At 37.8% G+C, this 72,089-nt stretch overlaps 5 protein-coding genes and 1 long non-coding RNA gene across 7 annotated transcripts in view; all 6 read left to right on the top strand.

Annotated features, from left to right (window-relative positions):
* The first annotated feature begins 8,030 nt into the window (after positions 1–8,030).
* On the top strand, positions 8,031–13,817 carry LOC132644809 (uncharacterized). 2 transcript variants are annotated; one of them, XR_009583926.1, is made up of 4 exons: positions 8,031–8,223; positions 8,649–8,710; positions 11,483–11,552; positions 13,549–13,817. It is a non-coding gene; the product is annotated as an uncharacterized LOC132644809 (long non-coding RNA). The 2 variants fall into 2 exon arrangements; XR_009583925.1 differs by lacking the exon at positions 11,483–11,552.
* Positions 13,818–19,447: 5,630 nt separating this feature from the next.
* On the top strand, positions 19,448–23,344 carry LOC132644805 (serine carboxypeptidase-like 40). The gene is made up of 8 exons (XM_060361418.1): positions 19,448–19,920; positions 21,235–21,342; positions 21,448–21,722; positions 21,827–22,081; positions 22,189–22,307; positions 22,536–22,631; positions 22,755–22,860; positions 23,068–23,344. The coding sequence occupies exons 1-8, from the start codon at positions 19,548–19,550 to the stop codon at positions 23,215–23,217; spliced, it is 1,482 nt and encodes a 493-aa protein (XP_060217401.1). The 5' UTR covers positions 19,448–19,547; the 3' UTR covers positions 23,218–23,344.
* Positions 23,345–41,279: 17,935 nt separating this feature from the next.
* On the top strand, positions 41,280–54,780 carry LOC132644804 (F-box/WD-40 repeat-containing protein At3g52030). Its single transcript, XM_060361417.1, has 9 exons — positions 41,280–41,515; positions 42,017–42,217; positions 43,264–43,318; positions 44,742–44,840; positions 45,573–45,676; positions 46,172–46,261; positions 49,820–49,959; positions 52,644–52,728; positions 54,178–54,780. The coding sequence occupies exons 1-9, from the start codon at positions 41,376–41,378 to the stop codon at positions 54,551–54,553; spliced, it is 1,290 nt and encodes a 429-aa protein (XP_060217400.1). The 5' UTR covers positions 41,280–41,375; the 3' UTR covers positions 54,554–54,780.
* Positions 54,781–55,996: 1,216 nt separating this feature from the next.
* Positions 55,997–59,840, top strand: LOC132644803 (N-terminal acetyltransferase A complex catalytic subunit NAA10). The gene is made up of 2 exons (XM_060361416.1): positions 55,997–56,387; positions 59,307–59,840. Exons 1-2 carry the CDS (start codon positions 56,088–56,090, stop codon positions 59,577–59,579), a joined length of 573 nt encoding a protein of 190 aa, XP_060217399.1. The 5' UTR covers positions 55,997–56,087; the 3' UTR covers positions 59,580–59,840.
* Positions 59,841–68,485: 8,645 nt separating this feature from the next.
* LOC132644193 (uncharacterized) lies at positions 68,486–68,815 on the top strand. The gene has a single exon (XM_060360770.1). The coding sequence runs from the start codon at positions 68,486–68,488 to the stop codon at positions 68,813–68,815; it is 330 nt and encodes a 109-aa protein (XP_060216753.1).
* A 169-nt stretch (positions 68,816–68,984) lies between these two features.
* LOC132644192 (uncharacterized) overlaps positions 68,985–72,089 on the top strand; it is a 5,148-nt gene continuing 2,043 nt past the window's right edge. The window contains exons 1-3 of the mRNA XM_060360769.1: positions 68,985–69,379; positions 69,481–69,964; positions 70,162–70,491. Of these exons, the coding sequence (XP_060216752.1) occupies positions 68,985–69,379; positions 69,481–69,964; positions 70,162–70,491 (1,209 nt within the window). The remainder of the gene's footprint in view (positions 69,380–69,480; positions 69,965–70,161; positions 70,492–72,089) is intronic.

Below are 72,089 nucleotides of genomic sequence, written 5' to 3'. Positions count from 1 at the left end.
GTTACATTTCCGCTCATGTATGCCTCACGTTGATTCACAAGCCATGTGGTTCGCTCGGTCACATGCAGTCAGGCACCGAGTGTCGTGTTACGCCCAGGCCATGGTTCGGGGCGTGACATTTGTGCTATGCTATAAATAGTGAATCTAATTGATATTGGACGAATAAAATGTACCAAAGATCATGAATTAACTCTAGATTGGGTAATAGTGATGCCTTGTAAGTAGAAGGTGAAATTATCATATATTAATATTGATAGGCAATAAAGGGAAAGTGGTAATATTGTGTTGTGATTGATTTCTTTTATTGTTGTGGGCTTGATGCCGCGTAGTGATAGTATATATTGGAGACTATTGAGATATCTCTTTCGTGGTATTGTGGTGCCTCACTTGTTTGCATTGATTATAGGACTTGCGTAGTCTTTCATGATTTTGTTGGCGTACCCATGCTTGGTACTTGTGATATTGGTCTGATTATTCATGTTGACTCATATATCACACGCATTCACATCTCTCATGATACATTGCTGATACTTGAGGAAACGCTGTGATGAACTGAGCTCAGTTTGCATGAGAGTGATGTGAGTAGTCCGATATTTGATGGTTGTCCCGGAATCGTAGATTGTGTGCAAGTGATGTGTGTTATACCCCATTTTTAACCGGGTTAAATTAGAAGTACAACATATTGGTGATTCCTATTTTTGTTTGTTTTAAGGAGTCGCCACCTAATTATTTGTGGTGAATTAGGACACCTAAAGTTTATTAAAGTTATTTTAAAGTTAACTCTGTTTTAAAATTCTGCGAAACTTAAGATTCTAGGTAAGGGTTCAATTAGTCTAAAGGGAAGGTATTAGGCATCCTTTAAGACCCATTAACAATGGTTAGCCGACCGGACTTATGTTATTTAATTAAGGCTAAAATGTAGAGGTAAATATTTAAGAGAATACCTTGTAAGCATTGCTAAAGTTTAAAGTAAAACTTGTAGAAAATAATAGTTGCATAAAAGAGTTTAGTTAAAGATAAACTAAAAGAAACAGGACATGTAATGTTTATATGTATTTGGAGAAAAGTGAATTGTGCCGACTCACAAATTAAAAAGAGTATTTGTAACATTATTGTTAAATAAATTTTAAAGGTTCCGTAGAAAGATTATTAGTTTAATATATATCGTGCGAAGGTTGTTTCAAATATGTATTTCAAGTGTTGGAAAGGAATTAAAGTGGAAAAGTTATCCGTTGAAACTAGTTTGCCTTTTATTTCTTGGAATAAGCTAACGTTAGTGTAAGATTTGTGACGTTTTAAACTTCTAAGATAGTAAACATAGATTATGATTCCTTTAGCCAAAATATGTAATCATGCTATTTTGAAAGTCAATTATTCTAAAAAATATTATAGATACTATAAATAATCATAAAAAGGAAAAAGGAAACCCATAGAGCTAATTGTTAGTTCTCCTTGAATTAACTACCCATTATTAAAACTAAACCTCACTGATTCCGCTAAGGCATTAACAAGCAAAAATGTTAGTCATACAACATGAATTAGATGCACAAAAAAAATAAAAATGGAGGAGCAAATAGGTTAAATGGGCTCAGCCCATTTCCAGGTAGGGCTGCATATCGGTCGGTTCGGTTCGGGTTTCAAAATTATCGGTTTAACTTATTGGTTATCGGTTTGTAAATATATTAAACCGTTAAAGAACCGTTAAAATATCGGTTAATGGGTTATCGGTTAATCGGTTTTTGTATGTTATCGGTTCGGTTATCGGTTTAACCGTTAAGATTTCACACAACAAAAAAATGGCTTGACCACAATATGAATGGTGACTGGTTAAAATTGAGGTAATTGGTAGGTTTATCCCGCTTAATCATGATTTATAATTGACAATGGGTTTCAACCCACAAAAAGATCAAGAAATGGATGTAGTTCCATATATGACTTTTCTTCATTTGAAAACTGATAATGTTAAAAGAAGGTTATTTTGCCACCATCTTTCAAATGGTTATATTAAAATCACTCCTAACCCATAAACAGAACATAAACAAGCAACAGTTGAGTTTAAATCTTAACATACATCATATGCAAACACAACCTGAGACTTCTATATATACAGAACATAAACAAGGCAGCAAAGCATCTTAAGTGTATAACCAACAAAACACAATACTATGTTTCAGCCTTAATACTATCAAGAAGGCAGGTTGTTAATCATCTTTACATTTCTCCATCATTCTACGGTCTGCATCTTTACAGGGGTTAGTAAACTACCTATGAACGCCAACCCTAATGACAGGACCATAATTAAGCTATAGATTAGAACTTAGAAAATAACCCATAGAACAGCTTCTAGTGGGCACTGGGCAGCAGCAACAAAGGCAAAACAGTGCACAACAACTTAGTTAAAGGGTAGAAGTGTAATTAATTAAATTGTTATCGGGTTATCGGGTAACCCGTTAACAAAAATGGTCAACCCGCGACCCGACCCAATAAGCCAATAACTCAAAAACACCACCCGGAACCCGAACCGGTAATCCATTAACCCGAACCATTAACCCAATAACCCAATAATCGGTTCGGGTTATTGGTTTAACCGTTAACATGCACAACCCTATTTCCAGGGGCTGCTGCTGCGTTACTGTTGCTATTGGGCTTAGCCCAGATTTTTTATCTTCTTAATTGGCTGCGGACAGGGAAGGACAAGGGAGAATTTTATGTTGGTCTTTTAGCCCAACTCCGAGTGCGGGGATGAACAAATCTCTCGGACTCACATACGATGGTCATGCATAAAAACGAAAGCAAAGGATTAGTATACGATCAATGGATAACGTTAAACATGTAAGATGTAAACTCAAACAAATCAACAGAGCGTATATATTCTATGTATATTTGAAGTATACCTTATGTATGCATAGGTATACAGCCTCACTACCTTAACAAAATTGAAGCAATTGTAGGTGTATTGAAAATATTCTAACCAGCTGATTATGCTAAACACGAAAAAAAAAACTCAAATATAGATATTTCGAAACAGTAGCAGCTAGGTTTAACGCTACATTCTCATCAAATGAAAGCATTTGTTTCCTTTTAAACCAGTGGTTCACTTAGTATAGTATTGATATCAAATTGTAGCAGCCAAATGCAACAAGTTTCATCAAGGCATCAATAGGCAATTAAATCTTAAAGTGCAGCATTTTGCTAATGCTATCATGTAGGATCAAAATGTGACAGGATTCAGCCCAAGCAATTGTACCTATTCTCACCAAAATGCCTCATTTAAATGCAGCAACTATTTGCCTCAAAGTGCAGTGACAGCTTACCAGAAACCTAGAGCTAAGTTACACTTGATAACTGTACCAAACCAAATGCATGATAACACATACTCATTAACCAACACTTATTCCCCACTGATTTGGATATTCTATTTCTCCAATCTGTCTCCTAGTTTTCAGTTCCTTTTAGACCTTTATAACATACCAAGGAAGAGAGAGAGAACTTAACTAATTTTATACAAACACAAGAAGACAACATCATGCATGAAAACCATGGCAAATAAATTTCATTCGAGGCAGGGGGATGCTAAATCCCAGTAAGGAAGCAACAACTTCAGCAAATTGAAACTTCCTTGTTTTACTTATGAAATCCAACAACAGGGGACAGATTAATAACTCATATACGTACTAGGTATATCTAGTATATTCCATATATGCGCATTCATATGGAACATAGAAGCAATCTGTTAACCACTCTTAATTAATCAGTGACTACTTATAATTAGTGTATTGACGACTTCCAAGCAAACAACAAGAAAATAGATTAAACAAGTGTAGCAGCCCAATAATGTATCCAAGTAACAAAAGAAATGAATAAAGTAGGCCCAAAATAAATGGAGCAATTTCAGTTTTGGTCACAGGCAGGGAAACTTAAAACAATGTGAAGCGAGAAAAGATAAGATGTGATCTAAGGAAATCAGGTTTTAGAGCTGAGGACAGTGTAATGCAAGCAGTGCAAGATTAGTATTTTTGGTTCATGATAAACATTGTATTCACAATTATGAAGTAGGCATAGATGGACATGATTCATGAGCACATTTTAAGCTAAGGTGACATGAGACATAGGAATGCAAGGCAAGCATGAGGCAATGACAAACATGGTAAATGGAGATGTCTGGTATCCCTTTCAGCAAACAGAAACAGTATCAGGGGGAGTACTAACTTACTTAAACACAATTTCACTTATTGAGTTTATACCTGAATTAGGGTAGATGAATAGTCAAGACGACACATACCATCATATTTATATGATAGGATAAGAATCATTCTGGTTTAGACTAGGAAAGTTAAGATATCAAACTTGTTTCACACATGCGCAGGCTGCTAGATCAAGCTGACAGGCTCAGAGATTGGACAAGCAAAATTGTAAACTTCATGGATTCGACAGCTACTATAATGCAGGGGGGTTTAAACAGAATCTAAGTGTGACAACAAAACAATGATTAAGAAGCTTTTAGAACATGAACATACAAATAAGTGACCCCAGGCAATTCAGATAAGAGGAATTATAAGGCATGATCCAAGTTGCAAAGTTAAGCCCAAGTTTTACCAAAAAATCATAAAGGAAGATGACTTATTTTAACATGTAGCATAGGCAGAAGACATTAAAACTAAATTAACAGTAGATGATACAAGATTGTAAGCTCACAGGAACACTAAAAGAATCTGACCACATTCCTAAGTATAGACTAATGATCCTCCTAACACAAGAGGCTAAACAAATTATAGTGGGCATCGTATGATCAAATCAACTAATCTAAAGGGGGCCATATACTGCTCAATGCCTAGGGACCAAAACACAAACGAGAACAAACACTAGAATGACCTGCAGGGGTCAAATTTTGCAAGATCAGATCATCATTCATGCATTTTGAAGCTGTTTGAGTCAGCCGGAACCTTTACCATCATGATAAATGCAATACTCTAAACAACATAGACAGAGAAACACAATGATGGATTAACACAAGACTTCACTATTTAGGAATCATATCAAAACAACATTAACTGCCCAGAAACACCAAATAACCCTCAGACTTAAAACACACTGATCACTCTAAACACCAAATGAAGTAGACTAATCCATAAAATTAACAAGAAAACTATCAAACAGACTAATCCACAAATCAAACAATACAACTAATGAAAAGCCATAAGACGGTAGGGAATACCTTTTCTAGGTGCAGTGAAGTGGGGCGTCGAGGCTTCGATCTCACTCGAACACGACGAGCTCGAACTCGAAAAGAGTCTTTCGAATCGAAAACTTCGGTATCAGCCGAAACAGTACATTCTTATTGAAAGAAAAAGAAACTCTATTTTTTCCCAAAAGTTTAAATGTAAGTAAGGGTCCAGGCGACTAAAAATAATTCCAGAACAAAATGGACTTTTAACAAATCCCGGATTTAGAGTAGTAGTGGAGATATCGAAAATGTTCAAGGAAACAGATAAAGTAATCGTGTAAAATTTTAGGGGTAAGCCAACGAACCAAAAAAATTCCCCCAATCAGTGTTCTCCTCCCAAACACTGAATAATCCCCCAAAGATACTAAACCGATCCCCCTTTCAATTGAGTAATTCTTCTTGATTTATAGAGTGAGGATGAAGAGGAGCGTATGAGAGAGAGGAGCGGGGGGACAGAGATGAGTGGGTGACAGAGGCGTAGGGGACAGTGGTGAGTGGAGAGGAGCGTGAGGAGAGAGGAGGAGGGAGAAGGGAGAGAAGCGTGGGATGAAGGAGGAGAGAAGGGAGAGGAGAAAGAGAGGGAGGCGGGTGAGGGTGAAAGAGAGGAGAAAGAGAAAGGGAGGTAGGGTTAGGGTAAAAAATAAGGATATTGGGCCGGGTCGGGTAAATGGACTGGACCGGGTAGGGATAATGGGTAATGTGTTGGGCTGGTCTGAAATGGGGAGTTAATTGGGCTCAAATTAATCCGAAAATATGGGTTGTTCTTTCTTTATTTAAATTATGTTTGGGCTTCTAATTTAACAACTATTACAATATATATTATGTGAAGACAAATAATAATTCGTATAAAGTAAAATTAATTTAACGAGTACAAATCCTGAAATGAAACGATGACGAACCATTTAAAATTTGTGACAAAGTAATACTCGTAATGTTGAAAATAAAAGTAGTGATATTAATAGTAGTAGCAATAAGAAATAAAATAATGAAAATGAAGTATTTATCTCGTCAATAAATTTAGAAGCCTGAATGAATAAAATTAAATAAAGGAGGGACAAAATTGGGTGTCAACAATGTGAGTAGTCCGATGTTCGATGATTGTCCCAGAATCGTGGATTGTGTGATGAGAGAGTCTGATGTCCGATGATTGTTCCGGAATCGTGGATGAATGAGTACATGGACTTCACAGGTCCCCCATGGGTTGTGCTACTGGGATGTCGATGCTTCCGTCCTGAGTACATGTGTACAAAGCATTGCATTGCATTGCATTCTTACATCCTGGAATTGCATTGCATTATGGCTTATTTGTGTTGATCGATGATTTATTGTGTTGTTGTTTTCGAATTGGACATATTGAGATTTGACACGATTGGGATTAGTTGCAAAACCATAGGCCACGATCTTGAACTATCCTTGTTGACTGTTCTGTATTCCAGTTGTGTATGTTGGGTTAATTAAGATTAGGTGATTAAAGATTATCAAAATGGCTAGTAGACTTCTATACTAAGATTGAACACCGTAATAATAATTGGCTTACGGAACCGGTGTGGAATTGCCTATTCGTTATTGGGAAGAGTTAAGAGACTTGAGAATTCCTAATGCTATGACGAACAGTAGAAAATGTGTGTTGTTAATTTGGTTACTTATCATGCTTATTTGTGAACTCTTTTACTGATATGTGCTTCTAACTTTTGTCGGCCTATGATGCTTACTCGGTACATGTTGATTGTACTGATACTACTCTTGCTACACCCTTTTTGAGGTGTAGAGTGTTTCAAGTGATTGATTGTTAGCAAGATTCGGAAGATGCACGGTGCCTATCTTAAAGGCCTCCACCCATTCTATTCTGGGATGGAAGTTGAGTTTTAGAGTTTATTGTATTCTGGATTTACCTTAGTAGCTCTTGTACTAGTCTAAACTAGGTCATGGGAATCGAATGAGTCTTTGTATTTATTTAATTATTATAATCACTTCCGCAAACTTGGTTCCTATAATTATTTTATTTCTGTTGTTAATTAATTGCAAATTGCATGAATATGAAATCGTTCTTTGCTTGGATAGTGTGTTAGTTTAATTAAGGGTTCACCTACCGAGGTGGGAAAGGTAGGTGCCCGCGCAACTCTAAATTGGGTCGTGACAGATATTTAGGATATATTATTATAAGTCATTTGATTTTTTTGCATAATTTACATAATTGCTAAAGATATTTATATGATTTTTAAATAGTGAAAATAATTATTAAGTTCATTATTTAAGCTAATTTATAAATTTTTGAGATATATATGACATTATCTCACTCCGTTAAAAGAAGAAGTTTAATTGATTAAGTAAAATAATTAATTTCACCTTTAATTATGTACAATTTTGATTTTAATTGTAATTATCCTTTAAAATGGTTACAATTGATTAGCTACGGTTAATTATGTAATTAATTGTGTTTACAATTGAAATAACCAAATTAACAACTATATAAGTAATTACAGCTGTATTTGAAATAGTCAATTTCCTATTAAATGTTAATTAGATTATAATCGCAATTAATGGTCATTATATGTATATGAACGTACTTTAAAGGGATTTAATTGGTTAATTGATTTTAATTTGTTCACGATTAAAATGATTAATTAATTATCACTTTATAAAATTGGATCATTAATTTAAATTTTACGTTTTTGCCCCTATATACATATATATGCACATATATACACAATTGTATACATGTGTATATATGTTAAATGTTGGGCCCTCCCCTTCTCTTTTTAAAGATGGCCGAGTCCAGCCTAAAATGGGTCGACCCGGCCCAGATCTGCATTTAAATGCATCTAAACGATCCCTTTAATTCATTGGCCCCAAATTGAGACAAGGATTCTCTCTCTCTCTCTCTCTCTCTCTCTCTCTCTCTCTCTCTCTCTCTCTTCGAATCCTCACGTCACATAGCCAGAATTGGTAAAGTCGAGGACCCACGGCGGTCCTCGCATGGTAGAGCAGAGACAAGAAAGGTAAGAGCATTAATTGTTCTGCCAATTCTCGCCCAATTTCACCCTTGTTCAACCCCAAACGCACTGAAAGTCTTTTCCTTTTCCCCTTTTGATTTCTGCAATGAATTAATGGGTTTTGTCCCTTAGCCGACTTGAAAACTCGATTTCTATTGGTCCGTAGCAAATGTCATGGATTCAAGACGAATCCTTGACAAAATCGCTTCTCCCACATCGGATGGCAACCAATTTTTAAGGGTTTTAATCTCTTACATAAAGGATACCTTATTTCACTTCGAAAAACAAGCTTGAATGAGCATAAGTCTTGAAATCCCTAAAACTTTAGGCGTTTGAGCAAACATTCGATAATCTAGGGTTAAGCTTTTTGCAAACCTTTAAGTTTTGAGTAAAAAATTTTAAATGTTTTTTCTTTGGGTTCTGTGGCTAAGATCGTGTAGAAGGAGGCAAGGTTCTGAATTTCATTCTCGACGAAAGGCTGCTCGGAGAAAGGGTAAAATCCATGTCTTTTTGTCATTTCATTAATTATGTGTTAGTTTGCTTAGTTTTGTCCATATGTATATGTTTACTTATGTCTGCTTTAGATTTGGAGTTGTGTTTTATTAAGTGCTTAAATGCTTAGGTTTGTTTAGTCTGGTTCCTGTTTTAGGCTCTTATGCTTAGGTTATGTTATTTGTGTTGTTAGGTTAAAGAATGGTTATGATAAAAGGATGCTTAGGGTATTATGTCATTTTTTAGACTTTAAACTGTTTTAAGCCTTCCTTTAATGAATAGGTGTTAGCTTGTAGATGTTGTTGGTATATCGTTTGAATTAGTAATGTTTAAACCATATTTGTCCAAGATTAAGAAGGGATTCTGATTTTAGATATGAATCCATGCCTTGTATTTATAGGTTTGATTCTGGTATAGGAGAGTTGTTAGACCTTAAGGGACTTATTTGTTTGGCTATTTGTTCCCAAGTATTTATGAATACTATTCAATGAGCTTAGAGTCCTATAGGTTTGAACTTTGGTACTGTAAAAGGTCCTTCGGTTAGTCCTTTCTTGGTTATGTTGAGTTTCAGAAATTTACGTAAAAAATTAATTGTATGCTTAGACCACTTTTAGGTGCAAAGAATAATGGAGTTTTTTTTTTTCTAATATGTTTTGAGGTATGGTTGCTTACAAAAAGGATTTAAGTCAAAACTAGAAGTGTCACCTATCTCTTTAGCTTTGTCAAAGTTGTCCAGTGCATATGCATGTGTTATTAACATGAATCTGCGATAGTGTTGTATTTATGATTCAGCTTGTTTCAAATGTTTTGCTCAAACTACCCTTTTTTATACCAAAAATGTTAGCATGTACCCTTTTACCTCTATTTAAAGAATTAACTTAGCAATTAGAACTCAAACTCGGTAGAAGTAGCATTTGTGTACTTCCTTCCCTTTCCAAAAACATTTTATCTGCATGTATGAGCTTTTAAACTATGTCTGGGATGTCTTGGAAGTGCATACCTTGCATATTCTGTGGGATTACTCTTTTTTTTTTTAAAAAAAAAAAAACTAAATATAAGCACCCTAATCTAAGTAGGTGTTCATATGTGCTTAACTAGTCTTAAGTAATCTGTTTTGGGTTCATTTAGATAATGTTGTTAAATCTCAGCGAGTGATTATTATGTTGGTTTGGTTTAGATTAAGTCAATTAGTGTTTAAGGCTAGTGTTAAAATCTGGATATATAGGTGATGATTTGCCAAGCATATGTGGTGTAGGGTTTCATGCTTGCTCAGTCAGTATTAGTAATGCCATCTATGTTTAGTTTTTCATGTTCAAATGTTAGTGTAAAATCCTCTATACCTTCATCTTCCTTTTATCTTGTTGTTTTTATATGGGTTGGTCCTTTATTTGACATGTAAAATTATCATGGATGTGTGTTTGAATCTGATGTGCATTACTTGCCTTGAAATTGGGTTAATTGTTGTAACGATGGCCTTTTCTGTATTTTCGCCCTTTCCCGAGCAGTGATTAGCTCATTTTTTACCCGAGGGAACCGTTGTCACGCTTCCCGGGGTGTCTAGACCTGGATTCGGGTAAATTTTGTGAAATATAGGCTTAAAGTGAAAAAGAGTTGACCTAAAGTTGACTCGATCAACGAGAGCTCCGTTGGGAATTCGGAGGCCACGAGCGCGTTCGTAGCGTGTTTTTAAGTGTGTCTACGTGTATGGTATGTGAGCAGATGGCCTCGGAAACTAGTCGGAAAATCAGATCAAATGGTGAAACTTGGAAAAAAATTCTGGTGTCTGATCAGGGGCGGAACTACAGGGGTGCAAGGGTGCCAATTGAAGCCCCTTCGTCGGAAAATTGCACTATATATGGGGTCAATTTTTTGATTCATGTATAAATATTAATGTTGCATCCCCTTAACATAATGGAGAACTCAGCTCAGCGGCTGAGGCGCCTACTATTGAGCCCATGGTTGCGGGTTCGATTCTTTGTAACAACACTTTTTAACCCTTTTTCATCCAGTCCCTTTTTCTTGAACTCCCTTATCAAATGTTCTGGCTCCGCCCCTGTGTCTGATATGCTGGTGTCCGCTGCAGCGGCACCGCTGGGGCAGTGATGGTACCGCTGGAGCGGTGAAGAGCAATTGTGACTAGACCGCTGGGGCAGTGTCTCGATCGCTGGAGCGGTCGACGAGCAGTTTTATAAGTTTAAAACCCCAAAACCCTAGTCATTATTTCTATTCCGACTTGAGAGCTTTGTGAAGGTGAATTTGAGGGTTTTCAAGTGGTTTCTTCCTTAAGGTAACATTCCTACCTTATTATGGTTTCATTATTCATTAACCTCTCTTAATCATCTAGCATAATCTAGAATCTAATGGGTCTTTAAATGGGTTTCTTGAGTTGAGTTCTAAAATCAAATTGGCTTCCTAGATTATGAATAAACGATATTAATGTTGTTATTTATGCGAAATAATGATATATCTAGGCTTGTTAACCAATAGTCTTCCATGTAAGAGTTGAAATTCATGAATCAAAGTTAGAGTTCTTAGACCCAATTTAGGGGTTTTCATATAAATGATGATTTTGAGAATTAATTGAGTATTCCTATGATTAAAGTGATGGATTTTTCCCTTTTGGTATTGAATTTGGTATTTTGATCATAAAATTCCCGTTTTTCCCTTGAGACCCCTTTTTCCTAAATTAAGGGTTGGAATTTGACCCGAACAGAAAGTAACCAATATGGGTATCATTATTCATGGTTTCTTACACACAATTCATATGCGATAGAGTTTGGTTATTGGAGACGCTTCGAAAGACAAGGCAACGTGTGGGTTCGTGGCACCTGTTCGGCTGCCAGGTAGGTTATGGCATCCCTTCCGGTAGACTCCGGTTAGTTTCATATATTCATGTATTAGAAGGAACGGAGAATGCATGTATAGGAATTGGAGATTTGGGATGGAATCTTACGATGGTATTGTTGTGTGATTTGTGTGTTCGGGCTTGTGGCCTGTGGATTCTTTAGGTTGTTTGATGTGGTTTTTCGTTAATATCGGTGGATATATGTGAGTTGGAAGTAGCGGGTGAAACCTATTGTTGTGTCTAATGATGAGAAATTCCCGTAATATGTGATTTTTGTGTTATGCCATTACTAGTGAACCTAGTTGATAGATGGGAGGCTAAAATACACCAGCGATTGTGATTGAGTTCTAAAAGGAGTTGTGACGAATGATTGTGAGTATAAGGCGAGATTACTTGTTCTAAGCTAATAGGCTGATTTAAGGAAGTGGTAATAATGTAAATTGACCTTTGTGTGTGGGACTAGCCACCCCGTTATGTGTGTTTGATTGTTCAATTGTGTTGGCTTGATGCCATGTGTAGTTGGTAGATATCGAATTCTACTTATTTTCCTGATTCGGATAGGATTGCCATACCCGTTGTTGGCATTTGTACTTGGATATATTGTTGGTGTACCCATTGTCGGTACTTGAGTTATTGATATATGTTGGCATACCCATTGTTGGTATTGTGATGTGATACATTATTGGCATTCCCGTTGTGGTATTTGTGCTATTGAACTTGGTGGTTGATGTTGACAAATGCATTGCATACATTCTCTCATATTCATGATGCATGGTCGACACCCGGTGATGATTCAGTATCGTTGATTGAGTGAAACTGATATTTTGATAAACTCTTTTACTTGAGTGATTGTGAGAAGGCCGATGTCCGAGGTTCAATTTCGTAATCGTTGACATATGCATTGCATACATTCTCTCATATTCACGATGCATAGCCGATACCCGGTGATGATTCGGTATCGTTGATGGAGCGAAACTGATATTTTGATAAACTCTTTTACTTGAGTGATTGTGAGAAGGCCGATGTCCGAGATTCAATTCCGGAATCATTAACATCTGCATTGCATACATTTTTTCATATTCACGATGCATAGCCGATACCTGGTAATGATCCGGTATCGTTGATGGAGCGAAACTGATATTTTGATAAACTCTTTTGAGTGATTGTGAGGAGGTTGATGTACGATGGTTATATTCGAGCATCGTTGTTGCATGGCCGATTCTGATGTTATCCCGGAATCGTTGTTAGTACACGGACTCCGCGGGTCCCTTAGAGTGGTGCCGGTAAGACTCCCCCTGTGAGCAATTAGTTAGAGTCCCGTCTGTCTGTTTGGCAAAGATCCGGGATGGGTGGCACTCAGACTTCGCGAGTCATACTGGGTTGTGCTACCGAGACGTCGATATTTCCGTCCGGAGTACATGTGTACACCTCATTTGCATGCCATGGCATTGCATCCATACATCTTGCATTGCATTGATACGTCTTGCATTGCATTGCATTATGGCTTGTTTGAGATGATTTGGTGTTTGCTTATGATGATTGGATTCAGATTGATTTATTCCGACTTGGCACATTTGGGATTAGATGCTTTACTTAGGCAATGACGTGCACTTGGATATGAATTTATTGATTGAACTTGTTGAGGTATCCTATAGACCGTCCGTAAGATTAGTATATGTTTGGTCTCTATGTGATGTAGGATAACGAGTGTCTTAATGATGAGTTGACTACTAGACTGAAACGATCGATAATGTTATGTGAGTTCCGATATCGTTGCGAGCTTGACTGGTGAATTATTAGAATGAAATTAATGCTTAAGGGTATTGATGTGCAATGTGTGGTAGATAGTCGTATAACTTGACTGGGTTGTTATCATGTTTATCTGCGAATTCTTTTACTGATATGTGTTACTAATCATTGTCGGCCTATGATACTTACTTAGTACGCGTGGTTTGTACTGATATTGCACCTGCTGCACCCTTTTTGGGGTGTAGATTTGTTTCAGGTGATTGATCGAAGCATATGTGGAAATACGCGGTGCCTATCTGGAAGACCTCCTCCCATTTCATTTCGGGACAGAGATTGAGTTTTAGAATGTAGTGGTAATCTGAAATCATTAGTCACTCTTGTACTAGTCTAGACCAGGTCATGGGAAGTTGGATCGAGTCTGTATTTGTTACATCGTTGTAATTATATTAAATCCTGAGTTTATTGCATGTATTATGAAGCTTCCGCTGAATTTCTAAGTATCTACTGATTTAAATGAATCACCTTTACTTAATTGATGTATAATCAATGAGAGGGTTTCCCTACCGAGGTGGAAAAGGTAGGTACCCGCGCGACCCCAAAATGGGTCGTGACAATTGTTTTGTTCAAGAGTGGTATATTCCTTTGTATATCATGTACGATTGAGTATATGGTACTGTATATCCTGTTTTAGTTCTAGTCGAGTTGTAAATTAGAAAGTGTATATGGTATATCACTCTTAAGTATTTTCTTTAGATAAGTTTTAAACTATATATATTGAGTATATCCATGTATATCGCGTAGTCCTAATCTTGTCTTTTTAAGTAAGGTAATTGTTGGGCCTGCTATGTGTTTTTTTTGTCAAAAAATATTAAAATGGGTCTGGGCCTTAAAATGAATTCATATCCGTTTTGGCCTATTTCTAGGCCTGAAAGTTGTTTGATTTATTTTGTCTTTCTTTTGGGTGTTGTCGTTTGGTCTCGGCATTATTGGGCCACCTCTGCATCTTTTGGGCTTACTGATTCACCTTATGCATACTGGGCTATTATATTTCCCTTTTTGTGAGCTTAACGAATGTTGATTCATATCTATGTGAACTTGGGCTTTACATTTTCTTTTCTCTTTCGGTCATATAGAGCCTAATTGCTTCATTTTCCTTTTTGGGCTATTACTTGTTTAAATGGGTCTTATGATTGGTATATATATGTTTAAACAAAATGTTTAAGTGTTATGTGTTTAAAACATTATTAGTTATATGAGTATTTACTTATAGATTCTCTCTAACCCACCATCTTTCTTTTCTCCTCCCCTTCGCGTACCTGCGAGGGGAACACTTTGCATAATTCCGGTTGGGCCTGAGGCCCAACATGTCATTCGATTGAGGCAAACCCGCAATAATGGATTGGAAGGGAAGCAAATACTGGAAATGATGAAGGCCCAACAATGAGTGAAAATTGCATATTTAGGCCTATGGGCTTAGTACACCCTTCAGCCTACTGCTTTATTCTATTTTATGTATTTTTATGTATTTGTAAAACATATGTGATTAATGAAACCCTTATAGTAGAACGTAGTTGAAAACCTAGGCGAAACAATTTTAATGTCCTTTAGAATGGTTAGGACGCCCCAATATGATTTTCACACCCAAAAATATGAAGAGGAATAAAAGATTACTTGATTATTTTTTACAAATCTTAATCAAGTAGGTTTAAAAATTGGTTGAATTTTACCTTTCTATTTCAAATGATTTTATGGATTTTAAACTCTTTTAAAGGGATAAAGGTTTGACTTGGTCTTTCTTTCAAAAAATAAGTTGGTTTTCAATTTGGGCTCTTTTCAAAGGACTTTCAAAACTAAAATGTTTTAAGTGATATAATTCAATAAAATGTTGCCTTTATAAACTCAAGCAAGGAAGAGTTCTTCTAAAACCAAGGTTTATATAAGGGTTTTGGCTCATTAGATATATGGTTGACCTTCAACAGTGGACAAACTATAAACTCTCTTTTTTTATTTTTTCAAAGTGAAAGCTTGCATGGCATTTAAAGGTAAAACCATTTTTGAGAAAACACCATAAGGGAGATATACTATTAGGACCAAGAATAGTAGAACTCTACCGAAAAGAAATCTTAAGTGGGTTTGGTCTAGAAATGAGATATTCAACCTTAAATTTTTATATGATTTTTCCGAACGAAAATCCAACTCTTTTCCTTCCAAAAATAAAACCTTTTGCCAAGTGTTTTATGTTGTGCCATGACAAGTCTTTACAAGAAAATAAACTATTTAAGCAAATGATTATTTAAAGCCATTATTTTGAGACTAGCCACTATTTTGAGACTCGAAGGTCAACTGTATTCTACGGGTCTTTAATACTAAGGTGGATAAAACCTTCCCTAGGAGATCATAAAAACTCTTACCTCGAACTCTGATTAAATAAAGAATTCATCTATTGTTTGAAGAACTCTTTAAAACCCGATTTTCCTGATTTCCATAAAAAAAATTAGGTAGCGACTCTAAAAAATAATAAATCCAAAAGAGTCCACAACCTCTTAGTAGCTTTTATGACTGCATAAAAGTGAACTGTAACAGTTGCCCAACTGCAGAAGCAAGTGTGAATAGGGATTCCTTCACAAAATATGTAGGTAGTAAATTGGGAAATGAGATCTGTGCCATTGCCTTTGATGTCTCTTCATCAACTTTGAATTTTGAATCATAAATGATTGGTCTCATTTGGTACGAATATCCTTCCTTATCAGTAATATAGTATGTTGGTTTTGATGTCAAGTTCACAAAGTCCTCTGTTAGAGTACATCTAATTAAAACTTGTCAATTTCTAAAAAATCCAATTCAACATTCACCTTTTACTCCACATTGTGCAGGGATTATTTTGCGAAGCTGCTCTATGTCTAGCCATCCACAGGAGAGTTTTCCAACAACTGCATGCTCCAATTCCTCTAGAATTTCCATACGTGATACTTCATTCTCTGTCCACTTGACATATGGAGATTCATGTAAATACGATATCTTCTTCATTTCAATAGGCTGAACAGGAGGTTTTGGACTTTGATCATTTGTATTTAAATAAGAAGGTTTCAAGAGACGAGCATATTGGATTTTATTCTCGGTAGGGACTCCTCCCTCCTTGTTTGCATTCGAAATCGTGGTGATTTGCTGGTCAGTCCCTCCAGTGGACTGACCAACGACCATAGTGACCATGAACGATTAGCTTAGAGATTGTTAGGGTTTGCATGAAAATAGGAGGAGAGAGAAGAGAGTTTGTTAGGGTCCCTTTTGCATGAAATTTTAACATGTTAGTGTTGTGGCTAAATTCAGACACATATGTTCGAAATTAAGAGTAATATTTTTGGAGTTTGACCTGCCAATCTCTATCCCTATTACTCCCACCGATTTAGAATAAGTGTTCACTCAACATTTAACACACTCCTTACGAAATTAGTAATTCCTAGAGGAAAATAGACAAGTTTACAAACTATTCTTAATTAAAACTTGCACATTACTGTTAACTTGACATATTGAGATTTGGTCACTTAGCATTTAATAAGGACAAATTTGGAAAATAAAGTTAATTTCTTCTTGATTATGTAAGGGAAAACTTGTTGTGAACCAAAATAAAAAGGCTAAGGCCTCATTTGTTTGCACTTAATGGAGGTCTGAATCTGAATGGTTCAGACCTTATACCATTAAGTGCATTTGTTTACATTAAGATCTAAAGACTTATTTAGTCTGAATAGGTCTTAATCATTAAGATCTTGAACAAAGTCTAAATATCATTAAGAAGTACTTTTTTTATGAATAATTTTTACCACCGGCTTCACCCCAACACCTCCACTCACTAGCAACACCACCCCAACCCCCAACCCCACCTACCCACCCACCATCACCACCCAAACCCCTACCCCCTACCACCCCCACCCCAACAACCCACCCACAATCACCACCCACCTATCTTACCCCCAACCACCCTCCTCACTAACACACCACCACGACTCACCCCACCACCACCACCCCACCACCCCTCCGCCCCCCCCCCCCCTACTCAACACCATCCTAACCCCCCACCACCCACCCACCTTACCCCCAACCACCCCCCTCACCACCACACCATCACCTTACCCCAGACCCACCACATCACCCCCACCTAACCCACCACCACACACTTACCCCACTCACCACCACTACAAAGCATCTCTACCATCACTAGCGAACATAAATGTTTCATTTTTTTGTCAAAAAATATTTTTATTTTATTTAATTTTTATTTAGGTACTTTTTTTATTTGAATTGTATATTTATTATGTTTAAATAAATATGTTCTGCACATTCAGATGTTGAAAACAAACAGTCTTAATCATTCAGTGTTCAGATCTAGAGACAACATCTTAATCATTCAGATGTACATTCAGATTCAGACGTCTTCATCTTAATGAAAACAAACAAGGCCTAAGTGTACACCTATTATGAACCAAAGGGAGTAATATTTTCAAAAAATTTAACAATATTCACTTGATTTTAACCCAATTATTATATTCGAAATTCAAGATATATTTCTTCAAACTTGCAACAATGGTAATTTTAATGTTGAAAACATTTAACTGACTATAAATATAATATTTTTTTTTAAAAAAATGGTGGCTTCATTGTGATGTGTAAATAGGCTACAAGGTGAAATTGCTTTTTAAAGAAACCGAACTAAACCGACAACAACCAAATCGATGGATGTGAATACATATTTGGTTTGGTTTGATTTTAATAATTTAAAAACAAACTACATTGATTTGGATTTGGTTTTAATAAAATACCGACCCAAACCAAACGACGTACATCCCTACATGTTGTCACTAAAAAGGGTATAATAAATCTTCTTATAAATTGACAAGAAAATGTTTAACCACTTGTACTTTCTGTAAAAGTTACATAGTAGTACTAGTTAGCAAATCCACATCATATCATTGAGATATTAATTACTACTTCCGGCGTTTCAATTTATGTGAACCCATTTTCTAATTAATTCGTGCCAAAAAGAGTCATTTCTTATTATATTTGGAAACAATTTACCTTTATGCACTAATTTATAGTCACACAAAATATTTGATTCATTCAACACCACAAGTTTAAAACTCTTATCTTCTTTCTTTATTTCCGTGTCTAGACAAATAGGTTCATATAAATTGAAACGAAGAAAGTACAATTTTTTGCGCGGAATAACTTTCGTACGAACTGATCTTTAATTGTTTCCCTAAAATCGCTAGTCTTTAATTTTTACCCCCGCTTCTCGTTTAATAAAAATTTGTAGGCCGAAGTACCCTTATCCTGGTCTACGAAATCAGAGAAAATTTGTAGGCCGAAGTACCCTTATCCTGGTCTACGAAATCAGAGATTCTGGATTCGATCCCCAGCATAGTCGGAAAAAAAAATCACAAGGCAAAATTTATACTGGCATAAATTCTTCAGAAATGAAGTTATCAGACATAAGTTGTATAATAACTAATTCGCTCGGCATAATTTTATAGAAACTTTGCCTTGCCTAGCATAAGTTCTGCCATTATCTGAAGTTATACCGAATAAATTAATTCCTACAGAACTTATGCCGGACAAGGCAAAGTTCCTAAAAACTTATGTGTTGCAAAATTAGGTCATAGATAAGGGTAGACCCTTTTTTTTTCAATATCAGGGATATTTTCGACTACTGTTTTTGTTACTTAAAGTGCCGGCAAAAAATAAAGAACAACGATTTGAGGGGTAAAAACTAAAGGACACCCCAAGATAGGGGATTCGTGCGAGTGACCCCAATTACTACTTTACTAGAACAATTTCTGAATCATAATCACTCGATTGACATACCAAAATTAAACAGTAGAACCTATTTCTTTAGAACTATATTTTTGGTATAAATTCAAGCATATTAGAGTAAACCATATTTTAATCCCCATGATTGCCAATTTGTTATTTTTGTCTTCAGATATCAAAATTGTAAAATTATCAAATTGAAGAAATCACAACTATATTTGGTATGAAATCAAGCACAATTAATTAAGTCATATTGTAATCCCACTGATATGCCAATTTGTTAAGAAATTAAATTATTTGGCTTCAGTTACCAAATTGATATCAAAATCAAATCCAAAAATCACACAATTGCATGATAAATACCCCTCTAACTATACTTTTCTAAAGATAAATAAATTATAAAAATTTATAAAAAAAAATTAAAATAACAAGTACCAGAACAATGGAAAATGTCACTTTCTTCTTCCTTCTTTTTACCCTCTCTTTGTCACATTTCGTGGCTTCAAGCCTTGCAAAAAGGCAAGGTGATGTTCTTGGCAAATTCTACAAGGCTAAGCAAAAGAAAGATTCAGGCATTGACAAGAATTATTTTAAGGCAGCCCTTGAGGATGTAGAATTGGACAAAGTTATTCTTCCACAAGAGGGACTTAAAGAAAAAGATTGGATCGAAAAATTGCCTGGACAACCAACAGTGAAGTTCCAACAGTATGGTGGCTATGTTACCGTCAATGAATCTGCTGGTCGTGCCTTATATTATTACTTTACTGAAGCTGAGAATTCCAAGTCATTGCCTTTGCTTCTTTGGCTTAATGGAGGTATATGTAACAATTTTTATTTTATTTTTTTCTGTTTAAAGTGTTTTGCTATATGCTTTTGAGATAAACCTTTTTCATTGACATGTATAGTTTTATTGAATTGCGCGCTTGTGCTTCCGCTAGGATCATATCATCTATTTGTAAATATCACATGAATAAATATCATCGTGTTAAGTTGTTTGAGAAAATATATTCTGAATGAGAAAGTCATTTTCTAGTGTTTGAGTGAAATAAAATATTTTTCACCAAACGAGGGATAGGGGCGGCTCAAGAATATTTGTGGCCTAAAGTGAAACTTCAACAAAAGGCCTAATGTTTTTCATTAAAGAAAAAACTTCATACATAATTTTATTTGAGATTAATTTTTCTAGCCTTTCGAGATGCAAAATTATTACCGTAATAATTTGCTTATAATTGATCTTCTAATAGTTCTTTTTCAATTATAATCTAGCTAATTCAGTTAAGCTCTTTTGTGACATTGTTGACCTTATGTAAGGTTATATTAATTTGAAATTTGAAAAATTTCTTTCCGTTGATTTAAATTTTTTATTGTTCAATGGCACCTCTTGGAGATTGTATTATAGTTTTAATCTTTTCCTCTTTTCCTAAAGCTTTGAATATTCGAATTTCATGCTTTCTAGTTGACATATTTAAATTTTAAGATATAACTAATAAGACGGTGTATACTATGAAGAAAGATATAAAAACAAAACAAATTTTAAATATAAAATAATAATAATAAAAAAACAGATTAATGAAACCTGTTTCGACAAATAGAAAATTTGATATGATTTCAACTGTTTGAATTCTCTTGATGCAACACTAGAACTTGAGAAAAAAGATTTAAAAAAAAAAACTTTTTGCGATGAAAAGCAAGACTTGAAATATCGAGAACTGAGAAAGGCTGGAACATAAAAGTAAAAATGAAGTAAAGGATACGGTAAAAATAATGTGGGCCTTGTAATTATGTTGATTGTGTATAAATAAGGAAAGAGAGTTAATCATCATAAATAAGACGTGGGAGAGATTCCCAAAATACCATTTCATTTCCTAATTTATCTCAACGGACCTGTCATCCCTTCTTTGTACGTTTTTAATTATTTTTTTTAATATTAAACATGTACTTATTAACCAATAGAAATTTTGGGGCCCCATAAAGATGAGGCCTAAAGCAGTTGCTTTACCCTGAACTGGTCTTGTTGAGGGAAAATGACAATGTTATTTCTGTAATTTCATATCGCTCCAACCAACACTTAGATCTTCTTCATTAAAACACTGTAATTTTTTTTTCTTTTTCTGGAAACCTTTCTGCAGGTCCTGGTTGTTCTTCTATTGCATATGGGGCCATGGAGGAACTTGGACCATTTAGAGTTAACAGTGATGGAAAAACATTACACATGAATCATTATGCCTGGAACCTTGGTAACTAAATTTTCGTTTTCCTTTTCTGTGTAACTATTCAATTGATGTTAGAAAACAATTGATAAATTCTCAACTGCGAAAAATAATTTTCTCCTATTGAATTAGCTGCAAATGTGTTGTTCTTGGAGTCTCCTGCTGGAGTAGGATTTTCTTATACAAATACAAGCAGTGACCTCAAAACAAGTGGAGATAGAAGAACTGCTAATGATAATGTAGTATTCTTACTCAATTGGCTAGAGAGATTTCCAGAGTACAAGAACAGAGATTTTTACATTTCTGGTGAGAGCTATGCTGGGCATTATGTACCTCAGTTGGCACATGCAATTCTTCACCATAACAATCTTGCCAACAAGACTCTTATCAATCTAAAAGGAATCATTGTAAGTTCTCTAATTTAATTAGTGAGTTACAGCTGTCAGTGTACATAAGTTAAATCCTACGAATTACAAGTTTCATGCCACTGACCGGTGATTAAAAATTGCAGATTGGGAATGCAGTGATCAATGATTGGACAGATTACATAGGAACTTACGAACACTTGGCTTCTCATGCCCTAATTTCAGATGAAACTTACCTTGACATCCATAAATATTGTTACTCCGATAATACCTACAATAAGCCAAAGTGTTATAGCGCGCTTGAAGTTGTAGACAACAATACCTACAATCTTGATATCTACAACATTTATTATCCCCTTTGCCATGATGGCAATCTCACCGAACACCCTAAAATACCTGCAGTAAGTTGAATAACTCTGCATTTGCACTTATTTTTACAGATATGCAGATTCTATCCCATAAAAAATAGCAAAAACGTGGTATTGAATTAATGTGTTATTTTATGCAGCCATTGGAGTTTGACCCCTGCTCGGACAAATACGTACATGCTTACATGAATAGACGGGATGTTCAAAATGCACTTCATGCCAATGTTACTAATATCGAATATGATTGGGAAGCATGCAGGTAATTAGCACTCAACACATTCCCAAATTAAAAATTGAGATTTCAGATTTTATGGCGTCAATTAGTTACTACAAATTCATTTCCCGATTTTCATTTAGTCTTTAATTTCTCAGGAAACGAGCAAATTTTAACAGATATTGCCAATTGTGTGGATTCCATACTCTATTACTTTGTTTTCTTTTTTGTTACTTCTCAGTATTTCTTTTTTTTTTTGTTTTTTTGTTTTAGCGATCCACTCAGTAACAATTGGACAGACAGCGCGGCCACTGTAATTCCTCTGCTCAAGGAGTCTTTGGCAGAGGGTGTTCGAGTATGGGTTTTTAGGTAATTTTATTCCCCATTGTTCATTATATATTTTTTTTCTTTCTGGGATTTTATATATATTGTATATAGAGGGCTTGATCACAGATATTTAACATATATTTGTACTTGGAAATTAAAATGCAGTGGTGATACAGATGGAAAAGTGCCTGTAACTTCTACAAAGAGATCTATACATGTAATGAACCTTACAGTTGACAAACATTGGCGCTCTTGGCTGTATGGAGGAGAGGTAACCCCCCCGCCCCCCCAAAAAAAAAATTGCTCATCAAACAACTTTTACTCACCACTGTTTCTTACTAATTCTACTGATTTTTTTTTATGTGAAAATAGAGATAAAACTTGATTTTAAATTTATCGATGTTTTAACTTCTGTATCTGTATAAAAAGAACAATTAATGAAAATTAAATTAATTTATATTGTTCGGATATATTGCAGGTTGGAGGATATGTTGAAACATATAAAGGAGGTCTAACATTTGCAACAGTAAGAGGGGCAGGACATGAAGTTCCAAGTTACCAACCTGCTAGAGCCCTTTCCCTTATTTCTCACTTCCTTTCTGGCACACTACCCCCTGGAGATTTTTAGAGGAGCTAATCTAGCAAATCCTTTTGTGTAATTAAGTTATTATTAATAAAATCATCCATGATCCATTGATCTAGCTTATGACATCTCCCTCTCTCTTTATTTTTTATTTTTTGCTTTTCTTTTGGAACCTATTGATTTGTAAATTAAATGTCCACCAGAAAGTATTAGGCCAAACTGCAGCTGAAAAAGCAACATATAAAGTTTAAATTAGTTACAATGTGAAGCAGTAGTGTTTAATTAGTATAAGGTCTTGCATTAGTAAAAATATGAGTAAATAATTAATTACAAAGATATCCTTACTTCAAAAGGTAGAAAAATCATAATAACAATACCCCCTCAATCGATGCGTGAGTACAAGTGAAGATTGTCACGCTTACCACAGCCAACCCGACGTCAAATGGCAAATGGCAACTGGCATAGTCAAAATTGAACTCAATTATCAAACTGAAAGTACTCACGAGGTAAAAAAGAATACTAGAATCAAGAGTGTTGCAGTGTGAAGTAATCAAAGCAAATCTTGGCCAACTATAAAACTACAAAGATATAAACCATTAGGATAAGAAGATGCATCAGTACATAGGAGAACTGAGAAGAATTAAAGTAAGAAGTAAAACAAGTTTGCAATCCAGAAGGAGAGTTCTTTCAAGCTTGTTTTAATTGATAGAAAACTAGTCATTTTCAATTACTTTGCATATGCCAGTTACATTTTCAAGAAATTTCATCGAGTATCCTTATTAAAGGTTGGTGTTTAACTTTGGGACCCAACATTTTTACTTAGGAGGTTCAAAATATAAAAAATAAACACACGAAGAAGCTAAAGGAGGTTCAACAACTATTATATATACATAAAAAATAGTTTTAACCATGTATAAACAATGTAACTTTCCACCGAAAGGGGGTTCATCGAACCCCCCGGGCTCTACCAGGCTCCCATTTGAAAAAAGTTTAGTTGACATCCGCTAGTACTTATTCTCCTCTCATCCTCCTCCAGCTTCTTCTTCTCATTCTCCTTCTTTCATTTTTCTTCTTTATCTTCTTCATGCGTGTTGTATAAAATCGAAGACATATTGCTTATACTTGATTGATTTGGATTCATTTGGTTAAAAACTTGAAAAATAGTATTGTTGGGCTTGATTGCTGAAGAAGATAAAATGGGTCTAAAATTGTTAAAGATTTTAGCTAAATCTCAATTGTTAGGATTGATATTAGAATGTTGATTATTTTGAAAGCAAAAGCAAGTTGGTGAATTATTTTTTTTAGAAACTTCTGGTCGTGATCTGTTTGGAATTGTGAACAATTTGTTTCTAATTTACGATACAATTGGTACTAAAGTCCTAAAGATCCAATAGGACTTGCGGCAAGCCCACCTATCAAAAACTTCAGGTGATTGGTCAGAATATATTCCCAAGTTATGACACATATGTACTAAACTCCTAGTAATTCACTACGACTTGTGGCACGTCCATCCATTAGAACCTTGTGATGATCCGTCACGAATTGTCGCAAGGCAAGTGTTTTGGCAATACAACAGGAATTGAACTCTGACTCTTGATCTGAAAATTAATTTTGCTCAACTTATTTAGCACAAGGTCAAAAGTTATACGTACAGCAGAGTGGAATAGTTCTAATTGTGTAAAGCACCCTTATATTTCAACAAGTTGTGCTAAAGATGGCTACCTTTGTGTAAGCTTGCAAATAACATGGATATTATTAATGGACCTCAACTTAAGAGGCTGCTGTCAACGAAAAAGATAAAGTGCACAGATAACCAATTTGAAGAAATTGCTCGTTTTGTTCTTTACGGGTCTTTAGTTTTTGCCCTTCAAATGTATTGTTCTTTACTTATTATTTTTGCCCTTTAGCAATTGAATTTACTCCTAGCAGTCATAAGTTCTTTAAGGACACGAGGACATAACTTGTGGAATATTATGATGCGAAATATAAATTTATGCCCCGCAAAAAAATTATTTGTTATGAGAGGCAAAAATTAAAGACCAACACAAAATAGGGGCATAAGTGCCAATGACCCAACCAATTTCGGGAGTACTATTTAAACTATAATTACAGTGTATAAGAAATTATAAATTTAAGCACTTCAAAACCAACTTTAGGTATACGCAATCCGAGCAGCAAAAATGCGCATCTAAAGTTTTGACGATAAATTGATGACATTTTTTTAAGTTAGTTTGCCAAGGTCAAACTTCCGACATTTTAGGCTGCAGTTTGGCTTGCCAAGATAGAACTTTTGATATTTTATTTGAAGTTTAGCTTGCGAAGGCCAAACTTCAGACAATCGTGCCTAAAGTTCAACCTTGCACTACTTGAAATTTTGGACATGTATGTTCCAAACTTAAAGTAATAACTTTTAAAGTTTGAACGATTAATTTTCATCCATGCTAATATTTTCAAAATTAGTCCACTTGATTTAGACTCGATTTTTTATTCAAAATTCAAACGGAAAAGGGCCAACTATATTCCTATACTATCGAAAAAGGGTCAAATATACCCCTCGTTATATTTTGGGTTCAAATATCCCCTACCGTTATACTTTAGCTACAAATATATCCTCTGTTTACCCCGAATTTGGATAATCAATTAAATTTGTGGGTGAGGTATAGGATATGTGGTTATGCCTTGAATCCCTTTGATAGAGAAAAGAAATGTATGAATGTATTATAAAGAAGCAACTAATAATTGGTGGTTTGTTATGGATGCGAGTGTTTGCTAATATATATGTGTTATTTGATTGAAGAAATGTAATAGAGGTGGACACAATGAATTCGTATTGCACACGATAATGAGAGAGATTTGCATATATTTCTAATACAAAAGAGTGTTCTTGATGTTAAGGAGCCAACTCTTTAAGAGGGGGACAATGCCCCTTATTTATAGTAGTGCCCCATAGACTTCATACAACATGAACAATAAAATAACAATAAAAAAAACTCTGAGTTGGATTAGGTTGGCCGTACGGTCTGACACCTGTATGATTGGCAGTTGAGCATGGCAGGACGTTATCGACGCGTGGCAATCGCCCAACGGATCTCCCGGACCAACGGCCACGAACAAACGGACTAACGGCAACAACCACCTCGACCGTGAAGGAAACCGGACCAAATGATGCCCTGACCTTGCCCCGGTTCGGGCATTCCTCCAGTCCAGGACGAAAATCCTTATGCACGTTCTTGTCCCTTTCTTCCCTCAGTTCCGAGTCTCCCTGGTTCAACGCATATCCGGTTTTTACCGTATATAGATAGTCCCCACACTTCTCGGACCGTAGATTTATCGAAGTAACGAGCAGTGGATAAATCAATAAACTGGTGACCCCGTTTGCCCGTTGCTATCCTTTCGTTTTTGGCAAGAACAGTTGCGTCACGTCCCATTTTCTTCAGCCACGTGTCTAATTTCGGATGGTCAACTCTGACAACCGCCGTAACGCATGTCGCTTCAGGTCACTCCTCATTAATTATGGGGCACGTGGCTCCCCCTGATTGGCCGGCATCGGAAACCGTTCCATTCCCATGCCTATATAAGGCTCTTTACCTCTTCATTCTAACATATTTACGATCCATTCCTCTCCATTTTCACTCTTTACTGCACTTCTTCATCTCCACCATATATAGTTATCCTTCATAGCAAGTCTGTTGTTGATTCATCGCTTACACCACGTAAAAAGAAGCAACCTTGTTACTATCTTCGCTAACTGCTCTTGTTCAAGTGTCGCTGCTTCTTACTCTGTCATTTCTTGAATCGCCTATTCCCTTACTCTTTTTTAACTTCCTTTCTGAATCCACTCAACTTCTTCTTTCCATATTTTCAAAAAAGTCTGAAACCACTTCCCATGATATTCCCTCGGTTTCATCTCAAGAAACCGACCCTGCATCTCCAATTAAAGCAAAGAGCACCTTCGAGCCCACTGCCTCGGACATTATACCGGCCAAGCCTAACTTCAACAAAGATCTCGAGGTCAAAAAGCCTTCTTCGGTATCCGATAGGGGGTTCGATGTGAGGCGATATCCCTCATCCATCACTGAGGAAAAGCTCGACTTAGTCCGGGCTGATTGCGGGTGGGACACCCGTTCGGTCCAAGTTTTTTCCCCCGGGCCAAATGAATCAGTCTCCGACCACCGGGAAGGATTTTTATACGTGTACACTTATCCTTTCACTCTTAAGCTCGACCCTCCGATTGATCCGATTATCTTGGACATGTGCCGGACCTACGACGTGACCTTGGCACAGATTGGTCCGATCGTTTGGAGGGTCGTGGCATGCCTCCGGTTGTTGGCCAACAATGTCGGGAAGGAGCTCACGCTGGCCCACTTAATACGCTTATATTCCCCGAGGGTGTTCCGGGGTGGCGTAATAAAACTCGCCAAGCGCAGCCGGAATCCATTTTTCTCGAAAATGGACGAGGATAGAGACAAGGGCTGGTTGGAGCGATATGTCCGGGTGAGGACCTCGGACATCATTCTGGATAGTCACATGCCTTTTCCGGAAGCGTGGAACAACAAACGTAAGCCTCAACTCTAAGTAATTGCCTTTGTATGTTTTGTCAAACCTCGATCCCACTTTCTCACCGCTTTTCTTGTTTATATTTAGCCAATGGATGGATTCCTCCGGTCATCCGGAACCTGAACGAATGGGTTACCGTACTCCATAGCCAGCATGCCCACGATAACCGGACGTGGGGCCACCTGTCACGTGGCCGATGGGTCACCCAGAACCATGGTAGTATTTTGCTTCTTCCTGTGTTCACTGCGCCTTCTACTATCCGTATTCATTGTGCCTTTGACTTTCAGGTTTACCCAAAGGCTCGGTGGATCCCAGGCCGGAGTCGGCAGCCGAACCCACAACTTCGGCACACGAGTTTGATTCAGCAGGTGCATCTCGCATCCTTGCCGCTGCCGCTGCTGCCAAAAGAAAAAAGCCCTCCGACAAAGGGCAGAAGTTGAAAAAGAGGGCGAGGAGCGTCACTCGGACCCTACAGGACGAAGCACAGCCCGATATCATTATACGCAGAGTCGATGCCGATCCTTCCGTGGCTCCGATCCCGGAGGAGGCTATCGCCGTTCCACCCCTTCCTTCTACCGGTGAAGGACTTTTGGTTCCGGCGCCACACATAGGTGCGGAAGAAATTCTTTCCCCGGCTTCTCTAAGGTCGATTGATTTCGTCGACATTTCAGGTGAGGCTTCCTCCGAAGAGACCCCCCTACAAAGGGCAAGTAGATTTGGGGTGGCGGCTGTTGCCGAAGCTGATCAAAGAACAGAGTCGGCCCCCGAGAGCGAAGTCCCACCGATCACCGGCCCGTTGCCCGATTACGAGACTGCTGCAACTACGGAGTCCTCTGTCTTTGCTGAAGCTGCTGAGGTCGCTCCAAGTTTTCCAACTCCGGCTCCGAGGGTATGCATGCGGGTAATCGGGTAAGATTTTTAGCCGTCCTTGCATAACTTCACTGAGAATTTTAGCCTTGTTTTGTTCTAGTTTTTAACTTGCTTCATTTACAGAGTGTGGTGCTCGTCAACGAAGCCTTCATCCGCGCCCAACAAGAGATGGACGATCTTAAGGGCCAACTGGATGCCCAGGGCCGGGAAACGGAGAAATATCTGCACCTTCTTCAGGAGAAGGAGAAGGAGTTGAACCGGGCGGTCGCTCTTTCCAACCTCCGACCCGAGCTTGACGCAGCTAAGGCTGAAAACCGTCAGGTAAAGAGTGAGTTGGCCGCAATGGCCGAATACAATCGGAGTCTCGAAGCTGACAAGATCGGCCTTAGCCGGGATAACGCTCAAATTTCCTCGAGGCTTGGTGAGCTCGAAACCACCTTCTCCAAACTCCGGGGGGAGCTGGATTTAGTGAAGTCGGATGCTGTGAGCTTGGCCGAGAGGAATCGGTTACTCGAATCTGAGAGTGCCCGATACCAAGAGCGTGCGAGGGTGTTCGAGGAGAAGGCGGAGAGGAGGGCCCAGATGTGTGATGATCTAAAAAACGAGCTTAAGGAGACGGCCGATGCAAATGACACTCTCCAGGCCGAGCTTCAATCGGCCATCCAAATGCAGAATGGTCTTGGAGAGGCTCGGGATGCTCTAGCGGCGAAGCTAGCCCAGGCCGAGGCTGATTTGGACGAAGCTTTGAAAAGCGTGGAGGTCGCCGAGGCTCATGCCACTATTGCTGCCGAGTACGAGAAATGAAAGTCTCGGAGGATCACCCTTGAGCAGGCCGAGCATGGCTTTACGGACCTTTCCGCCCTTATCCTCGAGGCTAGAAGAATCGAGGAAGAGGCCAAGGGTGCCCTCGGGGATGGCTCCGATGACTCCGAGCGGATAGTGTCTGAATACTCTGGCTCCAGCCATTCCAGATAGATTTAGGGCCTGCATTTAGCTTTTTTTTTTTTTTTTGCCCTTGTAAGGGTCTCTGATGTAAAATCCTTTATATAAATAGAACATGAGTTTTTCTTGACTCTTTTCTTTGAATGACTGTTTGTTATGACCTTCGCCCGAATTGTCGGTTCGTTTAACTAGTCGTTACTTCTGACTATGCCTGAATATCGGCTTTTCACTTCATCCGGCTCGTTTTGTCCGAGAATTTCGTTGATGTTTTGCCCATGGGACTTACTTTATGCTTTGTGAATTCGGACGTCTCAGAATCATGACGGGAATTTTTAGGGCCGGAATTTTTTGGGTATTTTCATCTTTTAGGGCCGGTATTTTTCGGCATCTTTTAGGGCCGGTATTTTTCGAACACCTGAATCTCAGCCTTAGCTAGATTTTGATGAGAAAGTCCCCATTCGTGGGATTAATGACTTTGGCTTAGTTCGTTATGACCTTGTTGCCCTTGTCGAATTTCGACCGTAGTGCTCGATATAGGGTGTATGAATGAAATTAGTGCCGAAATACGGCGGTTATCACCGGGGTGAACTGTTTTAACAGGGAGACATCCGAGATATCGTTTATCCAAGCTTTCGATAATTTTTGCATTGCAAGTGTTTGTGTACATGAGAATGAATTTTTCCCTTCCGCTTTTGCCGTAGCAAATACTAAATGGACACGATTCATTCTGATCGTTTGGTCCTTACATCAGAATCTAATGCAGAAGATTCGGTTCTCGGCTTTGCCGTAGCAAATGTTATGCGGACACGATTCATTTTGATCGTTTGGTCCTTACATCGGAACCTAACATTTTCGGTCCGGTTTTGTTTGTTGAGGGCGGCCTCTAGTTTCGGCTAACCGGGGCAAACTCCGGAGTGGGTGTGATAGTCCCCTAGCTCTTAGCCGAGCTGCAAAATCGGGTGAGTGCTATTAAGTCCCTATTCTTTAGGCGTGACCCCGAGAATCCGGACGTTTGTCCTTTATCTTTGTCAAGTAACACGTTGTACTTGTTGCCTCATTAAAAACCTTGTCGGAAAACCCATTTTGGGACAAAACCGCACTAAGGAAAATAGTGCAACACGTGTTTTCAGAATTAGGTTCTTTTCTTTGCCCGGTACTCGGTTTCCTGCAAAAAAAAAGGGTCAAAATAGAAGAACATGGGGAGTTCATACCTCAGCAGTAGTATCTTTTCAGATGAACCACATTCCAATTATTGCGCAACCGCTGCCCGTCCATGGACTCCAGCTGGTATGATCCTTTACCCGTTGCCTCGGTTATCTTGTACGGTCCTTCCCAGTTCGGACCCAGTTTTCCTTCGTTGGGATTCTTGGTGTTCAATGTCACTTTTTGAAGCACCAAGTCCCCAACTTGGAAATGACGAAAATTGGTTCTCCGATTGTAATACCTTTCCAACCTCTGTTTCTGGGCTGCAATACGGACCAACGCGTTTTCGCGAAGTTCATCCGTGAGGTCGAGTCTTACGGTCATGGCCTCCTCGTTTGACTCCTTGGTTGTATATCGGAATCGGAGGGTCGGTTCACCAACTTCTACGGGAATAAGGGCTTCATCCCCATAGACCAACGAGAAAGGAGTTTCCCCCATGCTTAATTTCGATGTGGTTCTGTGCATAACACCTCCGGTAATATTTCTCTCCAATGATACTTCGATGCTTCAAGTCTTTTCCTCAGATTTTGGGTTATTGTCTTGTTCGTGGATTCCGCCTGTCCGTTTGCACACGGGTGATACGGAGTTGATACAATTTTCTTGATCTTCAACCCTTCGAGGAAATTGTTGACTTTGCCGCCCACGAACTGGGGCCCGTTATCGCAAGTTATCTCAGCAGGGATGCCGAAGCGACAGATGATGTGGTCCCATATGAAGTCAATGACTTCCTTCTCTCTGATTTTTTTCAAAGGCCTGCGCTTCAACCCACTTAGAGAAATAATCAGTCATAAACAAAATGAAACGGGCTTTACGTGGTGCCCATGGCAATGGGCCGACAATGTCCATTCCCCACTTCATGAAAGGCCAAGGTGAAACCACCGAATGCAGCAATTCCCCGGGCTGGTGAATCATCGGAGCATGTCTCTGACACCCGTCACATTTTCGGAATAAATGTTTCGAGTCTTCGTCCATCCGGTTCCAGTAATAACTGACCCTGATGATTTTTCGGACCAGAGCTTCAGCACCGGAGTGGTTGCCACAGGTTGCTTCGTGCACCTCTCTCAACACATACTCCGTTTCTCCGGGACCCAAACACTTAGCCAGGGGGTCGAAGAAGGATCGTCGATACAATTGGCCGTCTACCAAGCAGAAACGCGCAGCTTTGGTCCTTAACGACCGTGATTCTTTTGGGTCATTCGGGAGCTTTCCATCACGCAAGTAGTCGATGTACTTGTTGCGCCAATCCCAAGTCAAACCCATTGTGTTTATCTCGGCATGCCCGTTTTCTATTGCCGTGTTCAACAAGTGCACCGTAGTCCCGGGGTTGATTTCTTCCCCTTCAACCGAGGATCCCAAATTTGCCAATGCATCGGCTTCGCTGTTCTGTTCCCTCGGTATATGATGCATGGTCCATTCTTTAAATCGATGTAGTATCACTTGGATTCTTTCAAGATACCTCTGCATCCGTTCGTCCTTGACCTCGAACACGCCGTTCACCTGGTTCACGACCAAGAGCGAATCGCACTTTGCCTTGATTATTTCGGCCCCCATACTTCGGGCCAATTCCAAACCTACAATCATAGCCTCACACTCGGCTTGATTGTTAGTCAATTTAGCAGTTCTAATAGACTGTCGGACGGCATCCCCGGCCGGGGTTCTAAGGACGATCCCTAGCCCGGAGCCTTTGAGGTTTGAGGCTCCGACCGTATGCAGCGACCAAATACCCGAGGCTTTTCCCGAGGTCAGCAGAAGCTCTTTCTCGACCTCGGGGACCATAGCCGGGGTAAAATCTGCCACAAAATCGACCAAGATCTGGGACTTGATGGTCGTTCGAGGTTTGTACTCGATATCATATCCGCTAATCTCGACGGACCATTTAGTTAGTCTACCCGATAATTCCGGTTTATGCATGATGTTTTTCAGGGGGTAAGTAGTTACTACACATATTGGGTGGCATTGAAAGTAGGGCTTGAGCTTCCTAGAAGCACTTACTAATGCCAACGCCAATATTTCTAAATGGGGATAACGGGTCTCCGCATCCCCCAAAGTTCTACTTACATAATAGATAGGGAATTGCGTACCTGATTCTTCTCGGACCAAAACGCCACTTACCGCCACCTCAGAGACAGCGAGGTAGAAAAAAAGCGGCTCGTCCACCTTTGGCGTATGCAACAGCGGGGGACTAGACAAGTACCTCTTCAATTCTTGCAAAGCTCTTTGGCACTCCGGTGTCCAAACGAAGTCATTCTTCTTCCTTAGTAAGGAGAAGAAACGGTGACTCTTGTCCGAGGACCTCGATATGAAACGACTCAACGCCGCTATCCTTCCGGTGAGACTCTGTACCCCCTTCACATTATTCACCACCTCGATATCTTCGATGGCCTTGATCTTGTCCGGGTTGATTTCGATCCCCCGGTTTGACACCATGAAACCCCAAAATTTGCCGGACCTTACCCCGAAGGCACATTTTTCCGGGTTGAGCTTCATGTTGTACCTGCGGAGTACGTCGAACGTTTCCTGCAAATGTTTTAAATGGTCCTCTGTTTCCAGGGACTTGACCACCATGTCGTCAATGTAAACCTCTATTGTTTTCCCTATTTGTTCTTCGAACATCTCATTAACTAGGCGTTGATAAGTTGCACCGGCGTTTTTTAATCTGAAAGGCATAACATTATAACAGTAAGTCCCATACCGGGTAATGAAGGATGTTTTCTCTTGATCCTCCGGGTGCTTGCATCGATCATTCTATCGATGTGAGGCAACGGGAATGAATCCTTCGGGCATGCTTTATTTAAATCCTTGTAATCAACACACATTCGAAATTTATTACCTTTTTTGGGCACCACTACCACGTTAGCTAGCCAGTCCGGGTACTTTACCTCTCGGATAGAACCTATTTTTAAAAGCTTTGTTACCTCGTCTTTTACGAAGGCGTGTTTTGCTTCCGCCATGGGCCTTCTCTTCTGCTTTACCGGGGGAAACTTCCCGTCTAAGCTAAGCTTGTGAGCTGCTACTTTCGGTGATAACCTGTCATATCTATATGGGACCATGCGAAGCAATCTGCGTTAGCTCGAAGAAATTCAATTAACTTGTTCCTGAGCCCCGGGGTTAACCCCGTGCCCAGGTATACCTTTCTGTCCGGTAGATACTCGAACAAGATGATCTGCTCCAACTCCTCTACTGTTGACTTGGTTGCGTTCGAGTCATCCGGCATGACGAATGATTTGGCACACCGACTTCGCATCCCGGGTTCAACCCTGTATGCTGTGATTGCTTTTTGGTGTACGTTTCCCCGGTTGAGTCCTTCTCCTTTTGATCCGATTTTTCGGGCTGAGGCGTCGTTTCCTCGACCGCGAACATCTCCCTTGTAGCGGGCTGTTCGCCTCGGATGGTTATTATCCCCTCCGATGTCGGGAATTTCAGCAACTGATGCAATGTCGATGGCACGGTCCTCATGCTATGTATCCAGGGTCTGCCCAGTAATGCGTTATACTTCATGTCCCCTTCGATCACATAGAACACCATTTGCTGGATAGTGCCATTGATGTTAACCGACAGTGATATCTCCCTCTTTGTGGTTTCGCTCGCCATATTGAACCCGCTGAGTACCCGGGCTACCGGTACGATCTGATCGAGCAGCCCTAGCTGTTCGACCACTCTCCATCGAATGATGTTGGCTGAGCTACCTGGGTCAATCAAAATACGTTTAATCTGAGTTTTAAGGATAAGAATAGAAATTACCAATGCATCATTGTGCGGTTGAATAATGCCTTCTGCATCCTTATTGCTGAAAGAGATGGAAACCTCGGGTAAATAATCCCGGATGCGCTTGTCGCGAACAATAGAAACCTTGGCCCGTTTCATCACCGGCCCTCGAGGGGCATCGGTGCCCCCAACTATCATGTTGATTACATGCTGGGGTTCTACTGGCTCGGCCCTTCGATGAGCCTCCCTTTCCTTGTAGTGATTTTTGGCTCGTTCACTCAGCAATTCTCGGAGATGACCATTCTTTAGTAACCGGGCTACCTCCTCTCTTAGCTGCCGACAATCCTCGGTTCTGTGACCATGGGTTCCATGGTATTCACACACCATGATCGGGTCCCGTTGGCCTGGGTCCGACCTTAGAGGTCTCGGCCATCTTACATCCGGGACATGGCCAATGGCCGAGACGAGGCCCGAGGTGTCACGACCCAACCCCGTAGGCCGCGACTAGTGTCCGTGCTGGACACCTGAACGTACCCAATAACCCAAACCAGCATATAGGCAGAATATTTAAATGTAAAAGTCAATTGGCGTTATTAATTATCACAGATTAACGGATAAAGCACAAGGAAGCCGATCAGGCTGTCACAGATTATACCAACCCAAATCATATGCAGAACCCACATGTATGTCTACAGACCTCTACAGAACACATCAGAATCATAAGACGGGACAGGGCCCCGTCATACCCCTGAACAACATACAAATGTACCATAGCAAGGACTGTACCAAACATAGGCTCCGAACAATAGAGCACTCCAAGATGGCAGAATATAGTCCTAAACATGCGGATCAGCAAATCTGTAGTTTGTACCTGCGCGGCATGAAAACGCAGCCCCCGAAGAAAGGGGGTCAGTACGAAATATGTACTGAGTATGTAAAGCATGGAACGTAGTAAACAAAGTCATAATCGAAGCAGACGATACAGAAAATGAACGGAATATCCAGATTAGCAAAGATGCTGATCATAAAGCATAAATAGTATTTGCAGAAAACGTATGTCATACCTGGTCCCACTACGGGACAAAATCATAACCGAAACAGAACGTATAGAAAAGTGAGTGTGATATCCAGAGTATCAAATGCATATTTTCAAAACATGAAGAGTGTGTACAGAAACATATGCCATATCATATCCGGCCCCTGCCAAGGGACTCGGCAGACAGAACGTGGCCACCCCCCGACGCTGGTGCCACAACACATAAGGATCAGAAAAGAGGAATAACCCCGTAACATAGCATAACATATCAAATGGCCATATCAGATCATATCATATCATGTCAGAATAGTGTACATGGCACATCATACTCCACAACCCATGTACATATATACCTGCACCCTCACATCGAGGCACGGCGAACAATGCAGTGGAAGACGCTTGAGAACATATCCTGGCCCGGGCTCAGTGTGGGAAACATTGAGGCATCCACGAATGGAGTAGTGAGAAACTAAATGCAATAAAATACCATGTATACTTCCAGAGACTCAATGAGGCATATCGAGTGACAAGTCAAAACAATGAAATCGGACGAAATCATAGTAAGTAAACTTCGGATGTCATAATGGGTTACGGAGGCATAATCTTGCTGAGATCATTTCCAAGATCCAAAACAGTTTATAAGACTTAACGGAGTATTTAAAACAATTCTTTAGATAATAGTTAGAGGAGTAGTTAAGACATTTCCTTTAAAGCAGCTCGAAGACAAGTCATAAATACAAAAGGGGTAAAATCGGAAATAGTGGGCCCACCTCGGGACAAACGAAGCGGTGGGCTCAAATTACGTATTTTAAGCTTGTGGGGTCACCTATAGAGGTACTAGGGACATTTCATAACTTTCTAAACAATTTGTGAAAGTTTGCCTAATTCTTCCAACAAAGCATACCTAAAAGGTTCAATTCTATTGAATGAAAAAGTGACAATTTCAAACGCGGATTCCGATGGACAGAATATATTCCGGGGCTCAAATCCGATCCTAGTACACCTAGGACATGCCAAAAGAAGAATCGGGATAACTTTACATACCTTATATGCTCTTTACGCCTTTCCAAATTCAATTCCCGTTTCGCCCAAAATCTGCAATTGGTCACATTTACCAATTCTCAATTTCCAATCTTTAAGTATTCAATCTTTATTCATAATTGCCTACAGAAATTTGGGCAGCATCTCCCCTATACATATATCATCCCCGAGAATTTAACTCGGCCAAAACAATCAACAACAACCCAACAACAACACCAACAACGACAACAATCAATATAGGACACAATATAACACAACTAGTCTTCTTTCCGACATAATGCAAGAACTTTCATTCCGACTTCCCATTTCCAAACCAATCTCAATGTTTTCATATTCATTATTAATATAGATTATCACAATATAATTTGGAAGCATTTCATATCATTTCCACAAAATATTCACAAGATATACAAAATATACAAACTTTCCACCAAAGTCATAATTCATCCAAAACTTCTAATATTCAACCTACATATCCATAACATATTTTCATCTTCCAATTTCATCAACCATAATCATAATTCACATCTTAACAACTTCATTTCCATAATATCACAAAATCATTCTAAAGTGACATAATCTTCTACATTCCAACTTCAACCAAAATTCATTCAACTTTCATTCCCAATATAATTTTCACCATAACCACAACTAAAATACAACATAAAATTCAACTCATATATGTATACAACATACATACACTCACGGCTACATATATATATATATATATATATATATATATATATATATATATATATATATATATATATATATATATATATATATATATATATATATATATATATATATATATACACTTTGTAAACTTCCATATTTCCATAGTTTCTACTCATTTCCATATACTACAACACAAACAAACCTTCATAACATAATAAAAAGGTATGAATTCCTACCTTTTTCTCCAATCTTCTTCACTTGTCCAAAGTGTGAGATTGATGAAACTAATGCTCAATCTTCCAAAACAACTACACCAAGTTGTAGAGGGACCTTGAATTAGTAGGAATTCAACAAGAATATAATTTTAGAGTCAAGATTTTTTTGAGGGTGATTTTTCTATGGCCAACCCGAAATGGCTCTTATGTTTGCTCTTGGATTTTCTTCTTTCTCTTCTTTCTTTGTTTCTTGAAACTTCTATTAGATAGTGACCATTTATAATTAATTAGCACATGGAAATATTCATTAAAACCATGGGTTGGGCCTCACTTGTCCGGCCACCCCTTAAACATTGGGCCTAAATTTTCATTTTATTTTTTTGGGTCAACTCGGTTGATCCCGAGTTGGGCCTAGCCCACTGACCTTTCGACCTTAAAACGTTCATATCTCCTTGTACCGACATCACCTAGGAACCCACAACCTATGGATAGAAAGCTAATTCAATTATCTACAACTTCTATTTCATGGTATCTTTCCAAATTTCAAACTTATAATACCGGTGCCCCTCAAAGTCAGGTCACCCGAAAACGTTTTCTTAAAAATATTCGTTTGGAGGGCTTCCACTTTGATTTGGCCCAAGGGTACTTCATGAGTTGTGTTTAACTTTACATATGTGATTCATATGACTTTTCAGATGTTCCAACAAAAAAAAAATCTCGGTGTGTGGGCCCCACCCCAGTAAATAATCCGACGTTAAAAAATACGGGATATAACACGAGGTACTGACGTTGAAGTTGTACTCCGATATCTTCGATAAATCCTTGTTGCCGGCAGAGCTTCCGGCATCGTTCCTGAACGAGAGACCCCGACTGTTCGACGGGCGCTCGACCCGTTTATTACCCCGACCAGAGAAATGGCTTGGGCTGACCCTTGACTTCTCCGATCTAAATCTTGGCTTCTCCGAATGGGAGTATGGCTGATACCTTTCCCTCGACGACTCGGCCTTCGTCTCGTAACCTTTCCTTGGTCTCTCGAAACTTTTGTTCACATTTAACGGCCCCGGGGGAAGTTCGAAATTGATCATCCTCCACCCGAATCTTCGACTCGTATCGGTTATGGACATCAGCCCAGGTCACAGCCTCGTACTCGAGCAAACTTTCCTTTAATTTGAACGAAGCCGTTGAGCTCTGAACATTGAGCCCCTTTGTGAAAACTTGTGCAGCCCATTCTTCTGGGATCGGGGGGAGCTCCAATCGTTCCCTTTGGAATCGGTTGACAAATTCACGTATTAATTTATCGTCTCTCTGGGTTATGCGGAAGATATCCGCCTTACGGGCCTGCACCTTCTTGGCACCGGCGTGAGCTTTTACGAAGGCATCAGCGAGCATTTCGAATGAGGTGATCGAATGCTCGGGTAGATGGTCGTACCATGTCAGCGCCCCTTTTGACAAAGTTTCCCCGAACTTCTTCAGCAATACCGATTCAATTTCGTCTTCCTCCATATCATTGCCTTTTATAGCGCAGGTGTACGAGGTCACGTGCTCGTGCGAGTCCGTTGTGCCGTCGTATTTCTGGATATCCGACATTTTAAACCTCTTCAGGATTAATTTCGGGGCTGCACTTGGAGGAAAAGGCCTTTGGATGTACCTCTTCGAGTCCGGCCCCTTCAGTAAAGGCGGAGCCCCCGAGATCTGATCCACCCGAGAGTTGTACGTTTCGACCCTCTTTTCGGTCGAGTCTACCCGCTTTGCCAAAGTTTCGAGCATTTTTAGAACCTCGGTGGAGGAGCCAGCTCCGGATCCATTGCTCTCAATAACACGTGCCTCATCCCTTCTAGGTTCAGCGACACCGCTCGTCTTCTCCGGGGTCGTTGTATCCCCTCGGGTTTGCAACTGGTCAATTACGATCCCTTGTTCGGCAATCGCCGCTCGCTGTTCCTCCAACATTTCAAAGATCAAACGTAAGTCAATATTGTCATTAGGTGCATCCGGTTCTTCCAGCCCAGTGTCATAGACAAAGTAACGGATTTGTGGGTATTTAGAGGATCAGTGGCCGGCAAGGTGGCATTCTCCTGGTCCACGGTGTTTTGACGGTTGAGGCCCTTCCTCGAATTAACGGGGTTAGGATCAGTGGGGTTTGGTAATCCTCGTGGACCGCTGCCTTCATTTTCAGCCACGATCTCGTTGTTGTTGACGTGACCAGATTGCCCACTGTCAGCCATTTGGTCCGTTTTTTCTGTGACGAGAAGAAGATGTTTTTGGTTTTGATAGGTGTAGAGATCAAAGATCAAAGACCATTATTATCCTAGCCCCACGGTGGGCGCCAAATTGTTTACCCCGAATTTGAATAATCAATTAAATTTGTGGGTGAGGTATAGGATATGTGGTTATGCCTTGAATCCCTTTGATAGAGAAAAGAAATGTATGAATGTATTATGAAGAAGCAACTAATAATTGGTGGTTTGTTATGGATGCGAGTGTTTGCTAATATATATGTGTTATTTGATTGAAGAAATGTAATAGAGGTGGACACAATGAATTCGGATTGCACACGATAATGAGAGAGATTTGCATATATTTCTAATACAAAAGAGTGTTCTTGATATTAAGGAGCCAACCCTTTAAGAGGGGGACAATGCCCCTTATTTATAGTAGTGCCCCATAGACTTCATACAACATGAACAATAAAATAACAATAAAAAAAACTCTGAGTTGGATTAGGTTGGCCGTACGGTCTGACACCCTTACGATTGGCAGTTGAGCATGGCAGGACGTTATCGACGCGTGGCAATGGCCCAACGGATCTCCCAGACCAACGGCCACGAACAAACGGACTAACGACAACAACCACCTCGGCCGTGAAGGAAACAGGACCAAATGATGCCCCGACCTTGCCCCGGTTCGGGCATTCCTCCGGTCCAGGACGAAAATCCTTATGCACGTTCTTGTCCCTTTCTTCCCTCGGTTCCGGGTCTCCCCGGTTCAACGCATATCCGATTTTTACCGTATACATCCTCCACCGTTAAAGTTGATCAAGATGGAGGTCAACTTTAACGGTGAAGGGGTATATTTGTACCCAAAATATAACGGTAGAGATATATTTGGCCCTTTTCCGAAATTCGAAACACACTTGTTCAAACTTGCAATAAGGACAATTTTAATGTTGTTTTCCTTAACCTAACTAAGTAGGCGTTTGGCCATCAATTTTCAAACCATGCTTTCAAACCAGCGTTTGGTCATCAATTTTCAGTCATGGTTTGAAACCATGGTTTGAACCCAAATCATCCAAAAAGCATGATTTGGGGTTTGAAATCATAGTTTCAACTTTTTTAAATATAAAATTTAACCCATAAGTTAATATTTTGTAAAAAAAAGACCCATAAGTTGGTAAATATTTTTAACAATTACCCGCATCAATCATTTACCAATCTCATTAACTTCCACCAACCTTTATTTATGTCTACCAACCTTTAATTTATGTGGGAAGATTATATTAAATAGTAGTTACATTACTATTCATGTTAAATTTTCAATTTTATTGAAGTAAAGTTTGATTAATTGATGTTGCATTTTTTTTTAGAAAAGTCTTCTAGTAGTGTACTAATTTTGTTATAAACTATGATTTGCTCATTTGGTAGATTGTATAAGAATTGAGAATGTTTTAATAGTTTTCACAATTTGTGAGATTTTTATGTCTGTAAGAGAAAATACAACTTAAAATATTCAAATTGTATGTCCAAACATGATTTGAAACCATGTTTTGAAACCAAACCACGGCAAACCATGTCCAATAAGGGGCCTAAAAATACAGTTTTTTGTAAAAAGGTGGCTGCAGCTTAAATGGTGATGTGCCAATAGGCTATGGGTGAAATTACCTTTTAGAAAAAAGAAAAAAAACCTTAAAAGGCTTGTTGGTTACTTGTTCTTGCTCACCCCTCACAACCGGATATCGGAAAATGGAAGCAAGTGCAAGGGTGAAGAGCAAAAAGAAGAAGAAGACAACAGCAGAATCGCTTAGCCATGATGTTCTCTGTATTATCTTCTCCTTTCTCGACTTAGTCCAGCTCATTCGCTGCTCCGCCGTTTCTACCTCTTGGTACCATACCACCTCATTTTACCATTTATTTGACCTAACTACAGCCCTTGTGTTTGTCTGATGATAACAATTGCATACATTTTGTTCTGCTATACTCCCTCCTTCCCAATTTACTAGTTCAAAAATAAAGAGAGTGTATAATGTACTCCTCTGTAACACTTTCCTTTTTAGTTTCTATGTCACTTTTCTATATTTAAAAATATTTACAACCATACAGATATCTAAGAACCCCAAATTTTGGATGTCTTCTTTTCTTTTTTAAATTTTGTGTCTAGTCAAATGGTGTCACATAAATTGGGACACAGGGAATACTAAAATGTCCATTACTCTAAACCTTCAGATGTTTGAATTGTGAACTTACTAAATATAGAAATAGTCGCTCTTTTTGGGACAGACAAAAAATGAAAGTAAGACAATTAAATTAGGACGGAAGGAGTATTACATTGCTTAAGCCAATTACTGACTGACTTCCTTATATTGCCCTTGCTATGTCCTGTGAAGGAGTAAAGCCGTCAACAAATTGAAGTTACATCAAACAGAATACTTCAAGCAGCATCATAGTGATCCTAATGGACTAAGTGATGCATCTTTCTCGGAGAGATCATTGAGTGAACAAGCGGAGCAGCTAGCTATGGAACGACATAGACTGGCATTACAAAGAGGTCCTGCTAATGTTTTTCAGTGGAAAGGTCATTCTGTTGGGTAAGCATTAGAATATCTATTTCTATTTTGTTTCGTTTTCCGTTGCAAACTTAAATATTGGTGATTCATTTTACCCATGATCATTTATTTGAATATTTTGGTGATCAATATTGAGACTGGAATAATTATGTGTTTTTTCAAAAGAAAAATTTCAAACTGGAATGAAGTTCACTTGGTACAAAGACATTGCTAGAAGTTCTAGACCTTGTAGTTTCGAAGTTGAGGAGTTAAAATGAAGACAATCTGATGAGATTTCAGCTACATAGAAACAAAAGAAGATACCTGTTCAATTTGAAAAATAGCTTTCTTAACTGAAAAATGAAAAATAGCTCAAATTAAGCGGCTTTACATTATAATATCCTTTAACATGAAAATCTTGCATTAGAAATCTACAATTTCTACGGTATTTGCTTTTGGTATCACCAAATCATCAGCTTATCATTCGCTGGATCGAATATCATATGACTTAGCATTTGACTGTTAATTTGTCAGTGATTTAGATGTCAATTTCGACCAGCTTAAATCTCATCACACTCATTACATCCTCTCCGTTTTGTCTGATTCCATTGTCCTGACTTCCATTGCGATATTACATTGATTTCCTAGATATAATCCGAATCTCCAGATAGAAAAAAATGTTCCCTTGTAGTCACCGTTGTAGAGTTTTCTTAATATAAGCAGTTCAATCCTTCTAGTGTAGCCTATTCTCTTCCAGTATTAAACTGATATATTCATATTTAATGTCGAATATACAAGACAGAGTTTCCCCTAATAAAAAGATTTATTGAAGGATATGGAAAAATGAGGAAAAACTAATAATGTCTGTCCAGCTAGTTCTTTTTCTCTCTCCTTTTCTTTTTTGGTAGTCTGGTCACTTTCTTTCACACTTCCAGAAATACCAATCGAACTTCAATTTCCTCCTGATCCACATAAGGTTAGCCAAGATTTTGAAAATGGCACCATAATAATAATTGTTTCTAATTTGGCATTAAACCTACACATTGTGCATTTTATATGATCTTCTCTCTAACTTCAGTTTCTACTAGGGTTAATCAGTGCAGAATGAAGATGGGGAAAGTCCTTACTGGTGTGGGTGACAAGGTGGGTAACTTTTTACTGTAAAGAAATATAGGAGCTAAAATTTCTTATTGGTTTCTTTCCTTTAGCTGGAAAGTGCAAAATCTTACTACATTACCTACTAGGAAAATCATGTATGTTATCCATTTTCTCCCAGTTAGTTCTAGGAGATAACTTGCGAACCTTTCTTAGTGATCATAATTCAGAACTTGTTGATGTGGGAAGCATGCTGAAGATGACATGCTTAACAACAACAACAACAACATACCTAGTATATTCCCATACATGGGGTCTGGGGAAGGTGGGTGTATGCAGACCTTACCCCTACCTTTGTGGGGTAGAGAGGCTGTTTCCGATAGACCCTCGGCTCAGAAGAAGACATGCTTCTGGTTAGATAAATTAAAATGGTTATTATTTACTGTAGTTCCTTGTCCTTCAATTTCTGCTATTATTTACTGTCTCTTGTTCTTTGCTTAGCATATTGTTTTTTTGCAGTAATTGTCCATTTTTCTTATTTGACCTTCTTTATTTTGAGCCGAGGGTCTATCGGAAACAGCCTCTCTGCCCTCCCCAGACCTCACTTTGTGGGACTACACTGGGTATGTTGTTGTTGTTAATCATGGAAAGTCTCGGAGTTATTACGTAGTTATATTGCAATAATACATGCAAATCAGTATGATTTCATTGGAACTGCCTCTCTCCATTTCATCAAATCCTACTCCTTTTTTGGACCTTATGCTGCTCCTAAATATCGTCCGTGACTTTTTTTTTTTTTCCTTCTAAGATACTTTAAATTCTGCTAAAGTTACCAGTTTCAAAAATAAAATAAAATAAATAAATAAATAAAAAAAATTCTGCAGTTGAAATTAGTTTGAATTTCTGATGAAAGAAATCCCTATCATACATTATGCTTGTTTTATGTGCACTTGTTAGATTGCCCCTTATTGCGTATGTTTGATTGGCAGAGTCCCATAGATTTTCTTTGCTCTTCTGTTGCCTGCCAATCCTCGTGTAAAGAAGGTTTTACTATAAAGCCTGTGCGCAATGAGCAGCCTGAGAAGCCTGGGATCTCCGTGGGTGCTAGATGATACATATTATTGGGCCTAAGATGCGAAAATTGTTGTTGGTTGTTGTAGAATATTTTTGGAGAAAGCGTAATAGTAGAACTATCACTGATCATGTTTTCTTTTTAATTTCGCAGAAATGAGTAGGTATTTCCCTTTCTTGAGTTGATTATGAATCGGTTATTTTTTTACTAGTGTCATTGTTTCTCTGAAGTACTACCAAATCAATTCCTATCGTGTATCATTTTACTCATTAATTGTATATTTCTCCCAGAAAAATATGATGTTGGCTGCTAGTCTTTTCTCATTGACCACATGTCTCTCTTGTTTACATTAAATAGGACATGGTTTGAAATTTACATTCTACACTCCTTGTAATCCAGGTCATGCGTCTCTGGTCTGCAGAAAACTGCAAATGTTTGGATGAATATTCCCTTGTTGATAGAGCCCCTTTAATTGATTTTGATTTTGACGAGGGCAAGGTGAGTTCAAGATACTATATATTTGTTGTACATTGGATGGTAAGATTAGTTATAATACTTAAGTTTGAATATTATAGTACTAAATTTTATGTATCTTAAATTTTCGTATTTTGTGCATTTCTTCGTTTCAAGGAAGTGTGCACTTCACTTCACGCTTTTCACTTCAAGCCCTATCGGTCTTGTTGCTTTTTTTGCGCTTTTCTCTTATAAAATCATTCACAATAAGGGGATGAAGAGTGCAAAGGAGTCTACCAAGATGTCCTCATTAGACAACACCATGAGAGAAATAAAAATAAGAAGTGAGAGCTCATTCTTTTAGGTCAATTAACACTATCACAGAAAACAATAATTTTACCACTGCAATACCGAGGAAGTGAGGAACTATTTTTTCAAGCTTTTGCATGCATTTATCTTCGAATCCTCTAGCATTATTCTTATCAATACATTGTGCAACCACAGGCACTGCACATTTTCATGAAGCTTTCCCTTAATTGGCCCCAAAGCCATAAATTTTCATAAGAAATAGCTCATTTATATTCTAGGAGAGACACAGGTTTGTCCTGATTGCAGTTTCCGTTGCAAAAGACAAGAGCATAAACAAGTGGGCCTTAGACTCATTGCTACATTTGCTCATTTGACACCAATTACAAGATGGAGTATATCTTTTTTGGCCTTATTAACCATGTCTGACATACACATTTTGTATTTGATATTGGAAATGTTTCTCTACAGGTTGTTGGTTTGGTTGGCACCCGTATATGCATCTGGAATCGGACGGAGACAAGAAATGTATTTTCCTCACGTGAAAACTTATTTACAAAGTGCCTCTGTATGCGGTGTGTAACCTCTTTGTTTTTCAACTTTTTATCCTTAAAAGTTCCAGCAGCAATGTGGGAAGAGGCTATTTCAATGACATTATCTTGTCATTTAATAATTGACTTATCTTTTTTTTTTTTTAATAAGTTAATTGACTTACAGTATTTTAATTTTTCTAGTTTGGCTAAGATCTCAATGTCACCCACATGAAGAAGAATCAAACATTTCCACATGAAGAAGAATCAAATATTACTGAAGAAAGTAGTTTGAACTTCTTTGGGACTTCATTTTGATTAAATGGCACTAAACAGACACTCCCTCAGAATCCTTTGACATTGAGATAAAGGCTTGAGAGGACTAGCATGCATGTCTAAAGTTTTGAATTACTTGATGCTCTCTGTTTTTGTTACTGTTGTAGCTCCATATTTGCATGTCTCTGCTGCTTATGTTGTCCATGTTACAGCTTCTGAAGTTTTTTGTAGTTTGCTGGCTGTAATTTCATTCTTCCTTTCCAGTTATGTAGACCCTGAAGCTGTGATTGGATGTGAGGATGGAAAGGTTCGTGTATTTGACATGTACAGCAGAAAGTGTTCCCAAATAATAAAGTATGGTTCTGTTTCACTACTTACTTTCCATGTTTTGTGCACTAGTCGAGGAAAAAAAAAGGTATAAATCATTTTCTCCTGGATCGTTGCCTCTGTTGCACACATGCACGTAGAAAATAAGCTATTTTGGGATGCTAATCTAAGTTATAATCGCTTTACAGCGAAAATGACATTTATGCTCCTCTCTGGTAATTTTATATGCTAAGCAGAAACCCTTCCCCCTCCTTTCCGCTCTCAGAAAGGCTGCAAGGAATAACAACAACAACATACCCAGTGTAATCCCACAAGTGGGTAGCAAGGTAATAAGATAACCGCGACCAAAGCTCTCAAAAGTTGGGAGGAAACAGGCTTGCAGGCAAAGGACAAGAGCAGATGGAGAATTGTCCCTGCCTGCATCTGGTGGACAATTTCGAAGGAGAGAAATTCCAGATGTTTTGAGAATGTGGAGAATGGGTTGCAGAAGATTAAGCTAAACTTTATCTTGCTTTTGTGTTTTTGGTGCAATCAAATCTACTCAAATGATACTGTCTCTATACAACAACAACAACAACAACCCAGTGAAATCCCACATCGTGGGGTCTGGAGAGGGTAGAGTGTACGCAGACCTTACTCCTACCAAGGTAGGACGGCTGTTTCCGAAAGACCCTCAGCTCAATAAAAGCATAAAAAGAAGTCAGATAAGGTTAAGAGAATCAAAGCGATATGAAATGAAATAATGCAAGCGACACAGATAACACAGGATAATCAAAGCACAGGAAATAACAGATAATAGCAGAAATCTGAGCAGAAGAAATTATATTGCGATAATGCGACTACTAATAAGAACGGAAAACGAGACTATCTACTAGCCTTCTACCCTAATTTGGGTCCTCCAAACCCTCCTATCTAAGGTCATGTCCTCGGTAAGCTGTAGTTGCGCCATGTCGTGTCTAATTACCTCTCCCCAATACTTCTTCGGTCTACCCCTATCTCGTCTGAAACCATCCATGGCCAACCTCTCACACCTCCGCACTGGGGCATCTGTGTCTCTCCTCTTCACATGCCCAAACCATCTCAATCTCTCTTCTCGCATCTTATCTTCCACCGAGGCCACCCCCACCTTATCCCGAATATGCTCATTCCTAATTCTGTCACTCCTAGTGTGGCCACACATCAATCTTAACATTCTCATCTCGGCAACTTTCATCTTTTGGACGTGAGAGATCTTAACCGGCCAACACTCCGCCCCATACAACATAGTCGGTCTAACCACCACTTTGTAGAACTTGCCCTTAAGTTTTGGTGGCACCTTCTTGTCACATAGCACTCCGGAAGCAAGCCTCCATTTCATCCACCCTGCCCCAATACGATGTGTGACATCATCGTCAATCTCCCCGCAGCTTTGCAGAATAGACCCAAGGTACTTGAAACTACTTTTCTTCTGGATGGCCTGGGTACCAAGTCTCACTTCCAAGCCAGCCTCCTGAGGTGCTTCACTGAACTTACACTCCAAGTACTCTGTCTTGGTCCTACTCAGCTTAAACCCTTTAGACTCCAGAGTATGTCTCCAACTCTCCAGCTCAGCGTTAACTCCGCTACGAGTCTCGTCGATCAGGACTATGTCGTCCGCGAACAACATACACCATGGCACTCACCTTGAATTTGCCGTGTCAATTCATCCATCACCAAGGCAAATAAAAACGGACTAAGAGCTGATCCTTGATGCAACCCCATCACAACTGGAAAGTGCTCTGAGTCTCCTCCTACTGTCCTTACCCTGGTTTTGGCTCCCTCATACATGTCCTTGATCACCCTAATGTACGCCACAGGTACACTTTTAGCCTCCAAGCATTTTCATAGGATCTGTCTTGGAACTTTGTCATAAGCCTTTTCTAGGTTGATGAATACCATGTGTAAGTCCTTCTTCCTCTCCCTATACTGCTCCACCAACCTTCTCACAAGATGGATGGCTTCTGTAGTTGAGCGTCCCGGCATGAATCCGAACTGGTTCTCTGAAATAGACACACCTCTCCTCACCCTCATCTCCACCACCCTTTCTCACACTTTCATAGTATGGCTTAGCAGCTTGATACCTCTATAGTTGTTGCAACTCTGGATATCTCCCTTATTTTTGTATAGAGGGATCATTACACTCGCCCTCCATTCTTCGGGCATCAATGCCGTCTTAAAGATGACATTAAACAACCTAGTCAGCCACTCCAAACCTGCCGGGCCCACGCTCTTCCAGAATTCCCCAGGAATCTTGTCAGGTCCGGTCGCTCTTCCCTGCACATCCTACGAACAGCACCCTTAACCTCGTCAACCTTAATACTCCTGCAATACCCAAAATCGTGACGCCTTCCTGTATGTTCTAATTCTCCCAACACAATGTCTCTGTCCCCTTCTTCATTCAAGAGTTTGCAGAAGTATGACTGCCATCTCCGTCTAATGAGAGTCTCCTCTACCAATACTTTGCCATGCTCGTCCTTGATGCACTTTACTTGATCCACATCACGTGCCTTCCTCTCCCTCGCCTTGGCTAGCCTGAACAATTTCTGGTCCCCTCCTTTCTCTTCTAGTTCAGCATACATGCGTTCAAAAGCTGCATTGATGTTTTAGATTCATTATAGAAATAGGACAGTAAGATTTAGAGTTTGTTGTAAATATGGTTTCAGTACTGCCTAATTACTGTTTTGCTACATTTTGAAATATAAAAGATACAGTTACCAGTTTCAAAGAAAAGAAGATAACCGCGGCCAAAGAAACAACAAAATGTAATAGGAATCTAAAAATAAGAAAGTACAAGAATAATGCTAAGACTCCGGGAACGGGATGGAAAGCGGAAAGCGCCCGATTACCCACTACCCTAATTCTCGACCTCCACACCTTCCTATCAAGGGTCATGTTCTCTGTGAGTTGAAGTTGCACCATGTCCTACCTAATCACCCTCCCCATCTCAGCATCCGCATCTCTGCTACTCTCATCTTCTGAACATGGGAGTTTTGACTGGCCAACGCTCCGCCCCATAAAGCATAGTCGGTCTAACCACCACCCTGTAGAACTGGCCTTTAAGTCTTAGCAGCACATTCTTAAAATGCTGTAAGGAATGAAAAGGATAAAAGAAATAGTCCGGAATGAGTATAAGATAGGAAGCTGATGTACCTTCTTCATAATGTGTGTGTTGTCTTTTATCAACAAAACCCAACACTAGAATAAGCAACTCAGCTCAGGGATCCAATCAATATCAGCTAATTAATCCACTTTGAGGAGTCTGGACTCAGGATTTAGGAGGAGAGAAAGGGGTGAGAAGAGCTATTTCTTTTGATAAGGGTGGGAAGATATTTTAAATGCAGTTTCTCATAACCTCTGAATAGACCTGGACACACTAACGGTATTAGTGCCAACAAATGGTGTTTTGTTTCCTCCTTGTCTCCCTAACAGACATGCATAATTGGTGCCTTCTCCTCCCGTCCTGTCTAAACTTGTCTTCTGCAGAGTTTTTTTCTTTCTTCACCCTTCTTTTGATCCGAAAATTGCAGTCAGGACTAATGTGTAACTAACTTGGCTAGTTTTTTGCAGGATGCATCAGGGGCCTGTTACTTGCTTAGCTTTTACTGATGACCAATTGCTTGTTAGCGGTTCCTCTCTTGGCACCCTTTCGCTATCGGATCTTTCTTCCGATCAGCGAGTTGTTCTGCTGGGATCAACCTACTCTGCAGGTTTGTGATATATATCTTGTCAGTTCCACAATACATTGATAACCTATAGAACGACGTCTCTACACCCCGTGCCACTGATTTCTCTTTTCTGAACCCATGACTGCACGAACACTTTGTTCTCTTTTCATTTTTACTTATCTTTTTGTCGTTTTCTTGTTGACAAGTAATGTAATAGATTTCATTAAACTGAAAATGAACCCGCATATATATGTACGGGAAAAGGACCTAGGTCCTTTTGACGTTGTAGGGAATCTATGAAGTCCGCAAAAGATTTGAAATCGTTTTAAAAGTCATGTCACACTAAAAAGGTAAAAACTCCAACTTTGGTAGACATCTAGAGCTTAAGCTAAAAACAACAAAGCTACTATCTTCAAACACCTTGAGCATACTACTGTCTATGTTGCTTGCATCCTCCAAAATGCCACCGCACCCATGTTGGATCTTCCAAAAATGGTGCATTTTTTGAAAGATCCGAGCAACATAGATTTTTGTGGTTGCAGACTGTCCAAAAGATGCAAGATGATGCTGTCTTCCACATAACTTTGAGGTGTTTCCTTTTCTGATAATCATATCGTGAGATGCTTCTTGACTCGTGTCCCTGCCAACCTTGTTACTGCTGACTTCTCAGGCTGACTCATTGTGCCAAATATGTTAAGAAGCATAAAACAAATCTTCCTATATATCTTTGCAGTTCAACAGTACTCCCTCCAGTTCAAAAAGAGTGTCCACTTAGCCTTTATTTTTTTATTCAAAAAGAGTGTCCACTTACCAAATCAAGAAAGAATTAGCCTTTTGCCCTTATTAAGTGTTAAAGTGACCAAATCCCAACCCCTAATTAGTAGTTTAGTCAAATTACCAATTTTGCCTAGGAGTTAGTATTTTTTAAGGGGTGTGCAAATGGCTAAGTGGACACTCTTTTTGATCCGGAGGGAGTAATGATTGGGGGGTGGGGATGTTCCTATTCCTCAGACATATAGGACATTGTTCTGGTTGTAACTCCTCTGAGTACTACCATACATAAGACAAGCCTCATATAAAGGTATGCATTCAAAATATGCTGTTCTAGTGATGGCTTTTCATCCCGAATATTTGCCAAAAGCTGAATGTTGTCAACTGAGTTAACTAGAAACAAGCGGCTTTCTGACAAGCTAACATGTAGATCTGAAGCAACCTCGAAAATTAAAAGCACCACCATAAATGTTGCAGTAATGACTCTCGTTGAATAGTGTGATCATCTCATCTAAAAGTTTTCTAAAAGCTTAAGCTGTCATAGAGAGTACCCATTTTATTAATTATGTCTGCAAACATACCCCTTACATGCGAACCTCCTCTTTTTCTTGGGCCAAGCATGCGGAAATTCTTTTCAATAGTAGGCGGCAGTGAGACTTATGCCCAGAACATCTGCCTATCATATTGACCATATCATCTAAAAGTTTAAGTTGTTAGAGAGAGCACACTTTTAATTATTTAAAACAACTCTTCTGCTCCCACATAACGTTAGTCTGACCCATGATTTGCTGTGACCACTGGGTTTCTCAAGTCATTTTTACCCAGGACAGATCTCCATAACCATTTGAATATCAAGCTTCTGGTGTGTAGGTGTAGGTTCTTTATACTGATCTTGCTTTTTTCTTTTTGGCTTTGTAACTGTAGTCCATCTTACCAGTGAATACGAAGTGTTGTCTTACTAATTAAGGATATCCCTGCTCATTTGTCTAGTTTCTTTTTACCTATGCTGGAAGAGGAGAAACGTAACATAAATTGGGAGGTTGTGTAGGGGATGTATTGTTACTTTATGCTGCAGATGGTACTTTTGTTTCCTAAATGATCCTTTTTGGAAAAATCTAACTAGTGTTATGTTTATAAGCATAACATAAAAAATACTAGTATTTAATTTCAAGGAGAAAATGTTAATCACCGTATTTACCAAGTATTTTGCATTATTCTATTTAATTTTTTTAATAATCGCAGTGTCCGAGCCACATCTTGCCCGCGCCTTGACTAATTTCGGGGCACCTGCTGCCTCCCACTAGCACAGATACCGGATAACTCTGTCCATCAAGGCTTGAACGGATGGAAAGAAATCACTTAGTGCTTGGGATTTGAACCTGAGACCTCATGATTCTCAATATACTTTATTGACCACTAGGCCACACTCTAAAATAAAGTTTATTTCTTTTCTTTTGAGCCGAGGGTCTATCGGAAACAGCCTCTCTACCCCATAGAGGTAGGGGTAAGGTCTGCGTACATTCTACCCTCACCAGACCCAACTTGTGGGACTACACTGGGTATGTTGTTGTTCTTGTTGCTGTTGCTTTATTTTAGACCTTCATACAAAGTATTTTCTGGTTTAGGTTTTTCAAATTGCTGTCTAATCAGCACACTAGTGAAGGCTTCCTAATATCAATCTTTAATAGGAAGTGTGCAAATGCTTTACATGCTTTATGCTAAGTAGATTATCTTGTATGTCCTTTTTAAGAATCTTAATTCTGTTTGTAATCTGAATTCCTATTTGTTCTTCTTTCTCTGCTTCTGAAATCTCTTGCCATAGGGGTCAAAACCTTATGTTCCAACTCTCACTCAATTAGATTATTTTTTGTTCTTCCTTTGAGAATGTTGATTTTCTCTTTTTAATCTGGTTTCTTATTTGTTTTCTCTCTCTGTTTCTGATTTTCTTCTGACAGGTGTCAAGACTTTGTGTTTCAACCCTAGCTCCTATATGCTGTTTGCCGGATCAACTGCTGGAAATGTGTCTTGTTGGGACCTCAGGTTTGAAGAAGTGATTAAAACTTGAACCAACATTCTTCCATGTGTTTTTCACATGACCCAGCCTTTCTGATCTTGTTCCATGCTTTCTGTGCAAGAGTCAGTGTTTTCGATCCTTAGATGGTAGCTTTGTCAATCCTTTTATATGCTGCTGCAGTTGTTAATGGTAAATTAGGGATGTCTCATTTCGTAAAATCTTTCGAGTCTGCTTATGTTTGAGCATGACAAAGTTTCTCAATCCCTACATATAAGTCTCCCCCGGAATTCGTTCAACTTTTAAAATGTCCTTGAGCCGAGGATCTACCGGAAACAGCCTCTCTATACTTCTCAAGGTAAGGGTAAGGTTTGCGTACACTCTACCCTTCCCAGACCCCACTTGTGAGATTACACTGGGTATGTTGTTGTTGATGATGATTTTTAGAAAAAATAATTAAAAAACAAAATAATAACTGTAGTTTCTGTGAGACTTGATTATTATAAATGCCATTTTTGCAACCAGTACAAGATCTCCAGAGATTTCAAATATAGCATTATCATGGGTTGTGGCAATTGCTAATTAGCTAAGCAGGAAAAGGGGAAAAAGGTGAAAAAATAGAGAGAAAAGAATGAAAGAAAGAAAGGGAAAGAAGATTAAAAAAAGAACTTACTATTGCTCTCCGTTGGACTGTTGTCTAACAATGGAATGAGATAAAACGAATACTGGACATATGGTTCTTGAGATTGAGAATGGAGGGCTAAGTTGTTGAAAGGTTCCATCAATCATAATGTTTACATTCCAAAAAACTGCAGGGAACTTGAGCAATCAGCGTGGTGAAAGATAAAACAAATTGGCTTGATTACCTAATGATCCAAGACCACTTGGTGAAACATTCTGTACAAAAGAAGCCAAGGTTGCATGTTTCTTAGATTTTCTGTTCTGAATGCAAACAGTAGTAACTGGTATGTAGGATAAGTAGGCTTAGTGTATGTTCTCTTTGAAATGGAAAGTATCTTTAAGAAAGGAAGGATGGCCGGAATATAGAATTGTTTCAAGGGTATTGTATTGAATTATAAATTTGCGTCACTGAGAGTACAGAGAGGGAAGTGCAATTTTAATTAGGCAGAGACTGGTGGAGAGAGCATTTTGGACCAGTGGGTGGAGTAGTTTCATTCTTGACTGGGATTGCAGCGATGGACCAATATATCCTTCATTCTGAGAGATGGCTGTTTCTTAGGTGAAGAAATTACATGCATAAGTTGAATAGAAAAGGGGGCTGATGTGAGATTTAATGTCTTTTTCGTCTTCAAATCTGAACGTGGACTCTTTTCATCATACATTTAGATGATGAATTGGATTTGTGTAGCAACACCTTGCTGCTATCTGCTCTGATTCAAGAAATTTGTTTTCCTATGTAGTTTATATGGTATTTCTAGTTTCTGATAATTTCAATCCTGAAAATGCTTTATATACAGGAAGACAAACGGAACTCTATGGGATACACGAGTGTCTCCAAATGTTGTTTATTCTATGCATCACCTTAGGAACGACACTTCAACATTGGTAGTTGGTGGAATCGACGGTGTGTTAAGAATTGTGGATCAGGTAACTGGCGAAGTAGTTTCGAGATGCGTAATGGATGATAGTAGCACTATGTTACATCGTTCAACAGAGAGATTTGGAACCCTGCAAATTGAGAAGAGGAAACTGAAAAGGCTGTCTGAAGATGATCGGATTGATCTTATGCCAAGAGCTTCCCGTCCACAAATCACGTGTTTAGCTGTTGGGATGGAGAAAGTTGTTACTACGCATAATGATAAGTATATCAGAGTTTGGAAATTCAAGAATTGAAAAGGATTCTCATACACTACCTGAGAACTCCAGGTATTTGTTGCGGTACTGCCGCACTTCTTTGTAATAGTGCTGTTTTTAACATTATCGTGCTGTTTTTGGCACCTGACACCTCTTTTTTTGTTCGGGTGTGTCTTTATGTGTATTACTGTTTTACATAGATTTTTCTTTTTATTTAAATCTAGCTGTCTCAAATCGATTTGACATGCATATGATTACTTCAAATAGATCCTTCAATATTCTAGAAATTTATTAGAAGTTTGATCATAATTCTTACACTATCCAGTACACTTGCGGGAAGACCATGAGCATGGCCATGTAGTCTAATTGTAGAGGAGGAGATGAGATCTCTTTGTTTAGACAGTAATTTAAGAGATTTTTTAATTTGTAAGGGTGGAGGGGCATATAGTTTGTAAGAAAATATAGCTTTTAGATCTAATACAGTTTCTAAAAATTCGGACTTAATTTCAAAGGAGTGGATTGTAGTATATGTTCCAAAGGCAACTCGATCCCCTAAAAGTATTTTTCCTGTACTTCATTTAATTAACTTTTAATGACACAATATACATACAATATCCTACCTCTAGAGAAATCAAAAAGCCAAAAACGCTGAGGCAATTTCTAGACTAATCCTTGCGGAATGAGATGATTACAATATGACTACAATTCTCTAGCAAAGAATTGAGCTATATTTCTTTCAATGATCATTACGACAAAATCTGTGTCGTTTTTTCTAGTATGTTGGAAATTTGATACGATGCTTGAAGTCTCTCCACATCTTCAGTTTAAAGTTTGAAGTCTCTCCACTTTTCTTTCGAATAAAATGTTTTTTATCACGATCTAAAGATTATTTTTAAGCAAAATAATTTCTTTTATGAGAAAACATTAAACTACTGTCTAAAATTCTGAAAGTTATTTTACGCATTGAACAATAATCTAATATTTTTCTTGAGAAATATATGAATAAGTACTAGATATGAATCTAACACTCAAAAAGAAAAAGAAAATTGACTGTTATGTTTATACAATTTTTTTTTTTTAAAAAAAAAAAAAATGATGCGGGCAAATATCTCTTATTTGGGGGTGGTCTTTAGTTGTTACCCCTCAAATGGCTGGTCTTCAATTTTTGTCCATCGGCATTTTAAGTGGCTGAAAATAATTCTGAGATTCTGGGTTCAAACTTAACAGTGTATAAAAAAATCACAAGGCAAAATTTCATAGCAAATTAGACTTATTCGGGCAAAAGAAAGGCCTAACTTCTATAGAATCCTGTCTTAATTTTAGGGAAGTCTTGCTTTGCATTTTTTTTTTTTTTTTACTAGCAACCCAGAATCTCGAGGTATTTTCGACTGCTTAGGCCAAAAATTAAAGAGCAGTGCGTGTGTAAATCAATTGATCCTTTTGACTGGATTGGGCTGAATGGGTCCATTCCTAAGAGAAAGCCCATTCCCTATCATTTCGTCAGCAGCACTCCCGTTTTGAAGATTAGTGGAAACCCTAACAATCCTGTAAGCTGGATTGAGATTCGAGAAAAATGGTGTGCATACGAAAGGCGACGATAGATGATTTGCTTGCAATGCAAGCATGCAATTTGCTATGCCTACCTGAGAATTACCAGATGAAGTACTACTTTTACCACATACTTTCCTGGCCACAGCTTCTATACGTTGCTGAGGATTACAATGGTAAGATAGTTGGATATGTGTTAGCCAAAATGGAAGAGGAAACTACAGAGTGTCATGGACACATCACTTCCCTTGCTGTTGTAAGGACTCACCGTAAACTTGGTTTGGCTACTAAACTCATGACCGCTGCTCAGAATGCCATGGAACAGGTAATATATAATTTATTTTATTCTGTAATTTAATGTTATTACTAAAGAAAAATTGTGGGAAATTAGATTCATTTGTTAAAAAAAAAGTAAGTGATATTAGGTTGGTAGGAGAGTGTTTCGATAAGTAATTTAGTTTTGGGAATTAGACAGTTAGTTGTATGAAAATGGATATATGTCCCAGTTGTTAACTTGTTAGTCAGAATTAGCTGATTATAATAAACCCTTTATCAATTATTCCCTCCGTTTCAATTTGTTTGTCTTAGTTTGACTTGACACCAAGTTGAAGAAAATAAATGAGACTTTTGAATCTTGTCGTCTTATATGTAATGTACCAAAATGCCGTTTGAAGATGTTGGGTGTAAAGAGTTACTTACTGAATATAGAAAGCGACATTCTTTTTTAAACGGACTATAAAAGGAAAGCAAGACAATCAAATTGAAATGGAGGGAGTATTTAACTCTATAATTTAATATAATTATAAATAAAAGATTTGATGAAGTGCTTTAGTTCCTGATATTGCATTTCTTTAAATTGTTTTAACAAGTGATTAAGTTAGGGGATTGGATTCTTTTGTTTAGAGCATAAATAAGTGATTTGGTTCTGGATATTAGATTGGTAGAAGAGTGTTTTGATAAGTAATTTTGTTTTGGAAATTGATAAGTTCCCTTGTTGAATTATTTAATTATAAAATTTAATGTAATTATAACAAGTAAATTGAGAAACTGCTTTAGTTCCTGATATTACATTTCTTTAATAGAAAACTTGTTTCAACAAGTTATTAAATCTGGAAATTAGATTCATTCGTTAAAAGAATAAAATAAGTAGTATAGTTTTGGAAATTAGATAGTTATTTGTGTGAAAATGGATGTATGGTTCAGTTGTTAACTTGTTAGTCGGAATTGGCTGATTACATTTGATGGTATGAAGATTTTGGTTACCGGTGTCATGCTTGGACCTTTTTATTTTTTCTGTGTGTGTGCTTTGATAGTTTGATTGGGTTAAGCACGAGCCTAATCAAGGCTAAGTTGTAGCTAGTCCAACTCAACGCCTTATGTGCTGTTCAAACTCTGGATTGAAATAAACATGGTAAGCTCAAGGGCAGGCTTGACTAGTTTAACCAAAGAGCTTGATTTTGGCCCCTTTTTATTTGGAGTATTATTATCACAAATCTGGTGTGAACTAGCATAATAAACCAAAGAAAATATGGTTGGTCTGAGATAAATGAGTCCAATAAACCAACAAGAAACTGAACTTTAAAAATGACTGCTGAAAAGGAAGGAAAAGTGTAAACTATGATAACTATCTGCTCTTAAAATTAAAGTAGAACTTAAACCATAAAGACTTTTAGATACTAGCATTTGACCTTAAGCTATTGGGCAACAGCAGTCTAATGCCTCTGAGGGAAACAAAAAGCTGAAGGCTATTGAGAGTCCAAAGGGATAGTGGAAAAGGGACAAGCAATGCCTGAAGCTTGTTGGAAATAACTGGACAGTTGTGCCAATGAGCATGATCTGGTACGAGATTGGAAAAGAAAACAAAGAATGAGTGAACTTGTTCTGCTTGTTTAGTGTTCAAGCAGTAATTGAGCTCAAGCTTGGCCCGATAACAAACAGGCTTGGGTTGAGCTATATTCGTGAACCCCAATCATTTACCCTATTCTTGAATACTGAAAAACTTGATGTGGTGAGACAAGTGGATCAATGCACCAGGTTTCAGTGCAGTGCTCTGAGTCCTGTCTTGTAGGACTGTCATTGGTTTGAAATTATTAGTCTTGATCATTATAATTAGATACCATGAGTTAGGTTTCTATAAGTGTGGGTGTATCTTAATTTTCTGATGTCAGGCAGATTAAGCATTTCCGATTGTCTTAGATTAATGTAGACTAAAATAACACATTGGAGGCAAGAAGCCCATAGGAAATGCGAAAGCTTTAGTTTAGTGCAATATGTGAAAGAAGAGCATTGTGACGAGGCACATTTCAATGAAATTATGTGGATTGTTCCGGAAACTTTTTGTTCCCTTCATCTTTTGTCGATGAGCTTTTAGGTGTTTGGTGCTGGCGCTCTACCAGCAGTTGGAACAGTATTGTTTTATAAAATTATAATTATAATTTTGCGTCCGTCAGTTTGCCATATATTTTGGCAACTGTTATTATATTGTGCCATTAGTTAGCTCCTCCTACCAAAGACCCCCCTCGACACACCCTCTGATCAAAACTAAGGGTGTGTTTGGTGTGAAGCTAAATGATTTTTATGGAGAATGTTTTCCTGGAGAATATTTTTCTTGGAAAATAGGTGGTTTTCTTACTTATATTTTGGTATTTGCTAAGTAAGCAAAAATATATTATCCCTAGAGCATTTATATATAATCTAGGAAAGCACTATGAGGGTGGGGGTGGAGGTGTTGGGAATGGGGGAGGAGACAATGAGCTTGTAATGCCACTTATGGAATTTTTCTCCCCTACTCCCATTATGGAAATCATTTTCCTAATTTTAAGGAACTTGTTTCCTTGAGAAAATGTTTCCAGAACAATTTGACTAACCAAACCCCGGAAATATGTTTTCCTCCGTACCAACACACCCTAAAAGAAGACGAAATTTCAATGGTGGAAGGTCTTGTTTTAGTTTACAACTAATGCTGGTCCTCTTCGAAGCCCAAGTTTTTGGTAGCATGTGAGCATAGTATCAATGTAATTAGGTAACATATTATTGGATTTCTGACTCAATGAGTTATAGTTTTTTGGAACTTTGCTCCTGTGTTCATTAAGTCACTGTTATTCCTTTGTTGATTTTATAATGAGCTTAAAGTTGAAACGAAACAGAATAATCTTTTTAGCATGCAAATTCTTTATCCTGACGCAAAAATGTTCCTCAGTTGGGATGCTACTAACAATAAGGTCCGGTTCTGCTTTTGGTAAAGGTTTTTGGAGCAGAGTATGTCTCTCTGCATGTGAGGAAGAGCAACAGGGCTGCATTTAAGCTGTACACAGAGACATTAGGATATAAGATTCATGATATGGAAGCCAAGTACTATGCAGATGGGGAAGATGCTTATGATATGAGGAAGGAATTGAAGGGCAAGAAGCACCACCAGCACCAGCATCATCACCATCACCACCATGGTGGTGGGTGTTGCTCTGGTGAGGCGAAGGTAGGAGCAAAGGAGGGAGCCGCAGAAGCAAAATCAGCGTGATTGTGGATGTGAAGTTTGGGAATAAGAAATTGTCCCGAGTCAATTTGCTTACAAGAAATACATGTTAGATGTTACTACTGTATGTTTTCTATGTGAAACTACTATGTCTTCGAAGGTTGGAACATTTGTACAACCAATGCCTTTTGTTTTTCTGATATAGTTTTCACCGTTCATATCTGTTCCTGAGGAGGAACCGAAACATGCACTGAAACTGGGGAATTTTTAGTTATCGATAATCATAGTGGAAGACGATTGATGGTATGTTGGACAACTGGTTGTTCATGAACTGCATTATCTGCGCGTTTTATGGCAGTCGTTTGGGCAAATAAACTATACTATTTATAGTCTTTGGTGCCATTAAATCATTCACTATGCTTGAGGCGCAAAAGGAATGTTAAACTGGTAACTCATTGCTATGCTCAGAAGTAGGTTGAAAGAAATATTGCTTCGTTTAGTTCTTTTCACCATCAGCTCCAATAAACACAGTTCTCTCCTTCAATAGTCTCTAAACTTAACCTAGCAAGAACAGGTACCAAATTTGTAAAATTAATAGTATTACAAACTATTGAAATATTGAATTTTACAAATGTGCCCATCTTGATTAAATACGTTGCTACCATTTTACCTTATTTTATTATACCTTATACAAACTTCATATTAATTGTTACTAGATCAAATAATAAGTTTAAACTTTCGTTTGTAGCATCCCTGCATTATTATGAATAGTTCTGAACGATCAAGGGTTTTATAAATTTAAGGGAAAACAACATAAAATACCCCTAAAATGTAAAATAATTTCCCGCTCATGCCCCGTCTTAAACTAATTTCGTTTCTTACCCAATAGGCCAAAAATATTTACCCGAGCACCCCCTCGCCTAAATTTTTTCCTCCATGATACCATCGTAGTATATTTATATATCATGATGGTATCATGAAGGACTAAAAGAAGAACTGAAACAATCCTCCATGATACCGTCTCAGTAAATTATGTACCATGATGGTATCATGGAGGATTGAGGAGTGTAGGATTGAGGAGTGTCTCATTGAAGGATTGAAGCAATCCTTCATGATATCATCACAGTATATGTATATAAGATTATGGTATCACAGAGATTTTTTGAGAAAAGTGTGTCTTTTGAATTAATGATCATGATACCATGTCAGTATATTTATATACCATGTTGGTATCATAATTTTGAGGACATTTCGGATAAATAGTTTCAGAGGCATGAAAGTAAGAGGGGTATAGACGGATAATTTTTTTTTTTTTAAGGGGACGGCACGTTCTTTCCCCTAAATTTAATCAGTGAGATGATATTCAGTGCGTTTTTGTGCGTAATGGAAACTTCTCTTAAAGTATGCACTTTCATCTAATTAGGAAATTTCTTTAGGACATTGGAAGTCCACTTCAGCCAAGGAATATATTAACTAATCGTATTTTTCTATGACGTTGAAAGGACACATTGATTCTGAGGCTCATTTGTCAATGCGCGTAAAAACTTGCTCTGGAGAATCTGATTTGGGAATGAATTAAAGCACCTGTTATTTAACTATTCACATAAAGATCTTTCTTCTCTTGATTAGGGAATATAATCTATCAAGGATCTTTTTCTCCATCTCATGGTCTCATTCTACTTTCTATTGCGATTTCTGTTTTGGGTGTCAAACCAAAATTGGATATAACTATATAAACATCGCCTTCTGATGATCATATACTTTGAGATTTTATTAGTACGTGAATTTTTCGTACACAATTGAAAATTGAGTTGAGTTGAAATCCCAAAACCTAATACTCCATTTTTTTTTTTAAGAACAAAATAGGTGTTTTCACATGAAGAAAATAATCCAGTTGAGGGCATATTCTGTTTGGATTATCCAAGTTGTTTTGAACTATCTTCATAACCGATAATTTTGTAATTTAGTTCGCGCAAGATCACTGATTTATTAGCCTGTAAAATTGCTCTTTTTGGTTTGGCTTAATGCATATGCGGATGCGGCCTCCTAAATTTGTCTCATTTTTTCATTTTGGCACCTTAATTAAGTGTTGTTCCTATTGAACTCCTGAACTTTGCCTCAAGTGTGTCTGTCAAACACAATCCGAGTTACATAGCATTTATGGTGAGTTTTATTTTTTTAGCCTTGCGCGTGAATGTCAATCGCATCCTACGTGAAAAATTCAACCAATTAAAACACCCCACCCATTTTAATTATACACATTAGATAGGAAGAAGTGTGTTATTGATGTTATATAAGTGAAGAACCACCACTTAAACTAATCAAATAAAAAGCTAGAAAATAAGAAATCAAAATTGGAAACTAAAACTGAAAAAATAAGAAACCAAAATTGGAAAATAAAAACCCAAAGATGAAAAATAAAAACTGAAAACTAAAATTGGACAATCAAAAACTGAAAAATAAGAAATCAAAACTGGAAACCAAACCGAAAATTAAAAAACCAAAACTTAATATCTGATGTGTATATTTAAAATGGGTGGGATATTTTAATTGGTTGAATTTTCCACGTAGAATGTGATTGACATTCACGCGTAAGGCTAAAAAAATTCAAAAATTGAAACTCAACATATATGTTATGTAAGTCGGATTGTGTTTGACAAACACATTTGAGGCCAAGTTCAGGTGTTCAATAGGAACAACACTTAGTTGAGGTGCCAAAATAAAAAGGAAAAATTTAGGAGGCCGCATATGCATTAAGCCTTTTGGTTTTAATCATCAAATATTATGGCATAACAGAATTAAATACTAACTGATTGCACTTTTCAAAATCAAAATAAGGTATAGATATGAAGTCACTATTTGAGTTCATTGAGATTAAGTAGGCGTTTGGACATGCACTTTGATCATGAGATGAAATTTAAATCATCCAAAAAGGCATGATTTGAGATTTCAAATTATGATTTAAAATTTTTTAAATGTAAAAGTTGACTCATAAATTTATATTTTGTAAAACTAGATCCATAAGTTAGTAGATATATTTACCGATCATGTTTACCAACCATTTATATCAAATTTTAAAAGATCTACAAGTTGGTAATATATTTATAATAAATTTATTCTTACCAACCATGTGAAAGGATTATATTAAAGAGTAGTTACACTATATTCATGTTCAATTTTTCCTTTTATTGAACTAAAGTTTGATCAATTGATGTTGTATTTATAGAAAGGTCTTCTAGTAGCATATAAATTTTGTTATGAACTATGACTTACTCATTTGGTAAGATTATATAAGAATTGAGAAAGTTTTGATGGTTTTCACAACTTGTGAGGTTTTTATGTTTATAAAAAAAATAAAAATAAAAAGTATAAATTACTTGTCCAAATAAAACTTCAACTTTAAATTATTATGATTTTATCTCATGATATCAAATCATGTCCAAACTACGCCAAAGAGATGAAATACGTTAGAGACTTCTTAAATAGAGAGTTCCAAGGAAGGGGAAAACCAATGTAGCTTCGTACTACAATTTTACACGTCTATCTTTTGTCAAAATCCGGGCGCTGTTTACTTTATGTTCCTTTTGCCAGCAAATTAGGCTAAAGTGATAACGTGTATTTTTACAAGTTGTCGCTGTCGATTATCGGAATAATAATAATCAATAATTGAAGGCTAAATGCCAAAAGCCTTAAAGATTTTTACATCTCAAAAGACAAAAAAGAGGTTCGTTAGCTCTTAATATAATTGCATGCTTTTGCTTTTGATTAATCCAACAAAATATCCTGCAGTGTCCAATTCAAATTTTCAATCTTGATCTTTAGCTTAAAAGTTCTCGTTGCTCTTCTTGCAATAATAAGTACATAGTCCCTGTTAGAAAACTATATAATTGCAAACGAGAAAAGTTTTAGAAAAAAGAGATAAATAGGGAGAAATGAATTTTTGGTCCTTTACAAACTTTTTTTTTTTTTAGTTTTATGACCTTTTTATAAGAGACCTTATTTTTTACTTATAAAAGGTCTGAAAAAAATATATAAGAGATCTGAAAAAAAAACATTTTCTTTTATTCAATTTGTAAGAGGCGAAAAGATCTTATTTCCTCGAGAGAAACTTTGTATTTCACTTCTTGTTAGCGTGTGTATATAATAGAAGAAAACACTCTCTTATTTATAGGAGAAAAACTTCTTGCCCTCCAAGTAATATAAGATGGGCACACATATACTCATACATATTATAGAATGGACATACATATACGCATATATTTTATAACACTCCCCTTTGGATGTCCGTTAATAGATAATATGCCTTGTTAAAACCTTACTAGGAAAAACCCATGAGAAAAATCCTAGTGAAGGAATAAGAGTACACATATCCAGGAATATGAATTAATAGCTTCCCCATTAAAAACCTTTGCGAGGAAAACCCAATGGGACAAAACCTCGGCTAAGGGAAAAAAGAGTGCAGCGTGTATTATCCTCCCCCCGATGAAAACATCACTTAGTGTCTCGGAGAAGACGCATTCCAATCTTGTATATCAGCTTCTCAAATGTTGAAGCTGACAATGCCTTAGTGAACATATCTGATAAATTACCACTTGAGCGAACTTGTTGAACATCTATTTGACCATTCTTTTGAAGATCATGTTTGGAAAAGAACTTTGACGAAGTGTGTTGTATTATGTCTCCTTTGATATATCCTTCTTTCAATTGAGCTATGCAAGCTTCGTACAATATTGTTGAAATCTTCATCTCCAGATAAACATCATACTATTGCCAAATGTGCTGAATTATTGATCTCAGCCAGACATGCATTCCTGACTTGCTTTGTAAGTAAGCTATCACCTTGGCAGGACCTGAATAAGTATTAATAATTGGTTGCCATATAGGACGTCACAATTTGGCAGTATCCTCACACGCAAATTGATAACTTGCTTAAAGACCAAACTTCATGTAATAATAAAAATAATGCCCTGCATTTTATATAACCGACAAAACCTTGATATAGATTTGTTTATCCAATAATAAACAAATCTATATCAATAACCTCTTTTGTAGTATATAATTGTTCATGATCCAATATACCTATGATGTTCATGAGGTCTAAATTATATTTATTATATCTAGCGACATCACAACCATCGGGGTACTCAATGGAATCACACCCATAAGATTTGCTGAAGCTTTATTTTCGTAAACCTTATATGCTTCAGACCAATTCAAATCCCTACGAATTTTCTTTCATTGTCTATATAGCCATATTGACAATAATTAATTATACGCATTCAAAATTTTCATGTATTTCCAGACTGCAAAACAACTTCATTGCATCCACCACAGGAGAATAGATCTCCATACAATAATGTCAGGATTCTTGAAAAAAACCTTTATACCACAAGGCACAAACCCTACTTTATATTTACGGTTTTGATTTTTCGTTTTATTTTCGCACAAGAACCCATTTGTAACCCACTGGCATTATACCTTGAGGTCCTTAGAGTATATGTCCAAAACATCACTTTTCCAAGTGAAACAAAATATACTTGAATTGCGTATTTTATTTGGCCAATCATTATATTTGTCAACATTCTTTGACAGATTTGAATTCAAGATCCTCATCACTATTTATAATGTTAAGCGCTACATTATATCAAAGATACCGTCGACGGTCATTTGATATCGGTTCCAATACGACATAACTTATCGTGATCTCTTTATTTGTGATCATTTTCAGGTACCTGAACCAAATCAAAGGTTGTATGAAATATTATGTCGTGGTGCTATTTTAATGCACTTGCCTCTTTAATATGACCATCTTGATCATTTGATCCTCTCCTTCTTCAAGGAGTTTTATCTTTTCACCGATCGGTCTGTCACCACAGACTCTGCCCTTTAATTTTAATTGGATTGCAGCTGGAATATAATATTCGCTTTTGGGTCAGTAAATGCATCTGACAATTAACTTGAATTATCTTTTCAATGAGGATCATACCAGTGATAATTCATTACATATATCCTATTTTCCAACCGCTTATCATCCCTCCCCCTAATGTTAGGAAATCTAACATTTACCTCCCAACATTATTTGGGGACCCATCTTTATGTGTTGTGGTGGAGCAATTAAATCATATACCACACATGTAAATTTTTAGATGGAAATTATTTGGTTCCTGACCCTGAAGCAATTATGATAGGGGAACTTATTATAACTTGTTGGCTTGACACGTACAAGTGCTGCTACATATTAAATAACATATCTCATCCCAATTTTTTTTTGGGGAGTTTTGTTCTCATAACCAATTGTTTAGTTATAATTGGAGGCATATAATTTCTACTAAAACAACTTGGCTATAAACCAACATTATCAACATCATTTCATAATTTGGAATCGTGCTCTTAATTTAAAAATTTGAGTAAACAACCTCGCAAAAATCAAATTGCAAGTTGATACCAAATGCACATGTGACCATAAGATAGATGCTTCTATTAAAACCATATAATAGTAAACAGGTCAACATGGCAGGTGAGACTATATATATATATACATCACCTTTTATACGTTCCAAAATCATGGGATACAATCCAAACCTTAGCTGGTAAATTAATCAATTTGTCATCATGAGAACAAGCGGCACAAGAGAATTCTTGAAGAATATTTTATTTCTTCAATATATAACCATATGAATTCTCAATTATTTTCGCATCACATTTAAACCGGGATGGCCAACCGGTCATGCCAACTTCCGTAGCATGTGATTCCATCATATATTTTGTTTACCCGCCATAGTTTTAGTAATATGAAGATATTAAACCTTCCCATAAATGATAGTCTCAATACAATTCATTTTTGGCCAATGCCTTTGAAACTTAAAAAGTTTCTTTTGAGACTTACTAAAACGCCAATATTATGAGCAATTTTATTTTTCGGGGTAGTAATAAATTAGCTTTTCCAGAGCTCCCAATTACTTATGTACTACCACAAATTTCATAATACTATTTGTATGGTTAACATCTCCTTTTAGGGAGTAATTATCATTATGGTCATGTCCAAAACCTTTATAAGCAAGACTTAGTTCTTACTTTTACCCTTTATAAGTACGTGACCAATGACCATTTATGCTAAAATAATTTTTGTTTCTCTCAAACCCCCCGTAGAGGCAACTTGTGGCATTCATCGAATAATACATGAGCACATTTTGTCCATAATTTTACATATTTCACTTTAAAAAATGGGCGAGCATTCGTTCTGCTTATCACAAGTCACATACAAGTGCTTCATAAATTTTCATTATAAGCACATTGTCTTTATCATATTCATAGACCCAACATCACTTTGAAATTGTATTTTTTTCTTTTGATGGAGGATTTATAAAATTTTATCAAATAGGGTTTGCACAACAATCGCATGCCCAGTAACTTTTCATGACATACTGATGACAGAACTTACCTTCACCTTTAGAAGAACCATTTAGAGAACTCATAATATTCTTCCACTTAAATTACCACAATGATGATTAACATTATTTTGTCCTTTTCCACGTCCACTTTCATTCGTTTAACCACTTATTTTCATTTAGACTTATTATGAACTGCTACCCCATTCCTCTCATGGAATGGAGCATATCAAGTGGGACAGGCTTCTCGATTTTTCATCAAATGCACATTATTTTGCTTTAGACATCATTATATCATCAATATAGAGCATTGGGACTCAAACCCAATGTCTTATCCATACAAAGGCGTGTTAGGCCATAAATTGATAGGACTTGAACCTAATATCTTATATTATCATCATAGTGCACCGGGACTCAAACCAGATGTCTTACCCTTTTAGTGTGATGAGACTTGAATCTATCGTCTTACCTTCAACTAATGACATAATAAGCCAAAGTATACTAGGACTCACCCTCGAGCCTTTGAAATATTACCGCTGCTAGTAGTTAAAAGTTAAACAAATATTGATATTAAAGGAATTCAATATGTTTCAGGATCACTCATAACCTTGAAGTGATTATTACAAACTTTTGTGCGATAGATAAAATGAAAGGACCGGATTTTGAAATAACCGAAACTAATAGCAATTTTGTTCTTCAAAATGTGAGTACAGTAACAAAATTATAAGAAACAATAATAACATAGTAGGACTAGGTATCAAGTTAAAACATGTATACAAAATCAATTAAAAGTTTGCTAATTCCATAATGAATCCATCAGCAAGTTCATTTATCATGATCTACTAATATTCTTCTACCGAGTATACTTGTCCTTTTTTTCTTTCTCATAGATTAGGATACTTGACTTTGAGCATCTAGAATTACTCATCACAAAGTGCATAATAGTCTTATATGGTAATTATAATATTAACCTATACCTCATGATATCATTTGGTCTGCACTAATTTTAACAAAGTAGAAAACTCAATATTTCACCATATTTAAATATCAACGAAGCTATACCACATTATTAACAGAAAATTAGAGAACAACTATCAGACTTCATGGGTATGTCAAGAGCGGTATTATGTAGACATTTACTTGGACCACAATTTAATTCTCAAAATCTTTGATGTGCCTAAAGCAAAAGTTTAGTGTTGGAATATAAATTACAATGTATAAGGGCAGTTTAGTCATTTTACTAATTAGTAGATAGTTAGTTGCTTATAAATACAATGTACATGTTAATTTGAGCTTAACGGCTATATTCAATAAGATGAATATTTCTCTCTCTTCCTCTCCTCTTCTCTCCTTCAATCTTCTTCTCCTTCCTCATGATTCTCTTATGTAATTCATTGAATTGTTCATGGTATCAGAGTAGGATCAAACTCGATCAGATCCTTAATTCTATCAATTTGCAGAAGCTTAGTTCGATTGCTAAATTCAATAGCAAAATCAAGGTCAATAAATTTCAAGTTTTCCATTAAAAATTAGGGCAATTCAAGCTCGTGAGAATGATTAACAATGGTGATTACCAACACAACTGTTTCAGAACCAATCGAGTCACAATCTCAAACACTCGAATATAATCATCCTCTTTTTCTGCAATCTACCGATGTAAGTGGAGTTTCTATAATCTCTTTCCAATTGAAAGGTAGTGAAAACTATACTAGATGGAACAAATCAATGAAACTTGCATTATTAGGTAGGAATAAATTGGGATTTGTGAATAGTAAATGTAAGAAAGAAAACTATCCTAAGAATTTGTGGGATCAGTGGGAACGTGTGAATGCTATTGTGTTGTCATGGCTTATGAATTCTATAGATGTCAGTGTAATAGGTGGAATTGTGTAAGCAATTGACACTCAAGCCTTGTGGGATGATCTAAAGAAAAGATTTGAAAAAATAGATGATTCTAGGTCTTTTAACAGACATCAGGAAATTGCAACTTTTGTGCAAGGAACTCAGTTAGTGTCTGGTTACTATTCAAACTATAAAGGAGTTGTGGAATGAATTGGAATCAATGGTCCTTGTACTAGGGTGTAACTGTGAAAGGTCTAAAGACTTTGTGATGTATGTTCAAAGGCAAAAGCTGTATCAATTCCTAATGGGACTAAATGAGTCATTCTCACATACTAGAAGCCATATCTTATTGTTAAATCCCCTACCTAGTGTGAATCAGGCATATTCTATGGTTGTGAATGATGAGCGTCAAAGATCTTTGGCTAGTCAAAGTAGTTCAGGACTTTTCAAGTCAAAGTCACAAGGAGTATGTGCAGGTGATGCTGTAGCAATGTACTCTAGAGGAGGTGGACAAGGCAATCCAAGAATAAAGAGGAAATACAATCCAAACTACAATCCAAATGCTTTCTGTGATAATTGTAGGTTCAAAGGACATTACATGAAAGACTGTTATAGGTTAGTTGGATATCCACTGACCATCCAACGACAAATCAAGGGAATTAGGTTGATAACAGGTTTGGTTAAGGTCAAGAGAGTAGGTTTCAGTCTGATGGCAGGTACAGAGAAAAGTTCAATAGAGGAGGAGGTCATGGTCCTCATACTGCTCATAATGTAGTTACTGAACAATGGTGTGGTGCTAACTCTAATCAACAAGGGTTTTATGTTCCTCAAGTTCAGGCTCCACCAAGTAATATGATGATGATGCCTGCTCAGTCTTCTGCTGATTCCAACTATCAAGCACTTGCTTATGCTAACTTTCAGCAACAACTAGCTCAGTTTCAAAGGACTGAAGGACTAAATCTGTCTCAGAAATTGTATGGTGAAATTCGTCAACTGTTGGAACAAAGTCATAATGTTGCTCAGTCTCATTCTTCAAGTACTTCAAATGCAAATGCTTCTCATGCTGCAAATATGACTGGTAACAGTAGTGCCTTGTTTGTCTCGCATGATTCACAAGAATGGATCATAGACTCAGGGGCTACTGATCATATGACATCTAATTTAAATCTCCTTGATAAGAATACTTTGCATAAACCTGAGGTAACAAAAAAAGTAATCTTACCAAATGGAGAAGTCACTCATGTGCAACACACTTGAACAAATGCTATATCTCCTAATAGTAGTGTTCACAATGTGTTTTATATACCAGATTTAAGTTCAACTTACTATCAGTTTTAAAACTAACTAGACAACTAGCTTGTTTAGTTAAGTTTTATCCAGATTTCTGTATTTTTCAGGATCTCTTCACTAGGAAGGTGAAGGAGATTGGTAAAGAGGGTGATGGTCTCTATTATCTCATAAGGTCAAAGCTCAGACTCACAAAAGAGCAGATACTTGGATATGGGTTAACATCAGCTTGCAACAATGATGATAATATTATTCTATGGCATAAGAAAATGGGTCATGCACCTGCTACTGTGTTACAAAAATTGTTTCCTACTAAACTGTCTAGTATTACTTTCCTAATAAATAATTGCACTGTCTGTCCTTGTGCAAGGCAAACTAGATTGCCATTTTCTAAGAGTACTACCGTTAGTTCAAAGCCTTTTGAACTAGTTCATATGGATGTATGAGGTCCATAGAAGACTGCTACATTTGATGGCGTCACACCTTAACCTGAATAGGGTGTGATGGGCACCCGACCCCATATTCGGAGCCGAGCGAACCCTCTGACTCCTATTACATACATACTCTTTTCAGACTTTCAAATCAAATAAACATAACACACATAGTAAAGTTTTCAGAACTTTCTTTCTATCATTCTCAAATCAAACAAAATCGGCTGATGGAGCCGCTCACACAAAGCTGACATTCTGTACCCACGACTCTGTCTGCAAAGTCTCTAACACAAATCAGAAATCACAACTTATATACGCTCTGACTCTGAAACACTCCGGAAGGAAGTGGAGTTCGCCAATCCCGCTGAAACACCTCCTAGCAAAGTCTTCTACTCATCTGGGTGTACCTGCGTGGCATGAAACGCAGCCCCCGAAGAAAGGGGGGGGGGGGGGGGTCAGTACGGAATATGTACTGAGTATGTAAAGCATGGAATAATATGAACAGAATCGCAAGCGAAACAAATAGTACAGAAGACTAGTACAGAAAGTAAACACGATATGCAAATTAATAAAAACAACTTACTGGGAACACAAACCATGCATGCCAAGAACGGTATCCGGTCCCTTGCGGGACCCGGGGAAACGTGGCGCCACCCTGCCTTTGGCGCCACACACTAACTCCAGAAGATTTGCTCTGTAATCTCCGACACACATCATAATATCACATCATAAAATCACATCATATGTGGTTCGGAGAACCATAAACACATCATAACACCGTAACACATCTAACTCCGGAATACATATATGGCACCCGGCCCCCAAGCGGGGGACCCGACGGACTATACGCACGATGCATACCGGCCCGGGACTCGGCGAAATAAGTAATGACACATGCACGAGCAGAGTAGTGAGAAACTAAATGCACATAAATAAAGACTCGATGGATAAGTATACTTACCGACCTCTGAAGGCTCAGGAACGAGTTTCGGGTCAATCCGACTTAGTATGAGAAAGTTATGGGCGTTTGAAGTACAGAACGTTCTACCAGTGTTTCAGAAACCATCTTTGGAAAATCAAAGCCATAATCATATTAAGTACTTTTCGGATATTGTTGTGGATCAAATCAAATAGAGCTTTTGAAATCATATGTACGCGTAAAAGTATATCAAAGACTCGATGGGATCATCAAACGTGTTGTCATACTTACAGAACTCTTTTAGAAACATATCGAAAGTGAACAAGGATCATAGACAACTTGGAATCACAGAATGGAATAACCCCAAGATACATATCATACCTTACTTGACTCTAGGACATGCCAAAAGAAAGAAAGGGTAAGCCTTACATACCTGTTCCACGACCAACTAGCTACGCTTATTTGCCCAAACTCGCTAATCTACATTCAAGAAGATCGACGCAATCATTAGATTCATTGTCATTCACTTGTCTTAACTTCTCAAATAGATTCACTTATATTCTGCCGAAATTTCGGCAGCATCTCCCTTGTAAATACACCATCCCCGAGAATCTAACTCGGCCAATTCAACAACAAACCCGAGAATGGAACTCGGCCACATTATCAACAACAATACCAACAATTATTC

The sequence above is a fragment of the Lycium barbarum genome, chromosome 6 (assembly GCF_019175385.1).
Source record: "Lycium barbarum isolate Lr01 chromosome 6, ASM1917538v2, whole genome shotgun sequence".
In the NCBI taxonomy this organism is placed as follows: domain Eukaryota; kingdom Viridiplantae; phylum Streptophyta; class Magnoliopsida; order Solanales; family Solanaceae; genus Lycium; species Lycium barbarum.
Note: the sequence above shows the minus strand (reverse complement) of the source record. Positions and strands in the feature narration are given on the sequence as shown.

Excerpts from the sequence above, each read along its gene's own strand:
- LOC132644805 (XM_060361418.1), top strand. The coding sequence starts at position 19,548 with ATGGAAAATGTCACTTTCTTCTTCCTTCTTTTTACCCTCTCTTTGTCA. Across the intron at positions 21,343-21,447 it reads TCATTATGCCTGGAACCTTG|CTGCAAATGTGTTGTTCTTG; the intron begins GTAACTAAATTT and ends CTATTGAATTAG. Across the intron at positions 22,082-22,188 it reads AACACCCTAAAATACCTGCA|CCATTGGAGTTTGACCCCTG; the intron begins GTAAGTTGAATA and ends TATTTTATGCAG.
- LOC132644804 (XM_060361417.1), top strand. The coding sequence starts at position 41,376 with ATGGAAGCAAGTGCAAGGGTGAAGAGCAAAAAGAAGAAGAAGACAACA. Across the intron at positions 41,516-42,016 it reads TCCGCCGTTTCTACCTCTTG|GAGTAAAGCCGTCAACAAAT; the intron begins GTACCATACCAC and ends TGTCCTGTGAAG. Across the intron at positions 52,729-54,177 it reads GTGTCTTGTTGGGACCTCAG|GAAGACAAACGGAACTCTAT; the intron begins GTTTGAAGAAGT and ends CTTTATATACAG.
- LOC132644803 (XM_060361416.1), top strand. The coding sequence starts at position 56,088 with ATGGTGTGCATACGAAAGGCGACGATAGATGATTTGCTTGCAATGCAA. Across the intron at positions 56,388-59,306 it reads CTCAGAATGCCATGGAACAG|GTTTTTGGAGCAGAGTATGT; the intron begins GTAATATATAAT and ends CTTTTGGTAAAG.
- LOC132644193 (XM_060360770.1), top strand. The coding sequence starts at position 68,486 with ATGGTGATTACCAACACAACTGTTTCAGAACCAATCGAGTCACAATCT.